Source organism: Eschscholzia californica, unplaced genomic scaffold (genome assembly GCF_041429995.1).
Source record: "Eschscholzia californica isolate CP2 unplaced genomic scaffold, dmEscCali1.0.p SCAF_1, whole genome shotgun sequence".
NCBI lineage: Eukaryota > Viridiplantae > Streptophyta > Magnoliopsida > Ranunculales > Papaveraceae > Eschscholzia > Eschscholzia californica.
In genome coordinates, this window is record NW_028238198.1 from 32044990 (window position 1) to 32116315 (window position 71326).

The following is a 71326-nucleotide window of genomic DNA, read 5'->3' on the forward strand; positions in this document are numbered from 1 at the left end:
AAGGTCATGTAAGAGTTTATGTTGGTAAAGAAGTTCCATGTAAATTTGAAGTAGAAGCCAATTATCTAAATCACCCATTGTTTGAGAATTTGTTACAACTCTCAGTTGAAGAATTTGGGTATTCGTATAAAGGTGCATTGAGAATAGCTTGTGAGATTGATTTGTTTAAGTTCCTTCTTGATCTTCTCAAATCAAGAAATCCTTGTGCTCATTATATGGAATTTCAAGATCTCATTTCTAAATTTTATTCTTGTAATTCTACGGATAGAAAGAAGAGTTATCAATTATAGTTTTAACTTGGATATAATTGATATGTAGTTAGAAAATTTTCCTGTGATGAGTTCCAATTTTATATTTATTTTTTCCTATTTTCCTTCTTTCACAATTGCTTGTAAATTTAATTGTAAAAAAATTCAATTAATAACTAATTCACCTTCATTTTAATTAAAGAAGTAAGAAGCAAAAAGATTGTGACGAGATCATGGAGAGGTAATCACCAGAGGGAACCAGGCACTAACCTAGATTCATATTTTACATCCACGAATATCTTAACTCTAGTTCCCAACTAAAATGGTCTTCGAAAAATTTGTCCGCTGGTTTACTTTTGGTAGCCCTAATCAGATTTTTCAATATAAAATGAGTGAAAAACCCAAAAATCTAGACCCTAATAAGAAAAAAACCCACTCAAAAATAATAATGTCAAAAAAACCCATTTTTTTAACATTTTTCAAAATGTTCACAACATACGTAATTATGTTGTTAACAAGGCAACATATTTTTTTCATAATTCCATTTTTACCCTTATATGTTGACAACATATATCATTGTGTTTTTTTTTTGATGAAGGACACATATATCATTGTGTTGTTATAAAATGTTGACAATATCTATAATAATGTCCCGACTTATTATAAAATGTTGGCGTCATATATAATTATGTTCTTAACAACATATATAATGTATTAGTCAAAATATTATTTGTTCGTTAACGGATTTGTTAAATACAAAGGATAATATGCATAACATTTTAATTTTTGTAAAGGACAAATAAAAAATGCTTTAGTCTTTATATTTATGTCGAAAGCAAAACAGAAAATGCGGAAACCATTTATTTTTTTCACAAGACAAATCGAAAAATGTTGTAGCCAAAATGTTTGTGTTTGTTTGTCTATGTAAAATGCAAAAGAAAAAAATGCGAAATATTTTGGCAAAACAATGTCTAAGCAAAAACGAATTTGTTCAAAAATTTACAAATTGTTGAGACAAACTAAGATTTGTTCAGAAATTTACAAAATTGTCGAGAGCAAACCAAGAATTGTTCAGAAATGTTCAGAACGCTGATTTGGGCGGAAAATTTCATTTTGGAGGGTAAAATTGTATTTTTACCTACTGGGTTTTTTCCTCATTATTATTTAGTATTGGGCCTGATTCTCTTTAACTTCCCCATTTTGGGCCTTATAATTACCGGCCCATTTTTCAATCAGTCTATGTTGATTGATTGCCTATATTATGTTGCTCGTGAATACTACTAAGTTTTATCGGGGAATTTACTATTGATGCCCCCCACCCCCATGCACCCAAATCTTGGAAGGTGTTTATAATTAAAAGGGGCGTCAATACATGTTTGTCCTAGTGATTGAAAGTATCGACATAAACTCCAAAATCATGGAGGTCTCAGGTTCGATTCCCAAAGAGGGTGGAATCCATGATTTATTGAATTTGTGTTATTAAAAGTGTAAATAATGTAATAAATTTATCGGGTTTTAGGCCTCTTTCATGTTATTGAGTTTTAGATCTCTTTCATTAATAGTTGAACTTAGGCAGTTGTCTTGTTTATCACATGTTGCTGATGTATCAATGTCTTGTAACGACTAACGTATATCGTCGTTGATTTCTCAAAAAAAAAAGGCGCCCGAAGCAATAGAGTGACGTGCTTATAGAACCTTCCATTTTCTTTTTGGATCTTTTGAGTCATTCCCCCATGATATCTGATCGATTTTTTTTCTTCTTTGGATAGAAAAATTGTCCGCAGTTTTGGATCCCTAAGAAAGGCCTTAGGACTACAAGACTTCACTCCACAAGACTTGGCTTAAGAGCATCTTCATTTAGTATCTAAATATTGATTTTTTGCTTTTTGCCCCCTGATCTTCATCTCCTCATGTTTTTCTCTCTCATTTTCTTTTCTTCTTTCTTTATCTCGCTTTGTCTCCCTCACCGTCCATCTCTCTCGCTCCCTCTTTCTCTCTCACTAGACATGTTCCCTCTCTTTCTCTCACTTGCTGTCTATCTCTCTTGTTTCCTCCCTCTTGTTCCCTCTCTCTCAGACACACAGTTCCGGTGAAGGGAAATTAATGTTCCCTTCGCCGAAACCAGACCTCAGATCTCGAGAAGGGTTTCTGGTAAAACCCTGTTTCTGTGGTCACCAACCACGAAGTCGAACAAAATTACAACGGAAGAGAGAGAGAGAGAGAATAGAGACAGAGAAAAAAAAGCAGTAAAGGAGCGAGAAATAATGAGCGAGAAAGAGGGAGGTTGGCGGTTGAGGGAAATGGTAGTGATGCTCGGAAGTTGTGATGGTGAAAAAAAAGGTGTAGAAGATTAAGAGGTTAAAAACAATCATGTGTAATTTTGGGTTCGAAAATACCAAACTAACCAACATGGCAACACTCAATACTAAATCATGAGATTGTTCCTTGAGGTTAATAAACAAGAATTGAAGTTACAAGACACAAATCCATTGTAGTCCAGCCCGGTTAGGATACCTGGCTTTCACCCAGGCGACCCGGGTTCAAATCCCGGCAATGGAAATCTTTTTCTTGTTAAATTTTTTTCCCTTCTTTGGCAAAACAAACAAACAAAATTGAAGTGATTCTGACATGGCAGATACAGAGGAACTTTCCTTATCTAGCTGGCTCTGACTTTGGCAACACTACAAGTTTCCTAACTTCAAACTGTTCACACTTCAATATTTGACCACTCCCCTTTTCTTTATTTATTTATTTATTTTAAACTTTATTATTTATTTATTTATTTGTTAATTAGTTTTAAACTTGAAAAACAGTTGTCTCGACTCGACTTTTAAGATAATCTCCACTCGGCTTATTGGATTTAAATGATTGATTGGTGGTTAAGTATTACCAAATTAATTATTTACTATATATTTATGTACTTTTAGTCAATAACAAATTGAAAAATAACTTATTTATTTATTTGTTTGTTTCTTATAGTTTGAATGATTTATATTGATATTTTTATGAGAAGTCACATGATTGATATAAGAGGAATAGCACATGGCACCAGTCATTTCTAGGGTCCTACCTATCTTGTTAGCTTAAGGTATGGTATGGAGCCCCATTTTCATGATTCTAATTAATAATTTAGTTAGTTTGGTAATGAAAACATTAACATTAATTAGGTAATCAAGGATCCAAGATATACCTAACATGCAACCATTTTTAGTTTATGAAATCGACCTATCAGCAGATGACGATTAGACAATAATGAATAATGTAATTGGAATAAAGAAGTATTAGGCGCTGAACTCTCAAGTAACATTTGACGAACACATCACACAAATATAGTAGCTATATAACTAATAATTTAGATAAACCTACAGTTTAAATTGGCCCTATAATATCGTAATTTGATCTTGTTTAAAGTTAATTTTTTTTCTAAAAAAAGATCGGCTCAAATCACTAAGACCTAATCTTTATGTATGTCTACTACTCTGTCTTTGATCTCTGATAAGTTTAAACAAAATTAGTCTCCAAATAACCACCGCAATAATTTTTCTTTTTCATAAACCAAGAAAGATGCCATCACACCTCATTGGATACCCCCTACTATGCTAGTTAAGGAAGGTTGATGTCTTATTTATGTCATTGACAGATGAGATCGAAATAGGTTTAAGAGTTAATTCCTATATGGCCCCCTACTTTGTGACCAGCTTCCTTTATGGCCCCCTTTTTTTCGTAAATTCAAATACGGCCCCCTATTTTTATGGAAATGTCCTAACTACCCTTCCTTTAAATCTTTTTTCAAAATAAAATAAAAAAAACAAACATAATTCCACCTCACTTCCCTCTTCACCACTTATCTCTCTCCACCTCACCTCTCTTTCCAAATCATCTTTCTCTCTCTCCACCTCACCTTTTTCTCTCTCCACCTCACCTCTCTCTCTCCACCTCACACTATCTTCTCCGATGAAGGTCGCCGGCCGGAAAATTTTCCGGCCGGCGACCTTCAACCTAAAAAAAAAAAAAAAAAAAATTTTTTTTTTTTAACTCTCATCTCCCTCTCTCTCTAAAAACTCCGGCGAAGGGGGTTCCCTTCGCCGGAGTACGGGTCTGTTGAAGAACAGACCCGATCTGGTCTGTTGAAGAACAGACCAGTTCCGGTCTGTTGAAGAACAGACCCGTACTCCGGCGAAGGGAACCCCCTTCGCCGGAGTTTTTAGAGAGAGAGGGAGATGAGAGTTTTTTTTTTTTTTTTTTAGGTTGAAGGTCGCCGGCCGGAAAATTTTCCGGCCGGCGACCTTCATCGGAGAAGAAAGATAGAGTGAGTTGGAGAGAGAGAGAGGTGAGTTGGAGAGAGAGAAAGATGATTTGGGAAGAGAAGTGAGGTGAAGAGAGATAAGTGGTGGAGAGGGAAGTGAGGTGGAATTATGTTTGTTTTTTTTATTTTATTTTGAAAAAAGATTTAAAGGAAGGGTAGTTAGGACATTTCCATGAAAATAGGGGGCCATATTTGAATTTACGAAAAAAATGGGGCCATAAAGGAAGCTGGTCACAAAGTAGGGGGCCATATAGGAATTAACTCTAGGTTTAACTTTTCACTATTACAACCTCCAGATTTATCACAGCTAAAATCATTAAAACTTAACATTCTGCACCAACAAATAAATTGAAGCTAAAGTAAATCTCAAAGGGATGGAATGGGCAAAATCTTAAGCACATCAACTTCTTCGTAATTAAAGGCGAAAACCAAAATTTATTTGTCATTTTCAAAGTCCTAAAAGTGAGATTCAACTATCAACAAAATCAAGAGGTTCCAATCAACCCATTTTCAATTTGTTAGCAGGAATTGCAAAAATTATGCAGATATTCAGAGTGGTCCAAGAAAAAACTCTATTGAGCTTGAAAAAACACAATTTATTTAGTCTAAGGTTCAAAACTATTGGATATATCTATTTTGTATATAACTACTACTAGTATAAGATAATGAAAAAAGAATTGTATGGTACGGATTAGGAAAGTACATACCAAACAGATCGAATCCAATTATTGAAAGAAAGAAAAAACCGCGGAATCATCATTTGCCCTTACATCGATTCCACCACCTCCATCTCCATCTCTTCCTTCCACTTCATTTCTTTATACATTTATTATTTCCTAACAACTTCTCCTTATATTCAGTACCCTAGCCAGCCAATCACCATACTCATCTTTTATTACTCTCTCTCTCTTCTTGTATACTATTCTCTTTTCACAATACATGATATATATATCAACCCTTCCTCATAACCATATATCAACATCTCAAAACCCCACCCACAGTCAACCCATTTCTCTCTTTCTCTAATCTTTTCTCTTTTTTCTAGCTACTTTCTAATTAACTTGTACCCATAAAAAAATATGAGTGGTCTAATGAAGAAGATATTGTGTTGTGGATTAATGAAGAGAAGTTCATCTGTACGCTCAGATCGTCTCCCTCAAGGTTATGTAAGAGTTTATGTTGGTAAAGAAGTTCCATGCAAACTTGAAGTCGAAGCCAATTATCTAAACCACCCATTGTTTGAGAGTTTATTACAACTCTCTGTTGAAGAATTTGGGTATTCATATAAAGGTGCATTGAGAATAGCTTGTGAGATTGATTTGTTTATGTACCTTTTAGACCTTTTAAAATCAAGAAATCCGTGTGCTCATTATATGGAATTTCAAGATCTTATTTCTAAGTTCTATGCTGATACTGCAACAAAGGGTGCTCGGTCATCATCACTAGTTTAATATTTATTTTTATTTTTCCTACGTTCATATATATACATTTTTGTAATGAGAACATTTCAATTCATTGAGTTCGATCCTCTCAAAATGTGAGTGATTGATGAGATAAATAAATTTCATTTTTCTTATGTTTTTTTTATATTATTTCGATTGTTTCAATTTTTTTCCGAATCACTTATTGCATGGTGCGTACCTATTATCTCTTTCGCTGAGATGATTTTGAGCTTTAGCGAGACATTCGTACCCGTGCCCATGTTTGGTGCATGGAAACAGAACATGATTACTAGAAATTAATCACATTCTGAACTGTGGCGGACCCATGAAATTCTCTTTGTGGGGATACTTTTAGTTAGAACGAAAATCATCCAAATTTTTTAACGTGATGTGAAAGCGAATAATTTCTGTACATGATCGTTAGATTCGAATCTAATTCAACCAATATCGTTTTGTGAGTTACTTTGATCGAAATTAATATAAGTAGTCTTATACGCATTCAAATTATATATACAGTATATAAAGAAGTTAAAGAGGATGAACAAAATCATTTTAGAAAAATAGTCAGAAAATAACAGTTATATATGTATAAGAAAATGAAATAAAAAGAAGAGATAAGAATGATATAGAGAAAAATATCTATAACAATGTTAATGGGAGTCATTGAATTTACAATGAAAAAAGACTAAAAAGTGAACTGATCTGTAAATAGGGGGTCAAAATGAAGAAATATAAAGTATAGCTAATTACAAACTAGGGGCATATCTGAATTTACTTATTGGAAAATAAAAAAGAAAAAGTGAGGTCCAATGGATTCGAGCCTAAATCAACAAGACAGACAACTTGAGGTAATACCACCACACTAACTGTTCTTTACTGACAGAAGTATGGCGTTTGTATTATATAATACATTTCACCTCTATTAGGAATCAACCCAAACAATGGGGCCTTGGGGGCACGTGCCCCCACAAGTCCCTACATGAGTCCGCCCTTGATTCCGAAATGATGTTTGCCACACAAATATAAAATTGATGTAGATGTAGCTAAGAAGAAAATTAATAACGGAGAAAACGACAAAATAACAAAGAACGTAACACAAAGAAATGAGGAAATTGATTAATTTTGACTTGTTTGATTCCTCTCTATGTGTAGAATATGACAAGTAAAAGAAGAGGCAAACTAAAAATCCCAATACTAACAAAGTAGAAACATCAAAATAAGGATACTTGCAAACACCAAACTCTTCCTAAATTAAGCAGAAAACAACTCCCAAATTGAGTGGTCAATTGAATGTTTTCTAATTCATTAGAAACATTATTCAACAATGTGTTGGTGGCACACTGCAGTAGGGATGAGATTTTGGTCCGGTAACACGGAACTCGCCCACGACCGTCTGAGTCCGAATGATCCGTGACTGTCCGATGCCTGAATTGGTTTGTATCCGCCCGACCGAAAGAACTTCAGCAGACGGACTCAGACATAGATACTTTACCTGGTGATCCGACCGAGTCCGCCCACTTATATAGTCCGCCCGACCGAACCCGTCAATACCTGTCCGTTTATCCTACCCGTTATACCTGCCCGCCTATATGATTGATTTCCAGCCTTTAGATTTTTAGGGTTAGCTACAACTGTTAGATTTCAACAGTGAAAATGTATAACCCAAATCACTTTTCTTAATCTTGTCTTCGTCTCTCCACTTCGCTTGTATTTCTCTTCTCCAAAATCTCAATATCTCATCACTAACTCAAGAATCCACAACAGGCCGATCGTAATCCATGAGAAGAAGAATAGAACCGACCGTAATCCATGAGAAATCTCAATGATTATCTTTTAATTTGTATTCATTTAGTTATTGGAATTATAAAGTGGGAGTTTAGAAAGTTGTATTTAGCTACTAAATTGTTTTAATTTCGAATAAAAATTTCTTTAGTTGTTCATTAGTGACTGGTGTCCGACCGACCGTTACCCGGTTTGTCCGACTATCAAAACAGTCACAGACATACACTTTATTGGAAATTTTTTTGAAATGTCTGCCCGTTTTGTCCGAATGTCTAAGCGGACGCTCAAGACTTGTGCCCGTTCCGCCCGGATCGGTTGAGTTAGTGTCTGTTTCTCGCCAGTCAGGACCAATTTGCACCCCTATACTGCAGTTTATATTTATCTAAAAGTAAAAAAAAAAAAAAAAAAAATTTGTATTTATCTGAAAATAAATATGCAAAAGCCGTTGAAATTCAAAAGAAAATTTATATAAAAAGCGAAAAGACAGATAAAAACAAAAAAGACAACTAAGTATACGGTGGAAAAATGTTAACATAAATTCGTGAAAATAAGTTCAATAGTAGGCTAACGATAAAAAGATTAAAATTTTGTTACTTTAGCCCTTGTGGACAAAACATTCATTTTGAAATTGCAATGGTTTTATTTTTTTGTTATTTTCCAAATGTTTTTAAACAAACCCATCAGATACTCCAAATTTACCACTAATACAGAAATGGAAAAAAAATATTTATGGTCGTGAAGATATTTACTTGTCCAGTTAAGCAACTAATAAGTTTGTTTTTAAGTGCATCTCTAATAATAAAAATTAAATTAAATTTGTCTCATAAGCTATATTTTAGTTAGGAAAAATTTACCTAAACCAACTAAATTAGAAAACCTATCAAAAACAAAATAAAAAGACAGTAAGGGCGGTAGACTTCTTTAAATATTAGGAATATCTTTACTATCTATTTTTCTTTTATTATAAAAATGTTTTAAATTATTTTTAATTATTAAAAAACAACTATAGATTTTTAGTTAACTGTTAGGGATATTTTCAAAGTTGTTAAAAAGACTTTTGATGTTGAAAAAATATAATTTATTATTCATATAGCTTATTATATACCATTATACTCTTTACTTAGTTATCTTATTGTAAAAATCCTAATCCAATTGGTTTAATGTCTTTAATACATTTTTAGAGACTAGGGTATATCCCGTGCCCTAGGGCACGGACACTTGTATCAATCAAATGTTACGAAATTTTTTGTTATATTTTATTGAGAGAGAGAGAGATTTTTATGAGTTATTATTTTTTGTATTATTTTTTTGTTTCTTTTATCTTAAATTAGTTAATATTTTATTGAGAGAGAGATTTTAATTTCTTATTTTAACCCTTGAAATTTATTTTGTTTCTTTTTTTCTTAAATTAGTTATTTTATTTCTAAGAAGGAAACGATTATTGTTTTTTAAATAGGTAACTTTATTTCTACGAAGGACTATATTTTAAATTTTGGGAGGGACTCCTAAACAATATACCAAATGTTACGAAATTTATTGTTATATTTTATTGAGAGAGAGAGATTTTATGAGCTATTATTTTTTGTATTATTTTTTTGTTTCTTTTATCTTAAATTAGTTAATATTTTATTGAGAGAGATATTTTAATTTCTTTTTTTAACCCTTGAAATTTATTTTGTTTCTTGTTTTCTTAAATTAGTTATTTTATTTCTAAGAAGGAAACGATTATTGTTTTTTAAATAGGTAACTTTATTTCTACGAAGGACTATATTTTAAATTTTGGGAGGGACTCCTAAACAATATACATAATTAAATAAGGATGTTTGTCCCAGTCATCGTTTTCCCTTCTGTTTTATATAGCCCAGCGCTTTGGGGAAAGCTAAATAGTTTTCGGGGTGTGAAATTTTAAAGGGAATATGCAAAATTTTGAAAAGTTTCCGGGGAAACATATTTTATGGGGAATATGGTTCAAAATAAAAAACTCTCCCCCTCACCTCCCTCCACCTCACCTCACCTCCCTCCACCTCATCTTCTCTCTCTCTTCTCCGATAGGTCGCCGGCCGGAAAATTTTCCGGCCGGCGACCTATCGGAGAAGAGAGAGAGAAGATGAGGTGGAGAGAGAAGATGAGGTGGAGGGAGAGAAGTGAGGTGGAGAGAGAGAGCTGAGGTGGAGAAACTATTTTGTTTTCCCCCTAAATAAAATTGTCAAACAAAATTGACTAATTTTTGACCAAGTCTTCACACCCCGGATACTATTTAGCTTTCCCCAAAGCGCTGGCCTTTATATAATAGATTGTTGAGAACATAGAAAAATCTTTTTACGAAAATATCTACTACTTTTAATTTCTAATTTTAATTCAAAATTGCTAAACATTTCTTTTCAAATTATTAAAGTTTTTAATTCAAAGTTTATAGGTAGTTTTTATCTTCTAATAATTTTATTTAACTATTAACAAAACGTAAATGTTACTTTTAATAAACGGTCTGAAAGTTATTTTTCAAATTGACAGATCCTTATTTGATCCTCTTTTATTATAATCACTCTCTTTAATATTTGTTATATTAATGTCCTTTATAAAATTGTTTGTAATACTAGCACGAGTTTATACGTTGTTTATACAAAAAAAGCAAAATTACATTTACATAAATAATCTTATATTAATTTTTAAATTGAAAAAATTATATTTTTCATTCTGTTTCTTCGGCTCAGTTAGCCTCTACAAAGAAACATATATTTAATGATTTATAATGTTGAAATACTATATCTTATTAAACTTTTATCTTTTTATTAAATTAAATAACATTTCAAAGATATTTATCATTATTAAATATCTATAAAGTTTGAGAATTTTATTCAATACATTTAAATTATAAAAAACCTTTTGTTGATATAGATAAAAGTCTTTTTTGTATTAATTTGTTATCTTTGAATTGACCACGAATTTGAGAATTTGAGAACGAATTTAAGACGGTCTTGAACAAAATCAACATAATTGGGGTTCCTCTCCACCTTTCTTATGAGCTGATTTAACGATAAAAAATACAACCTTATATTGTCTCCCAATTTATTTAGCTCACCTAACTTTAATTATTAAAGTTAGTTTTTTTAAATTTAAAAATTATTAAAGATTTTAAATTAAATTTTATAACTAGTTTTTATTTTTAAGAATTTTATTTTAATATTAATTAAAAAATAAATTTACTTTAATAAATTGTCTACAAAATTAGTCTAAATATTTACAAAGGCAACTTATTTGATTTATTGACTTATAAACACTCCCTTTTATATTTGTTAATACTAATATACATCGTAAAGTTTATACATTTTTAAAAGGAGACGAAATTAAATTTATTGTCATGAACGTGAAGTGAGTGTGTTAAGGTAAAAATGGGTGACTGTGACTAACGGTTAGTGTATCATGTAAAAACTGTAAGTGTATATAACATTTTCTTTTTTGTAAGTGTTACAAACTTTACCTCAAGTCCACCCCCACCGCGAACGACCAAACATAGATAAACGAGAAGTTACACAGGCACAGAGAACATTATATTTGATTGGTCTAACTCAATAAACTAGGTCAAATGATGAAATCCACCTAAGAAAGAAAATTTCATCTCCATATTCTCTACCATCCTACGGTAGAGTTATTTGCATCCCCATATTACCAGGGGGTGGAACTATGAGAAGACTAACCCAGACTATAGCTTGGGTTAGGTCTTATAAGTTCCGCACCAAGTTACCAACATCTATAGGAGGCAGTCTGGCTGGGCGAACTTCGGCTTCGCGTACTTGAGGGCAGAGGTTCAAATTCACTCGTATTTTTTAATATTTTTTTTACCTAGGTTTGATAAATTAAAACCCTATTTTGGCCCCTAATTTATAACCAAGTCTTTATTTTATCCTTAACACTTAACCAACTGTTGTTTTGACACTCAATTGTGTCTAGACTTTATTTTCGACCCCCACTATTTTTGTCTTTCCTCTCTTCTCTTTTCCTTTTCTTTCTTTCTTCCATTTCCATTTTTTTTCTATTATCACTTCAACCTCTACCATAGGCCTTTCCTCTACTTCTTAGCGAAGTTATCGTGGTATGTCTTATTGTCTACCATATTTTATTTCAACAACTTGGTAAGACAAAAGAGTTGGCGTCCTTGATTTTTGTGTTTTTCTCACAAATTTAACTTCAAATTTTTTTCGCTTCTCAGAGTTTGGTATGTCTAACGGTAGAAAGTAGAAAATTTTATTGTAAAATAATAAAATAAGAAGCAATTGCATTGCACAAAAAATGTCATTATCTTTTCGAAGTAATAATGCCCTAAAATTTCATTCACAAACTTTACTTGAGCCAGCCCTGCGTAAAACGAAATCTTGGCTCCACCCTGCATATTACCTATGCACTCTTCATCCTTCATTTTTATTTATATTTATTAACAATATGCTTTGAAAATCACTCTTATCTCTCTTCCTCCCCTTCGTAAGAGGATTCTTTTTTTCAAGATAAAATGTCCTCTTATTATTTTTAACATATAATTTGAACTTATTTGTTTTTCTATAATTTAATTGTGTATACTAATTATTTATATTTAGATTCTGGTCAAAGCAACTCACTGTTAGTCGTAGCCTAAAAATTGAGAGTGTAATTATGACATATAGAGATCATTGGTTTGATCGACACATTTTTTTTAGCGATTCACACTTACAATCAATTTTGGTAGAGCTTCGTAATGAAGCTCGACAATTTATCATTGGTGATGGTGTTCGTTTTTACTATTTAATATGATTAAACATAACTCCCCCCCCCCCCCCCCCCCCCCCCAAAGAAAATTTTATGATCCACCGCTAGCCATCGTCAAGGCCTTTGAAACTAGTGGTGGTCGGAAGTTGTGGAGGTAGGCCTGTAAACGGTAGCTTATCGGATCGGATATAGGCATATCCGACATCTGATAATTATCTGACGGATATTAGAAATCAATATTCGAATCCGATAATATTAACGGATATCGGATATTATCCGATCCGAAATGGAAACAAATTTTTATAATTTAAGTTAAAATTTTTAACATTAGATATTGGTTTATCCGATATCCGATAATATCTGAAAATAAATCTCAACCATATATTTTATATATTATTATTTGTAAATTTTTATTTTTTTTTATATTACTTATCGGGCCGGATATTGGTTTATCCGATACCCGATAAGCAGATAACCGATAAGGAATATCCGAAATTTCGAATATTTTATTAAAATTCGAATATGGATGCGGATCGGATGTCAAATATTCAGATATCCATTAACAGGCGTATGTGGAGGTGAGAGTCTGTGTGGGTATACGAGGTGATCGGGGTCGAAACTAGTAGTGGTTGGAAGATGTGGAGGTGAAGATAAAGATTAAGGCCAATTATCAATTAAGTAAATCTTTGGAGAGAAAGATAAGTTTGTCCCCCAAGTCAATATTGGTCCTGAGCTAAGCCTTGGCTAAACCTTGGAAATCTTAATGCCATAATGCTTTTCAAATCCTCTTAGCGATCACCTACTGCAATAATTCTTGCTAAGAAGAACGCACATATTGTGGCTTGAATAAGTCTTTAGGCTCCATAGATTTTTGTTATGTCCTAAAAATCGCGACCTTAAAAATATCTTATTTGGGTAGTGTGCTTATGGTGAAGTTTTAAAAGTGCCCCCACTTTTGCTAAAGGCGCCTTACTAGGGGTGGGAAACATATCAGACGGGTAATCCACGGATACATACTTTCCCGGTCCGGGCGGAACTGACACAATTTTAGGTTTGTCCACTCGGACTGCTGGACAAAACGGGCGGACACTTGACAAAATCAAGTTGTCCATTGCCCGTTCGTGTTCGCCAAAAATACCGAACAATATGGGCATCATGTTATTCGGTTCCGGCCCGCGCATAACCACTTTTTATTTCTTATTTAAGTGCCCATAAGATACTAATAAAATTTTACCTTAGATTGAAACTCACTTTGAAGTCCAAAAAATACAGTTCTATCTCTCAACTCTTATAGTAACTTCAATCACTTTTTCTGTTATAATAGTGATGGGGACAAAAATGTAGAGAATAAATTTTATTTTTGTTATAATATCATAGTTCCACATTATGAATTTTTTGAGACAAAAGAGATCTAATGCTTTATGAAGAAGAGAAATGTAAGTTATAGTTTAATAATGCAGGTAGGTTCAAGTGGGCAACCTAAATGATAACTCCTTCAACAAAAAAAAAAAACTAAATGATAACTGTTCATAAAAAAAAAGGCCGCGGCTTTGGGGAATAAAGAAAATTCTCCGGGAGATAAATTCTCGAGGAATTCTAGATTTTTTGAAAGTTCTCCAGGGAATAAATTTTTATGGGGAATACAAAATACATTTTTTTTGAAAGTTCTCCTCCATCTCATCTGTTCTCTCTGCCACTTCATCTTCTCGCCACCTCATCATCTTCTCCGACGAAAGTCGCCGGCCGGCCAATTTTCCGGCCGACGACCTTCAAACATACAAAAAAAAAAAAACATTTTTTTATTTTCTCTCTCCACTCTCTCAGAGCCATCATTGTTAGAACGATGGTAGCACCTGCAATCAGTGATAATTCTCTATATGTATAACTAGAAAATAAAGATCATAATCTAACATGAGCAGATTCACTAGGTTGAATCATATTGTAATATTAAGAAGAACACGTCTATGGAATACAAAATGTAACTGCACCTAACCATATTATTGGCAACTGACCTTATATTGACTAATACGACGACGCAGTTTCTGAATGTTGGCTTCTTTATCCTTAATGTCAATAGCTTCATCTTGCCCTACCTCAAAGTCGTCAGCAATCTCAGGATGATCCACTTGATCCACGATAATTTCGTCTTCCACACTACTGAAAAATCAATGTTAGCTTCAAGGTTGAAAACATTCATGCAAAATTGCAAATTCGCTATAAACCCACAAGCCACAACTAGAACTAGAAGTGTGGATGAGCTTCAGTGAGAGAAAAATATCAACAAATTAAATATGAAAACCTCCAATCTGAAACCAAAGCACGAACACTAGTAGATCTTTGGAGATTCGTTCTCTTAGTCCCTTAGTTCCCCTTAAGTGATTGAACTTTGAAGAACAATAATTTTAATCAAGAGCAAAAGTGATTAGGGATTCTTAACCCTAATACGGAATGAATGATATTTGTCAATGTAACTAAACCCTCATCAAACCCATCTCCCACTTCATCAAATCTGATTTAGAGAGAGAGAATTTAAAAAAAAAAAAAATTTAGAGAGAGAGAGAAAATAAAAAAAAAAAAAGATTTTTTTTTTTTTATGTTTGAAGGTCGCCGGCCGGAAAATTGGCCGGTCGGCGACCTTCGCCGGAGAAGATGATGAGATGGCGTGAAGATGAGGAGAGGTGATGAGATGGAGGAGCCTTCTAAAAATTGTTTTATTTTGTACTCCCAAAATTAGAAGCCCCTTACCAATAAAAAGAAACATAAAAGTCAATCTTACTTGACTAATTTTAAGAAAAGTCTTTATTCCCCGGAAAATTTTCTTTATTCCCAAAGCCGCGGAAAAAAAAAAACCTAAATGATAACCTTTTAGTTAAATCATTACTATATATGCAATACAATAAAAATTTCTGTTAACAGTTGGCAGCCCAAGTGGTTCCAAGGTGTTGACATAAACTCCAGAAATCCCTGGAGGTCCCAGGATTATTAGGGTGTAAATAATGTTGTTGGGCTTTAGGCCATGTCTTGTTGGGCTATAGGCCCGGTTCTGTTAGTGTTTGAGTGGGCGGTTATCGAGCTTATCACATATATGATGTGTCAAATGTAAAGGCATACGTAGATCGTAGTCGACTTCCAAAAAAAAAAAAATACAATAAAAATTTCAAAGTGAGTCCGGTCGAGCTTTAACAGGTCGGAATCTGACCGAAGGTCGGTTAGAGCTTCATGTCCGTCCCTTAAAGTTGGCGGTCCGAACGGGTAGTGTCCGTCTTGGACACCAGACACCTGTGGACACATTGGACTCGGGCGGTGCTTGAGTAGATCCGGCCCACGGACTTTTTTTCCACCCCTAGACCATAATGATGTTTGGGCTTGGTAAAATTTTTCGTGTGCCGATTAACACTTCAGGACAATTGTTGCATCGCGCAATCAATTTGAGAATATATAAACTCCGTAAACCCTAAATCAGATGGGCTTCTTCCTCTCTATATCTCCTCCGTCTTGCTGAATTCCCTGCCACCAAACCCTAAAAGCTAGAGAAGCTCAGTCTAGAGAGAGAGAGAGAGAGAGAGAAGTCATGGCGGATCCAGATGTTGAGGTTGAGGTTGGAGGAGCAGCACCAAAGAGGAGAACATTTAGGAAGTTCTCCTTCAAAGGAGTTGATCTCGATCAACTTCTCGACATGGGAACTGATGAGTTAGTTAAGCTTTTTCCTGCCAGAGCTCGTCGGAGGTTTCAACGTGGTCTCAAGAGAAAGCCTATGGCTCTCATCAAGAAGCTCCGCAAAGCTGTAAGTTTTCATCATTCTCTTTCTTTCTCTCTCTCTCTAGAAGATAGCATAGATTGAAATTAGTTCTAACTTGTTGATCGTAAATGATGGTGATTTTTTGGTTGAGCAGAAGCGTGATGCACCAGCAGGAGAGAAACCTGAACCAGTAAGAACACATCTTCGTAACATGATCATTGTTCCAGAGATGATTGGTAGCATTGTTGGTGTTTACAATGGAAAGACCTTCAACCAGGTTGAAATCAAGGTGAAAATTTTCATTTCTAATTCCAATAGTATCTCTTATAACTTGAATGACTACCTTTGTGTTTGTGTCAGAAATAATTAGGTCTTTTGTGATCTACAAGAATTAGAGTGATACAGTGACAATAATTAAACTTGAGCTTTGCCAATTTTGTATTGTCGATGTACATGTATAGGTCTGCAACTTTATATAGGAACATTAGAAACCATAATGTGATCAAATTTTACAGGAATATTAAGAGGTGTTTTTGTATTGGAACTTACATTTTCCGGTCGTGTATGGAGTTGTCTGTCTGTTTTAGCTTCGTTTCAGTTGCCCATTTGTTATGTGTATTAGACACATCTATGCACGAAAGAAACTAAGAAAATCTTAAAATGAAGTGTTTGATCGTCTTAGTTGATTAAGAGTTTTATTCCGAGCTACTACTATCATCTCATGTGCATTTTTTGTGTCTACTATTGATCCATTACAATTAGCATCTAATTGACATATGGAGGGTACAAATTTTAACAATTGCCAAATATGGGGTTTTGTTGGAGAAAAAAATCATGTGAATTTGTGATACTACTAATACGTTTTGCTTTGGAGCTAAGAGGATCATTTATTTTTGCGAAAAATCGTGTGAAAATGTTTTCTCTGTCTTATACATGCCCTAAATTAGCAATCTGTGGGTTTTGCAGCCTGAGATGATCGGACACTACTTGGCAGAGTTCTCCATCTCATACAAGCCTGTGAAGCACGGAAGACCTGGTATTGGTGCTACCCACTCATCTAGGTTTATTCCCCTCAAGTGATGGGTTTTATATCTCATCTTCTGGGATAGATATATTTCACCATACCAATATTTTTGGACCTAGCGTTTGTAGTGAAGATAGATCTCTTGTTTTCGATTAGGGTATTATGTCTGCTGCAGTTTTTCTTTTCACTTCTTGAGATGACATCTTTGTTGCAAGTTATTTTATTAAAACATCTAATTTTGCTGTCACATTTTAAGTTTCAATAGAAAGAACTTATTTAGTGAGTTTTATTAGCGACTTCGAAATCTTTTTTGTAAGAATCCCCAACAAGCTTGCTCGTCTCCCCATGACCCATACCCCAGAAGGTTCCCCATTTAGGACAAGCATAATTTCTTCTTTGATGTGAAGTCTCCTTGATTACCATCAACATTTGTATTAGCTTGCTTGGTTCTTCAACCACTTAGGACTCCCAATCATGGAACAATATCGAAGTGGAAAATTTTCTTTCCCTCTGTATTATTGTTAAATTTTCAGGTTTGGTGGATTTGAGAATCACACTGAGCAAACATATAGAAAAGGAATTTAAGATACAAAAACAAAAGGAATTCAAGATACAAATTGATTTTCATTTCAAAAGTTCACTAGTAAAGCTACCGAATTAACTATGTAAATAGATAAAAAAAGAATTCAAGATACAAAAATAGAATTTGAATTCGAATTTCATTTCTGAAGGCAAGTTATTGAATGAGCTTAGCAAGCAGATACAAAAGAAATTCAAGATGCAAAATTTGAGTTTGACATTGAACTTTCACAAATACCGATTTCGCTTTTTGGATCCTCTTTCGTATAATTGACTTGCTGTTTAGACTCTTTTTTTCCAGTGTTGCAATTTGGACTCTCTTTTTCAAAAAACAAGTTAAATATAACAGTTCAAAAACACATGGGAGATGAAAGTACTATTTTACCCTTCTTAGGAAGATACTATTTTACCCTTTGATTAACCTAACTCAACATGAGTTCTGACCCGCCAACTGACCCTGTATGTTCTAAACGAGCTTCTTCTTCCTTACAAAAGTGAGTTTGTTCTCTAATACAGTAGTATTTTTATCTGCAGTATTGTACATAATTTCATTTGCAAATTTTTTTTCCCTAAAATCTTTCTCTATTATCACTACAAAAAACCCTAGATCACCAACAATCGCAATGGCCCACCTTCAATTCTTAAGCTTTTCTCTCTCCCTTTCCTGTTTCTATCTCTAAAAGTTGAGGAGAGGAAAACCGAGAAAGGAGATAAATTTCATCTTCTTCAATTCAAATCCTTGAAGAAATCCCTAATCCCTTAATGTGGGTGGTTAGGTGATTGTGATTGTGATTGATCAGAAGACATTGAAGCTCGAAGTAGGAAATGATACAGGAGCATCTTTGTCTTCTTCTATTCTCATCCTGAAACAACTTAGATCTTGATGTTGAGATGAGTTTCAAGAACTACTGAAAATTGTATCTATTTTTGTTCGATCAATTGATGCTGGTTTTGTTGGAGAGTTTCAATCATTAAATTCAATTTTGTGTTTAGCATTGGCCGCATTTGGGTATCTGTTATTAAGGAGATTTGAGAGAGAGAGATGGTACATCCAGTATGGATCCTTCATTATCAACTCCATAGTCCCTTTGGAACTCTTTCTCCCACCGAATTCTAAGCACATCACAACGTTTCCCACTCTTCCTCCTTCATTATCAACTCCAGAGGCCTAAACAATTTCACCCAATTATGGATCCTTCCCCACCGACCAAAACAATGGTATCCTTGCCCTCATCCATGGCTTCACTGGAGAATGTAGTCTTTTTATCCAGCTAAAGCCATTCATTTCACCAAATTCGGGTTAGCCACTTGTGCAATTGATTATCAAAGCCATGGTTAAACACTATGTCTTCGATGCCATATCCCTGATATTAACCCCGTTCTTGGATTCTTTCACATCTCAATGCCCATCTTCAATTCCTTTAGGCTGGTCTTAACCATGGAAATGGAAATTCAAGTCAACCTTGGAATGGGTAAGTTTTAAATGGGGGAGATTTGCGGTTTGGACCCCCTTTCGTATAATTGACTTGCGGTTTGGACTCCCTTTTTCCAGAGTTGCACTTTGGACTCCCTTTTGACGGAATCACATAGGAATATTCCGTCTCTAGAGTTATATTTTGAAAAATACCCACTTTATCCTTATATAATCAATATTGCAATTTGGACCCCCTTCTATTTAACTCATCTTCTTCTTCCATACTATAATGCACACTGAAACATCAAAAAGCTATACCAGTTTCCAAGTTTTCAAACCTTCCTACGATTCATTCAGCAATTGAAATTAAAGATGGTTGGTCACCCTTTATGTCTTTAGTTTCAAAAGTTTCCTCGAAGTTTTCTGATTCTCCTTGTAATTCTTCGTGTAGTGATGAACCAATTTTAATTTCTTTTGTTTTAGAAGCTTTATCCAAGTCTCAGGAAATGAAGATCGATGAATCGATCGACCTTGGAAGCTAAATAATAACTTGGAAGTTCTTGAGCATTAGAAAGGAAAAAAGGCCATGGAAGCTAAATAATAACTTAAAAGTTCTTGAGCATTGGAGAGAATTGGGTTCTGGAGTTGTTCTTCGGAATGAATTGAGATTAATTGGCACTTCAAGTTGGGTGTGATCCCACCAGGTCAGACCCTAAAGCTCCCAACTTTTATGTTTCCCCAAAATTCGTTTTATACAGTAACAACTTACTTCCCCCACTACCGAGATGGCTGCCGTTAGAGACTCGCACCTTATAATCCTTATTTGCTCCATTTCAGAAGCTTTTTTCAATTCTCTTGATCCTCCTCTTAGTTTTTCTGCCAATGAAAGTGAAAATGGAGAATCAATCTTCATCTCCTCTGTTTCAGAAACTTTTTCCAAATCTGCCGGCCTTTCTTCTACCTTATCCACCATTGGAAGTGATCAAGAAGAAGAATTAAACTTTGTTTCGTCCATTCCCGACACTTTTTCAGTTCTCTTGATCTTCCTTCTACTTCTTCCGCCATTAACAGTGACGAAGAAGAAGAATCGTTCTTCATTCCTTCCATTCCAGAGTCAGCTCGCGGGTCAGTACGCGGGTTTGGTTAACTTGTGGTTTAACTACTTAGGTTGGTTAGGGTAAGTAGAGGGTAAAATAGTATTTTTTTTATCTATAGTTAGGGTATAATAGTATTTTTCATGTCCCATTTATTTTTGAACTGTTATATTTAACTTTTTATTTGAAAAAGGGAGTCCAAAATGCAACTCTGGAAAAAGGGAGTCCAAACAGCAAGTCATTTATACGAAAGGGGGTCAAAACAGCAAATCTCCCGCTAAAGGGTGCAATTTGTGGGATAAGCCCTAAATCCAGACCTCCATGGCCATTAGAACACTTGTTGTTGAGTTAAATAAATTGGGGGATACAAAGTGCAATATTGATTATATTCCAAGGTGATTCCGTCAAAAATGAGTCCAAACAGCAAGTCAATTATACGAAAGGGAGTCCAAACTGCAAATCTCCCCTAAAATTACTACCACAAATGTCATCTTGTACAGTCACATACACCTTGCATAATGCCGATGCACATCGTCTCGAATGTTTTGTATGTATTGTCTCAAATGCTTGCATATGATTGTAAACGTAGCACGTGTGTAGCTACAAATGCTCATGCTTACTATTGGAAAGCTCTCTATGTCTTGGACATTGTCGTGAATCGCAAATGCCTGGCACATTGCCGCATACCTCTCATGTATCGTCACAAATGTCTCGTGTGTTGTGCTTACTTTCACAATCCCTAGTAAATGGCTAGTGTACAATTGCAAATGCCCAATATCCCAAGCAAGACCCTAGTCGCATAACCTATATATTTACCCGTTCAAATCTAAACATTAACGTCATCACAATTAACAAACAAAAAAGAAACTGACAGATTTTCCTCCAATACCATGAGAACATAACTATCTCTGCCACATAAACTAACGAAATCATCAATCTCCACCCTAAAACCTTAAAGAGAAGTGTATCTATTTCCTGATAAAAACAACTCATATTCTTCATTTCTACCAAAAATTTTCCTAGCTTCACAAATGGCTTCGCGGACTCTTATCTTTTTTACTACGAAGCTCGATATTTTCTACAAATCGTGAAATGCTTCAAAGGGATGTCATTTTTCATACTTCTATGAGTTCCGGACATTTTAGTGTTGGTGTGATTCACCTTCAGCAACTCAGCTCATTCAGTTTGTGAAAGGGTTTAGGATGCTGATGTTTTCCTGTGAAGTGCTATGATAAACTGGTTATGCTCAGAAGGAAGCTCTGGGAAAGCTTTAGAACTGTTCTTAATATGCAGAAAGATGTTTCCCGAACAGATTGACAACTTTCACAAGAGGAGAAAACAAGGTTACCTGGAACGCGGATCGCTCCGTTACGGGTACCGGTACGCCGTACGCTACCATGTGAGTATCGGGTACGTTAGGGATATACTTCTTCGGTTCGCTATTTCGGTTCCAATACGTTTTTGACTATTTTTTCTATACAATATGTACCCTTATGATGCATTTGTTATAGATACACCTATTTCAGATATTTTGTCTCCATAAAATTTGAAATCTAAACTATTGAACTAGTAGAAAGTATATATTTTTTACAAAGACTTTGGGTTTATTAAGACTAAATATTTCGATACGCTGTCTTTGGAGTACTGGATTGCGAACCCACCCAAAAAGGGTACGTGAATCAGGTATGCAGTACGCTAGTGGGAAGAGAGTATCTAGTAACGTCGGGAGAAAATGACAAGATCTGGATGTTAAGAAAAGTTCACATGCTTGTTTTTATGGGGATCTCGACAATTAGTTCTTCCTATTTACATCTGTTTTCCTAGTTTGCTCTCTGCAGTTTATATCTCAGCAAGCAACAAATTAGATTTTGCAAGCGACAATCATCTTTTCAAGCAAGTAATAAACTGAACAATAAGCATAAGAAAACTGCTAAATCAACTAATCAAGCAAGTAAGAGTTTACTCAAATTCGCCACTGCTATATACACACATGCATTATAAGAAACATCGTAACAACTCCTTACCATATATAAACACGACAGCAGGATATTAAAAAACGGCAGCCAACAATACATAAGACAAAAACAGATAGTGTCGCGAGAACCAAAACAAAGATCTGGATGATAGAAGACTTACGTCGATAATTAATCATAATTTGCAAACAACTCTCTTGTTATGTGAATCTGTTGTCAGAACCAAGCAAAATCTTATTTTACCTCACTTAAATATCTCCCTCTCCTATAATCAATTTCGGCGTCTGAGTTTGATGAATCTAGCTTGTGGTATCTCTTGCTCAATTTCGAACTACCCATCGTTGAAGATATGTCTTCTTCATCAGTCATAGCATGGTCGTCCTGCTTCTTTATCTCAGTAAGATCCCCTGACAGTTTCTCTGATCTACGATCTGAGACACGTTAAAGAAGATTATAAGAAAATAATAACCAAGCAAAGGAGAAAAAGAAAACGAGCGAAGTGACTGGAAGAGATAGTGATATTGGATGAGGATTGTTTACCTCTAAAACCGTTTCTTAAGTTCTCTTTCACTTTACCATGAACCCCACTCAGAAACTGGTTTGATGTTGATTTTGGGCCTCTGAAATCCAGTAACTTCATCTTCGTCGTCTGCTTCTTCTCTTCACCAGTTAGCATTTCAGGTGATTCTTCGAAGTTCATCATCTGTGTTGACGTCGAGAAGGGAGCCATGGAAAAGTTCTCATCTAATACGTCTTCTGAAATCTCAACATAATGGGAAGTTGTGATAATTTCATCTGCACTGAATCCGAAGGAAGCTCTATAAGCTTCAATTTCTTCCACTTCTGCCTTTTTAATGTTCTTTCCGTTGGCCAGATGGTTATCTGCTTCTCTAGAAGCAATAGGACTCCCCCCATTAGGAGAATATGAATGAAAAGACTGCTGAGCTTGATCTAGATAAAATTGTGCAGATCTAGCAGGATCGAATAAACCACAATCTTGAGACTGCATAAGATTCTTGGATGAGGTTGTATCGACCCCAAATAAACTAGATGGCGGGCTAGGAGATAGAGAGTTTTGGGGAGAAATTGAAGAGTCCCATCGCGCACGAAAATCCCGTTTGCGAAAAGATGAAGATAGTCCATCACCAAAAGTTCCTGACATAGGTGATATGAGACTACTGGCAGGACTTTCAGGATAAAGTGGGTAGGTTGATTGAAGATCAGTACCAGAAACGTAGCTTGATTTCCCAGAAGTTTTAAGATCCATTGAAGATGAAAGAAACTGAGCATAAGGAACATCCGGAGATGAGAAAGTAGTGAGATGGTTTGATTCTTGTGGAGGAGTGAAAGGAGCGGTGGATGGCTCAGTTGTATAAAACCCGGGAGGAGAAACGAGCTGAGTTTCATGAGCATAAGGTCCTGTGATATACATATTAGAAGATGGACCTAATGGAGAATTGGCAGCAGATGATAGGAAACAATTGGGTGATTGAGCAGTTGAAGGAAGTGCAGAATTGATATACGATATTGGTGAAGATGGTGGAGCTAGAAGAGATGGGTTTATAGTTGTAGCTTGATTAGTATGTCGATCAGGTTGAGTGCCGTTTGAGCGATTTTCTGATGAGTTACCTTCTGGAATACGAAAAGCAGGTACAATTCGTTTCCCACCTTTATTTGATTTGAAGCATGACAAACCACCCAAACAACCTCTCCATCTTCTTCTCTGCAAGTTAAAGCATTTAATAAAAATGTTATATATCTACAAGCACCTCAAATTGCAGTGATATCTTTGATCTAGGAAGAAATGCACTTTCTAATTTCTATAGGGCATAAGCTAGTAGTAAGCACATCATTTCCATTTAAGAGAGAAACAATCACCTGCCTAAATTAAACACTAAAATCAACTTTTTAGTCTATATAGACTCATAAATGGATTCCAAAATTGCAGAAAAAGATGACATGGAGAAGCAAATGCTGAACCCACTCCTTAATAGCGGAGGACAACGAAAAACAAATCACCACAAGTGTGAAAACAAATCACTAAAAGAAAATGTATTCAGGGGCAACATAACAGATAAATTGATAGGAACAACAATAGGAGCAAAAGATGGAATTTTAACCCAAGGGGACAAAGATTCTACCTGATCACACAAAACAAATTATTCCATCAAAATTTTAACCATAAAGAATGGTAGAATGGGTCTACATGAAAGCTAAACTTTCTACTATTAAGCTCACTTTAGTTGAGTGGCCACATGTAAATCCTTCCACCAGACAGACCAGGATTCGAATCTTACCATTTCCAAAAAATAAACCTACATGGGAGAAGGGGTAACTAGCAACCAAGAATATAATGTATAGGTCACCTCCACTCATTGCCAATTGGTTTTGAGTTGGATGACCCACAAACTTAACATGGTATGAGCTAGGCCCATACGTGATCGGTTTAAAAGTCAGATATGAAATCTGACTCGAGGTCTGAATTTACTTTAGTCGGATTTAGGATTATGTGTGGCTGGTGAGCTGGTCTGAATGGTTGATTTTGAGTATTCATGGTAAGACAAGTCAAACGAGACAGATTCAAGTGAAAAGAAACACCACTCAGTTAGTATATTTCAGTTCAATCTGAACGTTCTTAATCCATCACATCACACAGGGAATATGAATAGTTATAGAACAAAAGTAACAAGTTTCTCTCACATTGCCCTAAAATGTAATGAATGCATACCAAAAATAACCATAAACAAGTGCAAAAAAATCAAAATCCTAACAAATTTGAAGTTCACAGAATAAAAAAAAAGAGATGAATTTACCCGTTCTTGTTGAGTTGGATCAATGATCGAAGCTCCATGACTTCTACCGGCCATACTGTGTAATAATTATAATTTCTCAATTCTACTAAATGTGTTCAAACATCAGAAATCAAAAGAAGAAGATGATGAACTTAGTTAGAGAGAGAGAGAAAGTAAATAAAGAGATCTAAACTTGTGATAAATTTTTTAGATCAGAAAAGAATGATGAAAAATCTCTCTCTAGAGAGAGAAAGTGATCGGAAACGCGAGTTTCTTCTTAAAGAAGAAAGGAATAAACTAGCACTAGTGAGAGAAGATTCATGGTCTCTATTAATGAAGTAAAAGAAGAAAGTAATCAGTTCTAGAGAGAGAAAATTTGTGATCTTTGATTCCTGTGTTCAGACAAATAACGGATTTCAAATTTCTCTCACTCCATTTAAATTCTCGCCTCTGCTTTATCTCACTTTCTCTCTCTAGAAAAAAATTTTCCTCGCCCGGGAAAAAGTAAACTGGGTAATGAACGAGGTGAACCCATACCCGAATAAAGCGGGTCAGTAAAGATTAGGACGTGCTTTCACGTCATGTTGCCGGGTTTCGTGGATTTGCACGCATGGGTTGAGAATGGATGACCCGGAAATAGAATTCCCGTGGAAGTTTGATTTCTCGCGTTGGCGGGAAATGCCAAATTTAGGAGACAAAAAAGCATCAAGGGGGGCCTTTACCCTTTTTTGGGGTCCCCCGGATGGATGGGATGGAGGCACGCCCGTAGCTAGATGAATGTAGGATACGCTGCCTAGGGTCTACAAAAGAACACTAATGTTTAGTTTTGATTTTTCAATAAAGAGATCACTTCTTTCAACATAAAAAAAGAAGAAAATAAAGAGATCGCTTTAATTTTGAAAGAATAAAGAGATCGCTTTTCTTTTCTTTTTTCACATGAGACTTCCAATTTTGACTACAATTTTGCAAACCAAATAAAAAATGTGGTGGTTTGGAGGACGGAATTGTGATCTCAAGGATTTTAAGTGGCATGATTTCACGATTCATGAATTGAAATGATTATTTCTGGTTTGTTTAGTAACTACTAAGAATTTAAGATTTATAATTATTTAAGTTATTTTAAACACTTCTCTTAAAAAAATTTTGAACACTGTTTTAAAAAAAAACGAAAAGGGTTTATTGTAAAATCGTTATTTTGAAAACTGTTTTGTACGAGACCATTTCTTTTAATTGTTTTTCTAAAAACCATATTTTTACTAAAAATAACAGTTTTTGCAATAATAATTTTCTCCAAAATCCTCTTTTGTTTAAAGCTTTTTTTGAAAATTATATTTTAATAACACAATTTTCTTGAAATTGTTTTTTCTTTCAGAAATCACTTTTTGTTCAAAAATCGTTTGTGAAGATTTTCTAATTACCAATTAATGGTGAGAGAGTGATGCTAAGTTTCATTTTTCTTATCTTTTAAGTGTTTTGGAACAGCAAGACGAGGTGGAGACCTTGTTAAATTCACCCCAATATTTATAGTTCGTGGATTTTTACTTCTACTGATAATAAAATCTGGAATTTTCAAATTACAAAGTAAGTGACCAACCACTACATCAAGTAGTATCGAAAAAAAATTTATCAGTTTCATTTGCGGTTTCTTTTCAATCCTTAATTGCAATTTTTTCCAAAAGCAAGAAGAAATTTGTCTCTTCTTTTCTCATCTTCTTTTACTTTTGCCCCTTTTTTCTCTTTTGGAGTGCCAGTGATTATTATCCTGTACTTTCAACTGGGAAAGAAATACAAAATTTAGTTAGTTTATGCGAAAAAACAACCACCAAAACGTCTTAGTTTCTTATTTCAGTGTTAGAATTGAAAAACTGCTCGTTGCACTTATTCGTAAATCTCAATTAATTTTTTTTTAGCATCTCCCACTCAAACAAGACTGGAAAACAACAAAGTTTTCAGATTTGGTCCTTTTCCAATTAATATTAATTTTTGTTAATGCATGCATGAATGAGTAAAACCATTTAACTAAACCAAATTTTGTATTATATAATCTGATTTTTTTTAAATAATAGTTAAAAATGATAAAAATAAGAATTTGTGAGATTAACACTGATTTGGTAGGATTTTTAAAATTTTCCTTTGGAACCAGTTGCTTCATAACACAATTTTTGTTTTTCTAAAGATTCATTTTCAGTGATTTTTTTTTAGAGCGAACCATTAGGATGCTCTTACCCCATTATATAGTTGTTAACAAACCCTAGTTATTCAGGTATGGACTATTTCTGGGATGCCTCTTCCTAAATGCACATGTTCCTGCCTCCCCTAAATGCAATGTTCCTAACTAGTCCTTACATTATGGATTCTAGGTTTCACTAAGTTCTTATAAAGTCCCAATACTACAAATGTGAAACATAATGATGAATAATCAAACATTATAAAATAAAATAAAAGATAAAGCTAAAGATACAAATTTTTGGAACAAAGATTGAGAGAAAATTATTATAGATATAAAATCCTCTAGTTAAATATTCTTTCTTTGGACAAGATCATTAGCCTTACACTCAGTCTTCACGTGGACCACCTACTAATTAAAAGGCATGCATTAACCAACCAACTCTCTTACAAAATTACCCAACAAAAGATTTTTTTTGCATAGGTTATACTCAAGGTTGTGATTTTGCACTATCAATAAATTATGTTGTGATTATGAAATCCACATCAATAGGTTGATATGTGTGCATCTCCACAGTTGAGACTTTAACTTCAACCTTACTCTAACGAAAAATAATATATCTGGAATTATCAATTACTCTTAAAGGTTGTTGTTTTAATAGGATAAAAAACCTATTAAAGGTTAGTGTGAAATAAATGTAAAAGATGTTAGAACTCAAGCCGGTTTGAGATCATTTCAACTCGTCAAGCTCAGAACGAGACATGACTTCAGGTACGTTTCGTGGAACTCTTGAATTTAGAGCTAAGAATCACTCAAATCTGATTCTAGATAAATAAAATAATCAAGTTTGGAGTTTCGATGTAAATCGGTTAAATTTAACAATATTTTGCTAAGTTAAGGACTAAAAAGCAAATGAACCAATTTGTTTGAGAGCAAAGTCAAACAAGGAAGTTTGACGATTCTCAATGAATTCGCAAAACAAAGCGGACGACTCCCCGTTCATCTTGTTGGCGTGCTTCAGACAACCTTTAAGAAGGCCCCAAGTGCCCGATCAGCGGTCATGTTGAGCCAAATGGAGAAAGTATGTTAACTGATGTTTTCATCATTCATTAGTAAGCCTGTCAATGGGTATCCGAATATTCGACATCTGATCCGCATCCGTATTCAAATTTTACAAAAATATCCGAAATTTCGGATACAGATTCGGATATTCCTTATCGGATATGTGCTCATCGGTTACGGATGCACTAATATTCGATCCGATAAATATCTGTATCGATAAGTAACATAAAAAAATAAAAAATAAAAAAAATTTATTCATATTAATATATAAAATGTAAGGTTGAGATTTATCATTTAGATCTAATGGTTAAAAATTTAAGGAAAAATTGAAATTTTGTTAAAGTTTCGGATATCAGATATTATCCGATATCCATTAATATTATCGGATTCGGATATTGATTTATAATATCCGTCGGATAATTATCGGCAGAGGCGGAGCCAGGAATTAACTAAGGGACGGGCTGAAAAGTAGAAGTAATAAAAAAATCTCAAAAACTGAGTGTGGCCGGGCTCGAACTCGTGACCACTAGGTTTCAAGCTAAAGATTTGAAAGCTTTTACCACTCAGCCAAAGATCTTTACGTGAATAAAGGTACCAACTAACCTTTATTATATTAATATCACCCGGGCTGCAGCCCGGCGGAGCCCACTAGTGGCTCCGCCCCTGATTATCGGATACAGATATTCGGATAGCTTATCGGATCCGATAAGCTGCCGTTTACAGGCCTAGTAACAAAGGGTTTGGAATTCGTTGGAAACAAAACGAATCACCCTAACGGTTGGAACATTAGAGAACGTGCTTAAATTAGGGCCACGTGGAAAGTGACTAGAGGTGGGATCTGTAAACGATCGTTCGGGTTATCGAGCAGACTGGACATCGACATTTAGAAATAAATAAAACACATCCACAAGTGTTGGATGACGCAAGCAAAATGGATGCATACGGAGGTAGTAAGTCGAAGCAGTTATGGCCCGCAGTTGCTTCAAGACAACTTTGTCTTACAAGACGAGCGCAGGATTGCGGGAGAACACCGTGTACTGCTTAGCCCAAAGTACGCTTGCTCAGATTAAATTACCGTATGATTGATATTCAGAGATTTTTTTCGATGACTTGCTCTGGAAAGTTGAAAGGTTTTGATAGAGTTATATTGCTACCTATGATTTCTTCATTCCGTTAAAGAGTGACGGGACTCGTGTTGTGTTATGGTGTTTCCTAGTGTTTTAAGCGGAATCTCATACATCTAACGTCTAACACTAGTATCCTCAGGATCTCATGCATAAGCTAAATATGAACTAAGTTAGTTTAGACGCTAATTCCCACACTAATATGATTGCTTTCTCGAAGACCAAGAGCTCCAGTTGTAGCTCCTCTACTTGAGACACCCGAGGAATCAACTTGATCTCCCCTTTCAAGTTAACTAGAACTCTACGATGGTTAGGCGCTTCTTTAGACTAGATAGATAGTTGGGAATTATTCTCTCTTTCTATCTCTACTTGATGTTGTAAAGTCAGAGAGCTCTTTCACAATTTTTGACACATAATTCCGTTCTAATGAGGCCCTTATATAAAATCCCTTAAGTCAGAGTCCAATCATAATTAGAAATCCTAAAAGCCAAAATAGAAACAGACTTAGGATTTCATAAAATATAAACTCCTTGTATTTTTCTTATGGTCGGCCACCCTATGCCCTAAAGGGCTAGGTCTAGTCGGCCCCATTAGTTTGGTCGACCATGCCTTGCCCGACCCACTAATGGGCCTTAAGAGCCCGACCCAAAACTCTTTTTGGGCGGGTCTTCGTACTATCTTTGCCTTAGCTTTTGTCGGGCCTTTTGGACATATTTTCGGATCTAATCCGTGCTTTTATGTCCCATCCCTCTAGTCATATCTTCCGACCAAATTGACACTCTTTGGTGTATAGGATCCGGACGAAGTTAGCCGCGAATTACCCCGTGATTCGACGATCCTAGTCAGTTTGTAGATAAACATTACGATCCCTAAATCGTCCAAACTTCATGATCTTCTTCATAAATTCTCCTTCGACTCGCAGTCAACCAAATATTGGTCAGTTTTGACCAGACAATAAATCAACATATTGATTTGAACGACATGTGTTGAGCTCACACCCACTCAAGCAAGCTCCCGTTAAAGCTATCACGGGGATGGACCCTGAAGAGCTTTGACACTTGAGTTTAACTCTAAACAGAGAGATTGTTGGGTTATCACAAGTCTCATATGGACGTGGGAACTATACTCTGACATAGTCGTAAGTAAAGAGGTAGTTCTTAGTTAATTAATTAGCTTTGCCCCTAAACCTTGCTCTAATCATAAATGCGGAGTAGGGAGGCTTGCAGGCTGAAATAATGTCTTGCCACTTAGAGACATTATCAGCAGAAGATACAATTATGTGACGTGATCGTGTAGGGTTTTGTGTGTATCCTATACACTATCTAGTGTTCTAAGCAGAATCTCAAACATCATATGTTAACACTGGATTTCTCAGGATCATATGCATAAACTAATCAATGAACTAGAAGAGGGATAAATACCTTAACGCGTTTTTCCCTCGAACCATTCCAATCGCATGTGAAGATCGAGAGCTCCAAGTGTAGCTCCTCTACTTGAGACACCGAGTGAATAGACTTGATCTCCCTTCCTTTCAGACTGCTAGGACTTACTAGAAGGTTGAGAAGAACTCTTCTTCTTGACTAGATTGATAGAACGGGAGTTTTTTTCTCTATATTCCTCTCTCTCCACTAGCTGTATATTGAAAGAGAGAGAGCTGTATATTTTTCTTCTAGAGAAAAATCCACACCTTTTCTGTTCTCAACTGACCCTATATATAGAGAAACCCTAATTAGAATCTCATTCAGATTAGGTCTTTCTATTTTCGGGTCACAGAAAAGATAATTACCAAAATACCTTTTTGGGGTATTTTGACAATCCCTTAAGTGTGACCGGCCAGAACAACCCACCATGGGCTTTCTATGGCCGGCCCACTTACTCTGGTCGGCCATCACATGGCCGGCCTAATGAGCCTTCCTCCGGGCACCCCTTTTACGGCCCGGTTCTTTCTATCTTGTTCGAATCTCCATTCGAACCCTTTCGGCCTTTCCAGTTGGATCCCATCCATCTTTAGCCTGTTCCCGTTTAGTCAAGTCTCTCCGATCAAGTTACCACTCTTATGTGTAATCCGTTGTAGGATCCGGTCTATGTTAGCCGCGAATCAACTCCTTGATCCGACGATCATAGTTGGCTTCTAGCAAAGCATTACGACCCCTAATTGGACCGGACTGGATGATCTTCACGTATGGTCATCGTTATCCTAACTGACAAATTGATCGCATTGCCACCTTGGTCGAAGGACACACCTTCGGAAGGACATCTTCTTCAGACCGAACGGATATATCCTTCCGATCGCTCTACCAACGACCATGGCATGTGTCTAAATAAATTCAAATCACCGAAATCTTTTGTTAGTGATCTCTATATGAGCATAACAGTTTTGCCCTTATAAAGAATCGATTCAAACCAGATATTTTTAGAGATTCTTTTATCCAGAACATTGAACGGATTTGACCATTGGTTTGTTTGTAAGGACCCTACCTCCTCTCGTGAAGTCGTCGTTAAAGCTAACCGAAGAAGAATCAAAATAGGTATTTGGAGTCTTTCGTTCTTGATATTTGAGAAGCCACTTTCCAACATTATCAGTTTCAAATGCTCCTTGCTTCGAGACACTCTCAGGCATATGGTTGGATCTAATGGATACTTATCACTATTTTCTTTTTAGTCAATTCAAAAGAACCACAAGTTTCTTCATGAAAATTTACCTTTTGGCATCCAAAACATTCCTAATGTGGACAAAAGTGTACCTAAAATATGTCTATTTGAAATTTATAAACATGATCCAACTCTAACTCTAGATTTCATCTTTTTTTTAATAAACTAAACATTAAGAGTTCAACACCCCAGTGTGTATAATATCATCTCTATGGAGAAAGTCAGGAGCATTCTAGTGTGTCTAGAATAATACCTTTATGGGGAACACCAAGAGAATTCTAGTTCGTCTAGAGTATCAACTTAAAAACAATCTAGTTTACCTAAAATCCGATAGTATGAAGTCAAAAGTATTTTATTGTCTCTTGAAAACGAGTTAGAAGTCAAGAGAGTTTTAGTTCATCTAAAACCCAGGTTAGCTTTTCGGACCAGTTAAAGAGTTCATATTGCTTACGAATGGTCGTCCACTTTTAGAGATGAATTACCATCACAAACCTGAAATGAAGTAATTGGATGATGGGAGATATACACTCAATTGTTGGTACTGCTACAAGGGTGTAAGATATCTTATGGAATAAATTTTATTATCATCTTCACTAAACTATCAATCCGACTGTTTATCTCGATTGGTTCCAAATGGAGGGTTTATGCTAGTCAATATTAACCTACCGTATATGTCTTTGTTAGGTCAGAGAAGGGTATTCTATTTTGAAAACAAAACGAGACTTTGTTTTTAGGGAGGGGAGTAAACACCTTCATCGTCAAACAACAAAACAAAGTTTGTCTCGACCCTGACTAGGGAGTTAGCAATCATTAATTTGTTAGGTTGTAGCCAAATGTCCATCCTTTTATCTACTAAAGTATATGTAATCCATACCTACAACACACACCTAAATAGGAACACAAGATAAGAAAAATTCATCGTCGCCGGTTAACAATCCCTGTCTTGATGAGGTGTGTTTCTAATTTGTACGAGTTTTGCATTTCGTAAAAGGAGACTTTGTAGGTGAATACGCAAGAATTGTTAGAATAAGACAACGAGACGTAGGTTAGAGGAATAAACAAAGGAGTGATAATGCGGATTTTAGTGAAATAAAGAGAGAGTAGTTGTGTCTTTCATTTTTTAAAGGAAAGAATGAGTTCCCGTCCAACGTTGAACACAACCCATTTATAGGATTCCCCACCAACAATCCTAACCTTTCCATCTCCCACTTGTTGTTCGTGGATGACTGCATCATTTTCGGTAGAAACTCTCTCGATAACATTCATAACCTCAAAAACATATTAAACCTATTTTGCTCCTCCTCAGGGCAAACGTTAAATTACGCTAAATCATACATCTTCAATTCCTAAAACTCCCACCCAAAGTTCAAACGCATGATTATGCGAACCCTAAAAGTCAAATCTGCCTCCACTTCTGAAAAGTACTTAGGAGTCCAACTCTTCATTCGAGCTCAGAAAACCAAGGTATTTAATAACATTATCGAGCAAATTAAATATAAACTTTCTAAGTAGAACCACTCGCTCCCTTCTCAAGCGGGCCGAACGGTTGTTATTTCAGTTGTTGCTTCGGTCATTCCCCGATACCAGATCCAATGCTTCGCAATCCCAAAAAGCGTAAGCAAAAGCATGGAGACTCTTTAAAAGTCCTTCTGGTGGGGAAAGTCTAAAGGTATATGTACCAAAGCATGGTCATATATCTGTCTCCCAAAGAAATAGGAGGATTAGGTATCCATCACCCAGATTTGGATAACACATCCCTTCTGAGTAAATTGGCGTGGCGCCTCAAGTCTGAACCCGAAGCTCTTTGGGTCCAAGTCCTAAAAGCCAAATACTTTCCTACCTCGACCACCCCTGAGCCAGCTAAATCACACCACTCTTGGAACTGGAAAGTCCCCAGGAAACATTACAATCAGATAGATAACCTTATCACCTGGGAATTTCACTCGAGAGATAATATTAATATTTGGGCTGACAGCTAGGTCCCAGGCATCAACAACACCATTCAGAAGTCCAACAACTCAGCCCTAACTAAAGTCTCTAAACTTATTACTAATAACAACTGGAACGAAGACATTCTCATGGCCATATTTTGATGACCTAACTCAAAACCTTATCAAAACCATCCCTCTCCATAACGAAGGTCCCGATCAAATGAAATGGTCTCTTACAGAATCAGGAAACTTCACTGTTAAATCTATGTATCAACACCTCAGTCTCCATAACCAACCTCAAGCTCCCCCCTCTAAGAACTGGAACTTTATCTGGTCCTCCCAACGATTCCTCGTATAAAACTCTTCATATGGAAGATTTGTACTCATGCACTTCCTGTTTGATTCCGTATAGGAAAGTACATCGGTAATATTTACTCGTGCCTCAACTGTCCACAGATTGAAATCATAGAACATGCACTTTTACATTGTCCATTTGCGGAAAACATCTGGTTTTACTTTAATATTATACCGTCTTACATAGAAAACTTAGCGGATTGGATCTTTTCTTGGAAAGATCAAAACCAACTGAGTTGCACTGCAAATAATATTCACTTTGTAACTATTCTCTGACATATTTGGAAAACTCGATGCGACCACTGCTTTCAACATTCTAAAAACAATACCGGTTCGGTGATAAACCTTATTAAGGCTTTCCCAAAAATCGATAGCATAACCATTAAACTGACTTCTGATGATAAGGTAGAAAAATGGCAACCCCCAATGCATCCATACTTAAAAATAAATGTTGATGCATCATTTACTAATATTAATATGAATATAGTGATGCAGGGGCACCCGGCGTGGAGACTTTTTCCATGACTAAACCGGGCCATGGGCCATCCGGCCATGGAGAGTAGCTTTAGGAAGTCCCAATTTTAGTATGATTATTAGAGAATTTAGGTTTAGGAAATTATGTTATTTTAGTATTTCCAATAAGTGGAAAGGTCCAGATTTGAGTCTAGTTATTTAGGAAGTTGCAGTATTTTATTTATTTAGGAAAGTCTAATTCAAGTCTATCTAGGAAAGTCCAGAATCCTATAAAAGGATATCTAGTTTGTCCATTATTCCCATGTTGAAGAGAAAACCCAATCAAGTTTAATCGAGTTTACAGTTATTTAGAGTTATTTAATCGTTATTTAATCGTTCTTCGTATTAGTTTATTTTATTCTTAAATTCCGCTGCGTTCTACATCATATAGGTACTAGCTTCATAGTGCACAATGATCACTCTAAATTTGTTGAAGCACATGTAACATCTACCAGAGCTCGAACCAGGGAAGAAAGTGAAGCCATAACTATCCTTAATGGGCTGACATGGGCAGAGGAAAATAATAAAAAATCAATCATCCTGGAAAGTGACAACATTAACTTTATAAAGCATCTGAAAAACTCGAGACATAAAATACAATGACAATCAAAGATACACATCCAAAGAATCAGAGGTATCGCTAGGCGACTGGAGAGCGCCAAATTCAACTACACAAAAAGAAATCTAAACGAACAAGCTGACAAGCTGGCAAAATGGACTCGCAAGAAGAATAAATCGAAGATCTGGAAAAATTTACCTTACTTTTTAGTCTATATGTACTGTAATAATACTCTTGTTGCTTAATGACATTTCATATTTCAACAAAAAAAAAAAAAAAAGAGTAATTGTGAGGACATAATCTATGTGCTTACACAAGAGAGAGTAATTAACATCTGACTAATGAGTCGGCCGGAAGACCAGTCCTTCAATCTGTTCACTCCATTTTGAAAATTTTCGTCTTCCCGCGTTTTCTTCTGCAATAAACCCCACAGAAGAAAAGAAAGAGAGAGAGAAAGTGAGGGCAACTGAGAGAGAGAGACTGAAGATACTTCACCAACAATAGTTTTCATCTTAACCTAATTTTGCTTGTTTCTTTCGTTTTTCTCTCTTTCTACGGTTGTTCATTTAGTACCTAATATGGGGATTCCGACCGAGTCAGTCTCCGATCCAGACTCAAACGTAACAGGAGGCTCGTCATCAAGAAAACCTAGGTTATTCATAAAGGAAATGATTATGAAAAATTTCAAATCATATGCTGGAGAACAAAGGGTTGGCCCTTTTCATAAGGTTTGTTTCAATCTAGGGTTTGTTCCAATTTCTCTTTTACTTCTTTAAATCATTCTTGTTAATTATTCCTTTGCTGAATCTTTAACTCAAATCAGAGCTTTTCGGCTGTTGTTGGCCCTAATGGTAGCGGAAAGAGCAATGTTATTGATGCAATGCTCTTCGTGTTTGGAAAGCGAGCAAAACAGGTACTTTCTATCACTACCCAGATTTGGTAGCCCTAATTCTGCTTATCAAAGATGCCCCTTTTTACCATTTTTTCTATTTTCCCCTAAATTTCATTCCCCCTTTTGTGATATTTCGTAGATGCGTCTGAACAAAGTTTCGGAGCTAATTCACAATTCAACTAATCACCAGAATTTGGATAGTGCTGGTGTTTCTGTTCACTTTCAAGAGATAGTTGATTTGGTAATGTACTTATCTTGACCTTTTTTGCTTCCTCAAAGTGTTCTTGACTATTTTGGGGCAGCAGAATTCATGATTCTTGTTTTGTTGGTTATAGGACAATGAAGAGTATGAAGCTGTTCCGGGTAGTGATTTTGTCATTACTAGAGTTGCACACCGGGACAACTCTTCGAAGTACTATATAAATGATCGTATGAGCAATTTTACGGAAGTCACAAAGAAATTGAAAGGCAAGGGAGTGGACCTCGATAACAACCGATTTTTGATCCTTCAGGTACTTGGGTTGTTATATGATGTGTAGAGTACTGATTTCTGAACTCATTTTTTTTTATAATCTGTTTGTTTTATTGCTATTAGGGTGAAGTCGAGCAAATATCATTAATGAAGCCAAAGGCTCAAGGGCCTCATGATGAAGGGTTTCTTGAATACCTTGAGGATATCATTGGAACTGATAAATATGTCGAAAAAATTGAGGAATCCTTCAAGCAGTGAGTCTTTTTCTTTTTTTTCTCATGAAGTGTTTCTATCCTATGGAAACACTCATCACGCTGAGGTTTGGAAACAAATTTATTTTCTTACTGAAATATTCCGAAGTCTAAAGCAAGAAAAGATTTATGTTTGCTTTTGCGCTAACAACATAGGCGATAATACAGTTGTCAGATACTGTTCCGCATTGAACCTTCTAAGTTTTAATTCATACACTCCGAAGTTTGATTTTTTTCTACTCACATTGTTAATAAGGGTCTCTGCTTTTCTATATTTCTAATTTTAGGAAGAGATAAGAAATACTAACACGGCATTGGGTTGATATTTGTTATATTTTCAGTTTGGAATCCCTTAACGAGAAAAGATCTGGTGTTGTGCAAATGGTAAAATTGGCCGAGAAAGAAAGAGATACTTTGGAGGTAGATATGTGTTTTGCCGCATACGCTTTGATATTACCAAGTTATAACGAAAAAGGATGTAGGTAAATATGTTTCTGTGGTTCAGGATGTTAAGAATGAAGCAGAAACTTACATGCTGAAGGAGTTGTCACTCTTAAAATGGCGAGAAAAAGCTACCAAATTGGCATCTGAGGATGCTAATTCTCATGTGGTTGAAATGCAGTCAAGTGTTTCCAGCTTGGAAGAAGATATCAAGGATAGAAGGTATCTGTTTGGTAACTCTAATTTGATTCTGCAAACGTTTAAGTATACTAATTTCTAAGTGTTAGCACAATAACAAAAAATTGCAAATTGCTGCTTTCGAACTTCAGGGAGAAGATTCAGGAGAACTCTAAAACATTGAAGAATCTTGAAGCAGAACACAATAAGCACAAGAAAACACACGAGGTTCATACTGTGTCTTGCTGCGCTTTCATAAATTGGATGTAGGATTGATTGTTTATTCTCTCTATATGAATGTGGTTATCAACTGTGTCTATCAGAAGTATATGGTTCTTGCAATAACAATCTAATTACTAGTACAGTAATACCTTAGAATTTCTATGAATCTGACTGAGATAGTACCCTTTCTCAAACATCTTGTGCTTGATGCAATATAGGAACTCGAGAACAATCTCAAAGCCTGCAATGATCAATTTAAAGATTTTGAAAGGCAGGACTTGAAACACCGGGAAGATTTAAAGCACGCAAAGCAAAAGCTTAAGAAGTTAGAAGAAAAGCTTGAAAAAGTAAGTAGTTGTACTCATATAACTTATAAAGTTCCATTTGAACAAATATTTTTATATTTTTCGGTTGCAGGATTCATCTAAGATTGAACAAACTCAGAAAGAGTGTGAAGACTCCACGGATCTCATACCTAAACTTGAGGAAGAAATACCTAAAGTACAGAAGCTTCTAATGGACGAAGAGGCAGTCCTAGAGGAAATCAAGGAGAACTCTAAAGGTTGTGCTTCTGTTAATTTTCTTAACTTGCTTTATGACTGCACTTAGTAAAATTTCCTTCGCGACATTGATATGGTTTGTGTGTTCATGGCCAACATGGTACATGGGGTTGTCACTTATCATCACTATCCCCTAAAAGTTGTTCAATTACTTATTGAGTCACTTGTTATCTGGTGCTGTATGCCTATTGTGAATTCCTAACAGTTTCAATAGCTTTAGTTGAAGCTTCCAAAGCGTTTTTTATGTAAATCCTTGTCAATTATTTTCTGAATTCTCTAAGTATAGCATCTTTGGAGATGAATTATCTAAACTACGGTGATACTCCGGTTTTATTTAATATATATCCAAACGAATTTAGTTAATGAATCTATTATTGATCTTTTGACTGTGATATACTGTTTCCATGAGATGATATACAGTTGAAACAGAGAAGTATCGTGCTGAGTTAATGGAAGTTCGTGCTCAGTTGGAACCCTGGGAAAATCAACTGATTGAGCATAAAGGAAAACTTGATGTTGCGAGTAACGAAAGCAAGTTGTTAAAAGAGAAGGTGTGTGTATAACTTGGTAGGATCTATATTGTTATATGAAAAAGTTGTTTGTGATAGTAGTATTGCTCTTATTCGAAAGCTATGTAGTTTAAAGATATGAAATATAAGTTTCATTTTTTTGAGATCTAAGGACTCAAAATTCCATTTTAATAAGTTCAGCATGTGGCAGTGATATTATAAGTGAGTTGGCTGAATGAATTCTTTTATGTTTTAGCATGAGGCTGGTCGGATTGCTTTTGAGGAGGCTCAACGTCAGATGAGTGACATAGTGAACGAAGTTGAAGAAAAAAGTGAAGGTATGAAGAAGATTCAAAATGATCTGGAGAAAATAAAGCATGAAGCACAAGAAGCTCGAAAAGTAGAACAAGTATGTGTCTCTCAGTCTCTACTCTTCGGCATGTTAGAATTATAATCAGTATTAGATGGGTTAAGAACAATTTTTCCGTACAGGAATGTAGCAGGGAACAGGAGTTACTCGTTCCTCGTGAACAAGCAGCAAGACAAAAGGTTACGGAGCTCTTATCTATTATGGAATCAGAAAAGAGTCAGGGAGCTGTTTTAAAAGTAATACTGCAAGCTAAAGAATCAAATCAAATAGAGGGTATCTATGGACGGTTGGGTGACCTAGGTGCAATTGATGGTACAGTTTTGTGTTTATTTTATTAATCTTTCATCTGAATAATGTTAGCGTAAAAGCTGACATAACAGGGGGTCAGGGTGGAAAATTTTCTAAAAAACAGAACTTTGACCTTTGATGTCTTCGGATTCTGTTATTTATTCTCTAACAAATTTGTGTGCCTTCTGTAGCAAAATACGATGTTGCTATATCAACAGCATGTTCAGCCCTGGACTATATTGTGGTTGAAACAACTGCTGCAGCACAAGCATGTATTGAGCTGCTTAAGAGGAACAATGCTGGTTATGCGACTTTCTGGATACTGGTATATGCTTCTATTAATTATTCTTATTTTTCGAGACAATTTGTTGTTCTCAAAATGTATTCCATCTTTTGTATATGATTGAACGGGCATCTGAAGCTCCTCAAGTACTGCGAACAATGACTTGGGAGTGGTCAGTGAACCTTGACGGCTTGACCTTGCATTCAATTATTCTTAGCTGTTAGTTCCACAGAAGCAGATCAATCAACATTACCTTATAACATACTAGGGCTATCTCCTAGTTCCTTGAGAGAATGCTTCCTCTCATGCTTTAGAAACCATGCCCAGTTTTAGTTTCTTTTGCAAATAAATATAACATGTATATTGGTCAAACATTAGATATTTTGACCATGTTTGGAGCCTTTGACTATATGATGATTGTATGTGAATATTGTAAAGTGTTTTTCTGAAAGTTTAAACATTTGATATCTTCAGTAGCTGGATTACTATACATGCTAAGAACTTTATCACTTAAACCCACATCTTGAAATGTATATGAATGGTAATTCTTATGAAGAAAAACCTAATAAATTTTAAGACTTGCGAGAATGAAGAATCATATGTTATTATGGGAATGATTAATTATTAATGAGCTTAATGTCATTATATGTGATGTGCTGTTGCTTGATGATTGCATCTCACTAGCTCAGAGCTTTTAATTCCTTATGCAGGATAAACAACTTCACTACTCAAACAGGTTGAATAAAAAGGTAAGTCCTCCAGAGGGTGTGCCACGCCTTTTTGATTTGGTGAAAGTGAAGGACGAAAGGATGAAGCTAGCTTTCTACTCTGTCTTGCAAAACACAGTTGTGGCAAAAGACCTTGACCAGGTATCCTCTTAATACTCTTTCTCTCTTTACTTCATATTACTGGTCTTCGTAACAGCAATTGCATGATCCTTGTGTTCAACTTGATCTGAAGTAACATCGCTCTATATCTTTACTCTCCCGAGTGTACAATGATTTGTTTTCCGAGAAGGCGACAATTGTGAATTCGTGGCCAAATTTGTGAGGTGTACGCAGTACGCCTCACAACTTAAATGCGCATGCCTTGTTTCAACCTTCTGATTTGTACGCCTTGAGGCAAACAACAACTGAATCGCCTGAGCTGTACACCTTGATCAAGCTTTTAAACATTGGATATATAGATATGTGCATTTATACACCAACAACTACGAATTATATGCGTCATCTTTAAGGAGTTGTGCAGCTATTATGTGGTGGTACTATAATTTTATTGACGCTTGATGAGGAAATGCCCAGACCTGTGGGCTATAGCCAATAAGCGACTAATGCACAACGCTCAGCAGCTCAAGATAGATGGTTGGAAGCAAGAAGGGCTGTTTATACAGATTATAGATCGTATAGTTGCATATTGAGATTTAGATTCTAGAATGAGTGTAACCTCAGTACACTGCAATTTGAAAATATGCTAAAATTTTCATGTGCAATTAACATGATTCCCATATATAATGCTGCTGGTATACTATCAACAATTTGATTTCACCATGAGATTTTTCACGATATTGTCCAATATACAGTAGGATTCACCGTGTTTTGAGATTTATGTTTCACAAATGCTAAATCCAAGTGTCATTGTGTCAATATTACTATGAGTGGTAGCTGATGTTCACTTGTTCTTCAACCTGAAATGGTTATTTTATGTGAACGGGCCATTCACTTGATCATTCTAGAGAATCTGTTTCTGATGTTAATCTCTTGTTTACAGATCTGTTATTCCATGCCAGCCAATAGCACTAGGTGAAATAATAATAGTCTTATTTTTATCATATGTTGTCAGGCTACAAGAATTGCATATGGCAGCTGCACGGAATTTAGGCGTGTGGTTACACTGGATGGTAAACTAATTGAAAGTTCCGGTACAATTGCTGGTGGAGAAATGAAGCCACGTGGTGGTAAGATTGGCACATCTGTCCGAGCCACCAGTGTATCTAGAGAAGCTGTTGCAAATGCTGAAAGAGAGCTAGCTACACTAGTTGACCAGTTAAATGGTTTGCGCGTAAGAGTTTCTGATGCAGTGAAGAAGTATCAGGCCTCGGAAAAAACAGTTAGCCATTTGGAAATGGAACTAGCCAAAAGCCAGAAGCAGGTAATACAGGATTTCGTATTTGGTTTCAAATTTTATAACCAAATTGCAATACGGCTCTACAAGTACTAATGAGGACTTACGAGGGGCTTACAGAGTCCAAAATATGGGAGAGTTTATCATTCAAGTTCCCATCAATAATGTAGCGGGCGTTCTTGACAATGCATTTAACCTTTTTCTCTCTGAACAGGTAAGTAGTTTGAGTGCACAACACAGTTATATTGAGAAACAACTTGATTCTCTGAAGGCAGCGTCTAAGCCAATCAAGGAGGAGTTGGATAGACTTGAAGAGCTAAAGAGTATTATGTCCGTTGAAGAAAAGGAGCTTGAGAGGCTTACCGATGGATCCAGAAAGCTGAAAGAGAAGGTTAGATTGAAATACTCCTCAAGAATCATACACCAAATCTAATGAACAGTTGTGTTTATGCGATCTGCTAATATTCTATTTATGGATTATTCCTGCAGTACTTTTTTGCTTATAAATGCGTTGGTAACCAAATTGTTTACCATTTTTTTTCTCCTGGTTTGCTAATAGGATGTGTTTATCTTTTAAGGCTTCGGAGCTTCAAAATAAAATAGAAAATGCAGGTGGTGAGAGATTGAAAATCCAGAAGGCGAAGGTCAATAAAATTCAGTCTGTAAGTATAAATTTCAACTAAATTAATCGCAATTCAGAAGCCATGTAAACGAACTTAAGCAAATCCACCTTTCCCTCCTATCAGGATATTGATAAAACTAGCACCGAGATTAACCGTCGTAAGGTTCAGATAGTAACTGGTGAGAAACTAATACAGAAATTAATCAAAGGAATTGAAGAGTCAAAGAAAGAGAAGGAGCGCATTCTCGAGGATAAGCAGAATATGCTTGCAGTATTCAAAGAAATAGAACAGAAAGCATTTAAAGTCCAAGAAAACGTTAATAAGACACAAGAGGTATTTACTTGTTACTACTATATTATACTTATTACCTTGCAACTTCCATGTTTATGTGGATGATTAATTTCTGTAACTGTACAAAATACAGTCGATTAATCAACATCGCGAGGTGCTGGATAAAGCAAAAGAAGATTATAACAAACTAAAGAAACTAATGGATGAGATGCGTTCTTCAGAGGTTTGAAGGATAAAGATTCTTTCATGTCTATCCAGTAATGCCTGAGTGAATTCGAATTCCGACTTTTGCTCTTAAAATTTGTTGTTAATTGTACAGGTTGATGCTGATTTTAAGTTGCAAGAAATGATGAAGCGTCTTAAAGAGTGGGAAATGAAGGGAAAGGCGTATCAACAAAAGCTTGAAGATATCCAAGTTGATCTTGTGAAACATCTCGAACAGTATGTCCTCTTGCAAAAGACCGTGCTGACGTACAAGAAGGTTTTTTGTCATAACGTTTTGTAAGGTACCTCTGATCTGAATTACTTTTTTGTCATCACAGAATTCAAAAAGATGCAGTAGATCCTGAAAAGCTCCAAGCAACACTGGCCAATGAAACATTATCCGGGGATTGCAACCTAAAAAGGGCTCTTGAAACAGTAGGATTGCTTGAAGCAGAATTGAAAGAAATGAATCCGAATCTTGATTCCATCGCAGAGTAAGCACTTCTCACTGTCCTTTCTATTAATCACCTCTCATGTTATGACTTCTTACTCTACAATACATTTCAGGCATTAGTTCCTTTAATGAATGTCATACTTCTGTTTTATCAACTTCTTTATCCTTTTGAAGATATCGGAAAAAAGCTTCTTTGTACACTGAACGGGTGGAGGAGCTGAACACAGTAACTCAAGACCGTGATGAACTGAAGAGGCAATACGATGAATTGAGAAAGAAACGGTAGCTTTGCCTGCCACATTATTTTTATTCTTTTGTTTTCTACATGTTTTTCTTCCATTTTCTTTTCTTATTTTATTATAACATACCCCAGGTTCATGTTGCCATGTTATATCACTAATTTTGTATCATTCAACTTGGCATGATAATAGGTTAGACGAGTTTATGGCAGGATTCAACACTATATCTCTGAAGCTGAAAGAAATGTATCAGGTATGTGATTATGTAATTTATTCCCTGCCGTTATAAATCTACAGTCTTCTTACTGAAATTTTAGATGAAAAGTATGTACTTGATCAAACTAAGGACAAAAAAAACCCCATCTCCTTATGTTACGTCATTAACTTGTTCGGACTGTTAAGTTTGATCCGTGAACCTGCTGCAGATGATTACACTTGGAGGCGACGCAGAACTGGAACTGGTTGATTCTTTGGACCCATTTTCTGAAGGTGTTGTTTTTAGTGTTAGACCTCCAAAGAAGAGTTGGAAAAACATTGCAAACTTATCAGGTGGAGAGAAGGTAAATCTATAACAAAACCGTTCATGGCCATTTTCTGTTCTCATCCTGCTTCCATTAATTCGCTGAATTCGAGTACTATATTTTGAATTATAACAGTATTGACATTTAAACATGGTTTTCTTTTTCAGACACTCAGCTCATTAGCTTTGGTCTTTGCACTTCATCACTACAAACCTACTCCACTTTATGTAATGGATGAAATTGATGCTGCTCTTGGTACTTCCTCGCCCACTTCTTGAGAATCGGTTTTTTTTGGGTAATATCTTCTTCTTAGCGTTTTGATTTTGGTTTCTCTAATGTCGTTCAACAGATTTCAAGAACGTATCAATAGTAGGGCATTATGTGAAAGATCGCACAAAGGACGCACAATTCATAATCATAAGGTATAACCAACATCATTCCGGTTAACAATGATAATACTATTTAAAATACTCTCTTTACTTGTCATTATTTGCAGCAATTGATCTAATCTCTCTGCCCATTTGATGAAATATTATGTTAATTTTCAGCTTAAGGAATAACATGTTTGAGTTAGCGGATCGACTTGTTGGAATTTACAAGACCGATAATTGTACCAAAAGCGTTACTATCAATCCTGGAAGTTTTGCGATCTGCAAGAAACCCGTTTCATAGATTTATGATAGCCATTGATAGGTTTGATCCTTTTAAACCTCCCACATTGGTCAGGAAGAAGCTTCCAAGTATAATATATGTATTTAATGAACTTGTTTACATATATAAATTTACGAAATTGACTTGTTGATTCCAAGCTGCTTTATCTGCTCAATATTTTGTGATTATTATACAGTTTTTTGCTGCTCTATTAGTTTGGAAGCAATTTCTAAATGAGAAGATTTCAATTTGGTAGAATAAATGGTTCTGAACAGAAGAATTTGTTATTTTTTTTTTTTTGTTATTGTTATTGGGTGGTTTGATATTTTGTGAGCTTATTATATCATTTGAATGAGTCAATGCCTCTTCATTTTTCTCAACACAACTAGTGTTTGGGGGGTATGATGATTCTAAGTCTCAAACCATCCTCAGGGTCCCTTTTTTCTCAGACTGAGGAGGTTCTCGCAAAGGGATAACTTATAGTGAGATGAGCAGTAAGAGATAGAGAAGAATTAAGGAGCCAAATACAATCAAGTAAATTTTTTGAACTAGAAATAAAGATCCCTTTAAGTCAACATTAATTGACTAAGTCTTTAATCAATGACGATTATTTTTAGATATCCTAAAGCCGATACTTCACTAATTTGACTCAAAGACTAAAAAGAAGTTATAATTATTCATTTGGACGAACCTGATCCAATGAATCAAATAAAACAAACATTTCAAATCTGACTTGAGCCAATACATATTGGAGATATAAGTTGGAAAAAACAAACACTACTTAGAAGAAGAAAGAAAATTCACCTCATATTTCCACATCTATGAACTTGGCAAAGAGAAGAATCAAGATTTCTCCATAAAATACTCAAGAGATGAATTTATGTGCATAATTTTCATCTCAAATTTGACTTCAATTTTGTGTGAAGTGATAATAGCCACCAAAAGAGAAATCACATCAGACAATCATGAAATATTTTTGAGTTTCCTCTAAGAAACAAGATATTTACAAATCACTGCCACGTGTCATCCGAATTCTTAGCTCTCTTGCCTTGGTCCACATCTTAAATATTACATACATTACTCTCTTTCACATACAAGTTGGACCTTTTAGATGGGTCGATGACCCAATTTATACCTTACAAAGAAACAAAATCGCTAAAAGTATATGTTTCTATATAGATGTTACGTTAGCAAGTTTTTGAGTTGGCCCAGCCTATCCAACTTGGACGCGAGCCATAGAAAGCACAATGGGATATGCAGAGGGAAGAGAAGAGACTGACACCGCCACGACCTGCCGGATTCGAACCAGCAACCAGAAGGATCTTACACAGTTAGTTAACCATGTTTCTATCCTTTGCTCTTCCTTTTGAGCTAAGGTCGTCTCAGTTTCATAAATGTAAACCCAACCAACTAGAAGTGTAAATAGGGCATGTCTTCCCCTTCCTATCCTTTTTTTCTTACGCAGGATGCGTGAATCACCTTTAGTCGCGTAAATATGGAAAATTGATCACAACTCCCTCCATATGCAAACAAATATTTCCCGTAAAAGAATTCATTAAATTTTTTGAGCTCCAACACTGCATTAAGTTTGCACAGGTTCAAGCGAGTGCAATTCTCACAGATACCCCATACATATTATGTACATAACTTGCACAATTTAACCAAAACCCTTGTGAAATTAGTTATTTAGCCCAAATTCCTAGTACAAAACCAATCATATAATGAGTTTTGCCACCTTCTTAGGTCAAATGGAAATTCTTAAGTCCTTTTAGGCACAAAATCCATACACATGAAGATACTTATCCTTGACTTTTCTTGGATCTTTGGCAGCAAATTCAAATTAAGTATTTCATTTGAAGCTTGATATACTTTGGCTAGTTTGAGTATTGACAGACTTCATCGGTTCAAAGAGTCGACTTCCCTTTTGTGGACATTTGCGGACAATGGTATAACTTTATTCCTATTTGGTTACAAATTTTTAATCGGAATTATAATTAGATATTAATCTGAAGACCCAATTTCTTGTTAGTGTACCATAAAAGACATGTTATGTTCAAATCCTTGAAAACTTCCCCAAACCTTACTCTATTCAAATACTTCACTCATGGTGTTGATGTTAGGATTATCCCATATTGGTAGTGCAAGGGGCGCAAGGTGAGTTTATAAATGCAGGGGAGAATTTTTCACTTATTGAGCTAGCTTTTGGAGTAAGAGAAGCCCATGCCCTCCAACAATTGAAACCTTAATTTTCTTTTTATTTTTTCATATCTTTTTTGTACCAAAAAATAAATCATGCATTTTGGAAGGATGAGAGTTTCAATCTACCTCCTTTGGTTCATGTTAAACAACACATAGTGTTTGCTATTTGTAGCTTCAAAATGAACTCCATATATTTTTCTCTTGGCTTATATGGATTAACTTCAAAATATGCAAATGTCGAAGAATTACGATGGGTACATTTTGCAAAATAGTCACCGCACACGAAAACTCACCACTGCTTCATTGATGACACTTACCTAGATGGTAAGCTAACCGGACTAGCTCCAATTCAAGAGAACAAATATTTCCAATTTACACTTACTTGGCCCTTGGGATAGCATAAACATGCAATCATCAACCGCCTCATGTATTCATTTATTTATTTATTTTTATTTTTTAATATATACTCTCATAGACACAAAAGACCACCTTTTAAGAGCATTTCAGCCGTTGGATCTAAACACCTTGACCTATATTTTCATATCTAATAGCTAGAAACACCAAAATTTGTGTATTTGTTTGTAGATTTAAGACCAAGTTAGTAAAGTGGTTGGCCCACAAGTTTTTCTCCAACATTTTAGTGAGGTGAGAAATAAATTTGGCAAATTGAAAGATGGAAAGAGCATACCAGAGTTAAGTTTTATACCCCTTTTTGATGATCTTCCATTAGATTGAAATTCTAGGGTAGAAATATCCTGCAAAAAAAGTTATTTAAAGAATAAATTCATCCATTTTGAAACTGCACATGCAATTCTAAAAAAAAAAACAGATCAAATTCATCTACACAACTAAGTCCCAATCAGTCTAGGAGTGTGGATGTTCTTTCTTAGCACTGTTTTAGCTGAAGATGTGTCCAGATCTGCTTGTTGCAATATCAGTAAGCAGGTTATTTCCTGAATTCGAAAAGTTGATCTATCAACTTGTTTATTTCGTTCGTAAAAGTTCAACAGAGTTGCTATTAAGATTGGTTTCGAAATAATTCCTCTTAAATTTTTAACTCATTGATATCAATCACGGAATTATATTTTTATAGTTCTCCTTCATGAAGATCATGATCGGACGAGTACTCAGAAAAGATAACCATGAAGGTGGCATCAAGCAGATCTGGCTGCATCTTCAGAACCCAAATTGCGGCTTTGAAGAGAGATGCTGTTACGAGACAGAATCCTAAAGGAAGAAGCTCCACTGGTCTTCAATGCAATTTTATGAAGAAAAAAATTGAAAGGAAAGAGGGTTAATCTCAACCACCAAAAGATTCGTCCGAAAATAAGAGTGAAGAAAGAATGATCTGAAATAAGACAATATTTTCACAAAGATTTGAACATTTAAATATCTGAAAGGTTATTATATGTGTTCAAAATTGTTGTTGTAACAATTAAATAAATACTATAATATGCCAATTTCTGTACATATATTTGATATTTTCAATTAAAACCTTGTCTATGGATTGCAAAAATAAACCGATTTACAATACCAAGTGAAGAAACTCATCTGCAACTGCGGAGAACGATTTACAAGATTGCAGTATACCAGTGCTCTGACCGTGGGGCAAAATTCCGAACAGAAGAAATAATCTCGGTGTTGTTCGTTAGCTCTTATTCTGGCAAAGCCCTATCGAATTAACCTGAAACACCATAAGATCCATATCAACACACAGATTGGTGGGTACAGATTACTTCAAACAGAGACCAGTTACTTTTTCCGCATTTCAAACTTGTCTCGGAGAATTCATTAGAATGATTCTTGTAGATTCAAATTTAAGCACTTCAGCAAAAGGAAGCATTGTATTGTCACCACATCGAAATTGTAGCTGGGTCCAGAAATGGGCTTCGCGCGACAAGGACGGAATCCCAAGTCAGCCTGGTGACCCTTGGAGTAACCTAGCCAAGATTATTACTTGATTCTTTTTAAAATATACTTATATAAATAAACAGACTAACATAATAGTATTTCTTATACAGACAAAAATTTCTATTTAGCACTTATACCGACAAAATAAATCCAGAGTACTGACTACTTAGCAACCAATCTACCATACCAGATGATCACAACCCTTTCTGACCACCATCAATGTTTTATAAAACTTTTAAGGCAAGGCGAAGCAGCCACCTGATGCCTCGAGGCATACATATTTGAACTTGAGCATAAAACTTGTGCATCTAAAATCACTAGTTATTTTTAAGTTGTTGAGCAACACAAAGCACTTGGGCCTTTATATTATGTAGTAAGTAGAAGAACTATGTTATGTTTTTATGTAATTGATATTATCTTCCTCACAAAAGAAGAGTTTAGTATCCATCGAGACGCTGCCTCGCCTTCTGAGAGAGCAAACCGCCTTGAGGGGTAAAAACGTATTTTAAAACATTGACCACCATACCACTCATAATCTATGTGAAATCGTAGATTTTGTGATACTTGTCAATCAAGACGAAAATTCAACGGAAAGACATTATTAACATGCAACAAAAACTTCATTGAATTCAAAAAATTTGTCTAGTAAAAATCTCTAATATTATCAGGACATCAAAGTTTCTGCACATATATATTAATTGACAGAAGTAATCATGGAACAGCCTTAAAATCATGTGTTAGAAAGCTGACTTGAAATAATTCTGTGAGTTGGCTAGATACGTACGACTGAGTGATAACTCCACCAAGAATTTGACATCATTGTTATTTCTTCAGTCAGAACCACCTAGGAGTGTAAAGAGCTCCTGCAGCAAGCAGTTTTCCTTCTTAGTCCTCCCACTTAACGGCGTTTCAGCTCTGTAACAGAGGCAATGCTACAAAAACGGGATAACCAAAATTGTATTTTTACTGGAAATTTTACCAACATCAACAAATAAAATGCCGATTAACTTCAACCAGAAGAGATATGCATGAGGCAACAATTGCTACTTTCTGAAAAGGTATTTGGTCACTCACATAACTATATGTTCTACTTTTCCAATATGCTATTGTTTTGACGATTTTACTTTATTAAATTGACTAATTTATGTTTCAATAAGTATTGAATATATATAGAGCTATACAGTTTATACAATTGGGGCCTTAACACCTCTACAAATTTCCTACTCTTCAAGTTTCAGCTATCCCTGCGAACCTTAGACAACGGTACAAGAGTTAAATTGGAAACTAAAAAAAAAAATCCCAGCGTGTGATTGTGTGAATGAAAATCAGCATACTAAGTCAAGAATACGTCGGATAGTCCTCATCACAAGGACCATTTATGAGGTTCTATGGACACTTATCATCAAGTACGGACCTGAAGCAGTCCTCATAAAACTCATTATACTCCTCCCGAGGAACCTTCTTCAGGATATGAATATTCAAGAATGACTAAAAATATCTACTTAAACACTGATCCGTTGAATAGAGTTCACTGTATTATGCTATTCTTAAGAATATTAACTGCGAAGCAAGTATCAACTACCATGTACCTTTAATGGCATCTAAAGTTACACCAAGCTTTTGGTTACACTAATGGAGACCACATGAATCCCAACATATAGGTTGCATTGGTGTCTAAATTCTAAAGTCCAATAGGACGAAGTAGCGATTCAAGGTTTTAAAACTTGTACTTGAATATGATACAAAGTGCACAAAAGTTCTAAATATAGAATGACATTAAATAGATACAAGTATTCTCGCTTGATGTATGTAGGCTGGTTCCAGGACATCTAAAAATATCAAGTGTCACACTTGGACTACCAACATTGATATGATGTATTCGGTAAAGGGATGAAGGGCTCGGCAAATAACGTACCTTTCACCTTTTTGCCATGTATGTAATGATTGTACCATATATTAAACGAATGGTTTGCAACAATGTTGTAGAAGAAGAAAGATGTGAAGAAAGCTGTAGAATAGGCACTTGAATGTATGAACCAACCATAGATGAGTCCGACTTTCTAGTTCATAGATCCACGGCACCTGAACCAAAACAAAAATTATTTAACCATTGGCGATAAAAATAGAAATGCAGATTAATGTATGACATCTACTTCGACAAAAAGAGACAAATGCTACACTCATGGAACTCTCTCAGAGCAAGAATTGTGGTCTCTGCTAATGACCTTGCATTTGTGTGAAAAAAGAATGAGGAAGTGTTATTCGTTTTTTGCTGACATATAAAAGTAGCTCACAATGATTTCATCTTTTGTAATGAATTCAAGAAACTGGAAAAGGTCTAGATAAATGAGATCCCAACTTTTATAAAGAATCTCGTGCACTATACAGAGAGAATCTTGTGCTGTTTCAGTTCCCACAGGTCAACTATAAAGCACATTACTATTTTTTCCTCTATTTCCATAAGTGGAGTTGCATAATGCCTGATCAACATTTACCGTCCATACCTTTTGGAACCACAGTTGCAAGGAATCTTTTTTTCCTCAAGAGGAAATTTGTAATTGTAGGTTAGTTCTTCACCAGGAGATATATGCCGCTTTGCGTAAATGAAGATTTTTTTCTGACCATCAACAGTAATAACCTTGGTATAGCAGTTTGGCTGAAAAGAAAGAAAAGAAACAGTGTGAACAAATCAATATATCATGGATTTCCTTCTTCCCAAAGTACATAAGCTCTTGTAGCTACCTCACATGAGTGGTTTATAAATCTCGCAATTCCTCCACGCTTTGTAGCATCAACCTACACTTGGGAGATGTCCTGAATTAGTTTCATGCAATTCAGATTATAATTTATTTATAAGAATTATAATACCGAAGTTTTACAAGTCTCCGACTCTCACACAACAATATTCCGGAACAAATCCACAGTTCCAGTGTTCCATTCAAATATCATGAATATAATTTAAGCATTGCTACATCAACTTATAAATGATGTGAGACAATCATGTAGGTTAATTGCACCACAAAATGTTCCGACTCCTTGTTGGCCTATACTACAAAATTTCCCCTTATCTACTACCTCAATTACTATTACATTATACTAGCAATAATCATCTGCAATGGACTCGTCACAAATTTTTTTGAACAATTTGATTGAATTAAAAGAAAAACAAATACAAAGCCCTCAGTGTCCTTAAAAGGCGGATACTGGGGTATGCATGCAGACTTGTCTGCAAAAAGGACTCATCCCTATAGCTATAATACAATTAACAAAATCAATCTGCATCTTTCAGAGGGCCCCTGTCAAATATGGGCCACTTGCATTAGTAAAATTTATTGAGGGGGTAAAGGAACATGCAGACAGAAGCACCACAAAACTAAACATTAGTTGTTTGTATCTTATATGGATAGTCCAGAGTAAGCAACAAAACAAAATATAAATAGATACCAGAAGCAGAAGTATATAACACAGGGCTTAGCAAATCAAACACAAGATAAAGCAGTAATTTCTTTACCACATAGCCATCATCCAATCTAAAAAGATAGCTACTGCCTATTCCCATCTTTTCGTACTTAAGCTCACGTATATCTGATATCTGAGAAAAGATAGAACGGAAGTATGAAGATCCCCAAAAAAACAGTCAAGTAGTGTCTACGAGAATGAAATAAAAGAAATATAACTAAAGCCTTTGAATACGCAGCTATTATTCATTAAATGAGATCAGTAATATTTACCCGAGAACGAATCAATTCCCCTACATATTCAATAACAAAATCCTCGGCTTCAATTGGCTCTAGTGCAACAAGACCCCAATCATGAATCTTACTACGTTGGAAGCGTAGACGCTTTTTCCGCGCCTGGAAACACAGCAAGAAATGAGCTCCCAACAACCAGATAAATACTCTGTTACCAAGAAAAAGCTTCAATTACCTTCAACTGGGTAACTTTAAGAAGTTCAGCACCCTCTGCAGCAGCTAGAAGATTACGAAACTTAATCCTGTTTGTTCTTGCAGATAAACCTTTTGCGTTAGCAGACTGAGCCGTATAAAACTCAGAACCAAAAGATCGAATTTGAGAAATTTGAGTTCCTCTAACACGAGCTCTCTCTGCAGGACTTGCTTTTTTCGCCCATTTATGCCACTCCCACCCACTGATGGAAGACCGAGCACACCCATCTGATTTAAAACCTGCTCTTCGTTTTCTTAACTTACTTGACTTCACCCTTTCTACTGCCATTTCTTTACTCTTTCCCTTTCTCACAATTCCATTAGCCAACTTCAGAACTTTTGCAGGAGATTCAGTCTCGTCATCAAGTGGGAGCTTCCTTTTCAGATGTGGTGGCTTATCAGCTACATGCGCGAAGAGTAAAACAATGAGCCCACCTACCAGTATACTTCGTGCTTCGAAGCAGATGAAGCGAATAAAAGGGAAATGTGACAAAAAACTGCCTTCAAGAATAAGGGGGGACACCAACTAGAAGTTACATACCACTGCGTAGTTTGTTCGAACGGTCCCCAGTAAGTGCCTCCTGGAGTACATGATTATGGACATTATTTTCCCTGATGTTCTTCTTTTTAGAGTCCTTCGCTGGACTTGACAAAAGTTCGACTTTACCACTTGGGTTATCTTGTATAACCTCATTTCTACCTGCACAGCGAAGTTAACTCTAATGCTTACTCACTCTAGCTACTAAAACCACATAATTTCAATTAATGAAATAAAATAAAGTTCAGGGATCAGGAAACATAATTGAAATAAGGACATACTCTGAGTAACACAATTCAGATTCCTTGATTTACGAGTATTTGGCTTTCTAACTGGTGACTCATCATCAGCCAACTTATCTTCAAGAATGGCCCGCGAAGATATGCCATTCATAGGAGATGCTGCTTTACCTTTTTTTCTTTTACACTTCGAAGATTTTCCTGTGTGATCATCAGCCACGCCACTCACAAGAGATGCTGCTTTGTGTTTTTCAAGTTCACACTTCGAATGTTTCTCCAAGTGATCATCAGACAGTTTCTTTTCAACGACCCCCTGCATAGATATGTCATTGACAGAAGATGATACTTTACGCTTTAAAGGTTTTACAAAGCAATCATCGGCTAATTTATCTTTGACGCCCCTCTTGAAACTCATACCCTTCACAAGAGATGATGATTTAAGCTTATTTCGTTCACGCCTTGAATCTGCATCTCTTGATTTCACCAAAGGTACATGAGCAATTTCCTGATTCACTGAGTTGTCTGGTCTAATTAAACCAGTGTCATTTGAAGCCATACATTGTGACAAAGATCCTAACTTCCTGCGCACCAACTTTTTTTTACGAAAACGCGTATTCTTTGATTCCTTCCTAACTGTTTCTGGTACATCTGGCAAATCAGTGTTTCTTTCTTTACCATTATTTGATGTTCCTTGCTGAAACAAATACATTTGACAACAAAAATTTATCCTAAGGACATGAAATAGATTGAAATAAAGAAATTAAGGAACTATACATTCAGAAGAACTCCCAACATGAATAAGAAAGTCCACAAGAAAAAGTAGGTGCTACGTGAATAACATGTAATATAGGAAAAGACAAAGAAAAAACATAATCATTACCTCACTAGTCACCGTTGGATAACATTTTCCAGAGTGTTTCAATACAGCATGCGATGAACGCAAACACTGTTGAAGTGCCCCATCAAGAACTGAAGAGCTCCACTCCTCAAGTACGTCACTGTGCAACTTCTGTCGGCACATTGACAGTGCAACATACTCTCCCAGTTTGGACACAAAACTATTTGACTTCAATGATTGGTATTTGATACGATCAGTAGGTATAGCACATTCTTCGAGCCCGGGAGGTAGTGGCTCACCAAACTCATAGTCATCAACGATATCAACTACTGGTAATCCCAGTCTCTCAAATGCCCTTTCAGGACGAACTAATGGAGGATTTTCAATTCTAGGAACAGGAACCTGGCAAGATGATCTTGTTAGAGCATCTTTTGGGGCACCATCAGATAAAACAACTTCTGCAGAAATAGCAGGCATTTTCAACCCTATATCAGCAGGCACATCAGGGCGATCCTGAGGACATACTAAGGAAGAGGTATGATCAGATAAAATAACTTCTGCAGAAACAGCAAGCATTTCCAACCCTACAGCAGGCACATCAGACCAATCCTGAGGGCATGCTAAGGAAGAGGTACCCTTGTCTGGATCGAAAGCTTCCTGTAGACAATCATTTAATGTCATTTACCAAAAATTAAATATTAAAACCATTTTTATTTACCATAACTACAACAAAAAACATGAATTTGAAACCAGCTATTTACAGATAAGGGAAGTCAGCCTCAAAGAAGAACTCACCGTAGAAGAGGTCTCTATGATAATATTGTCACTTGGGCCATTTATGTCTGCCGAAGCCATTACCTTCTTACATTCCTCCTCCACGAGATTCTTGAAGTATTCAGATAGAAAAACTTGTGCGGACGAACATAGTGCATCTTCTACTGCCTCTTGGATATGTTTCATGTTCTCACGATATTGGATACTGCAAGATGAGTTATTTGATTTTTCTGGCGCTGCCCTCGAGCAGGAAAAGACTTCTTTTGCCACAGACAGAAGTTGGGAAACATTATTAGGGGTCCTTGGTGCAGGTCCAAAACCTGGGGGACAATCATCAGACTCTGGCTCCTGCATAGCCATGCAAATATGGTTTCATATACAGAAACTGTAAGACTAATTGTTATGAAATTCAGTACAAGAGCTACGTACAACTCCTGAAGGTAGCTTCATTATCACATCTCGAGAATCCTCAAATGGCATATTATGTTCCACGTTAACTATGCTATCTGGCCCAACAGAAGATTCCGACCACCGCTTTCTCTTCCGCCAGTTACACGAATAATCTGATATAGGATCATAAAATACAGCGTTCCACGTGACCTCCACACAAGAATCAAAGAATGCTCTGCGACTTATAGATAGTGCCTCCGTATAATTTTCAAAGTTCCCAATAGATTTCATATTTTTGGGAGATTTTATACAAATGTCATGAGGATCAGGTAATGAAACAACATCAGTGGAAGCAACTTCGACTTTTCTCTCCTGAACATTCTCAGCCTGTTAAAGCAATTAAAAAGTCACAAAACGTGGCACATTCCCCTAAATTTTATAGTATCAGTACTTCCATTTGAATGTAATTTACCTCTCTTCCTGTTACGGAACGAGTCTTGTACTGTTTTCTAGTATCAGATGAAGAAACGACATCTCTAGAAGCAACCGATCCCATTGAAAAAACATCTTTAGAAGCAACAAAGTCCGTTCTCTCCTCAACAACCTCAGCCTGTTAAACCAAAAAATGAACCAAAATGTGTTACCTCAAAGTCGCCAACTAGATTTGTATAGCATCGATACTCTAGTTTTAATGCAAAGTACCATTCTATCTGTTACAGCACGATCCTTGGACAGTTTTCTGACCTCAGAACCGAGATGTCTAAGATCCTTCTCCATGGACGTAAGTTCTGGTATTGGTTCAACACTTTCAATAGATCTCGTGTTTTTAGGAGATCGTGTAGGAATTTCACGAGGAACCGCAGAAGGAATAGTAACCACGTCCGCGGAAGCAGCAAGATTCTCTCTAGCCCCAACAAGCTGAAGCCAAAAAAGAAAAGAAAAGAGAAATAAAAAAATGTTTACTAACAACAATAACATCAATATTAAATCTTGTTCACTCGAAATACCTTTTCATTTGTCAAAGAACTTTTCTGGATAGCATGTTTTCTAGTCTCCAATTCAAGTTGTCTTTGAGCTTTCTTCATGGCCATGAAATCGGGTATTATACTACTAACTATCTCATCTAGCACCACCCTACGTGCTGCTTTCATGATTCCAGAGTGCAACTGGCTGGAGACTTCTTCTGACACTTCTGTTATAAAACTATGTGTAGAGCTGGTTTTATCATTTCCAGACTCCACTCCATCTGCTGTATCTGATCTATTTGTTGTCCATGTCTTTAGAAGTGATAAAAGAGTGAAGGGTTGAAATCTGCTATCCTTGTGATATATCTACAATATAAAGTTAGGTTAGTGGGTGCATATAAAGGTCAGATTTACTTGCACCAGAAGTTACAAAGTAAGTGTCTGGACTCTGAATCTGAACAAATTAAGAATTACAGGTGTAGCTTGTAAATGCACTCATGTAGAAGGGTAGTTCAGACACTGCAAGATTCAGCCGTTCTTGCCTTGTTCTTATCACAAATAAAACAGAGACACGGTGATAAGTGCTCAAGAAAGGCCCTATTGAGTATAGATATACACCAGAAATACACTATACAGCAAAATAATTGGCAAAAATTTCCCCATAAAATGGAATGGCTATCTGAAGAAATAACATGACAATTACGGGTATAATCAAATGCAAGTTGAACCAAATAAAGAACTCCAACATTCCTACGAAGAGATGGAGTATTTGTGGTTCGTATCATTTGGTTGATTTAAATGAGTTCTGGTGAAATAAATCTTCAACTGCATAAATAGAGTAACTCACCATTAATGTATCCGGAAGATATCCATAATGATGCCACGAATATATTTCTGCAAGAGAATGTGGACCGCGTTTCCTTCCCTCGGTATCATCGAACACCCAACATGATTCTTCATTTGACTGCAACCATCAAGTATGTGTGAGATATAAACAATGACAATGTGTTACAATAACAAATTGAAAACCCAATATTCATTCCAATGTTTCCTTTTAAGCACAAGAAAAGAGAATTTCTGTACCATTGGCATATCAGATGAGGTCCAATTGGCCGCTTCGTTATTCGAACTTGTTGGTTCAATACCATTACTAGTATTATTCAATTGCGGCTGGGGAACTACCTGAGCATAATTCGTAGACGCCGCTGGTCCAAAGGAAGTAGTAACTCCACTAGCTGGCTGACATGCTGATGTAACTGGCAAGTTTGCACTCAAATAAGCAAAACCTGTAGCAACATGCTCAGGATACTGCTTAAAATACTTCAATGGCACAGAGTTTATTAGACTCCCATTAAGGACAGGATATACAGGAAGTTCTTCGGGCAAAAATCCAGTAGATAAACCCTCGAATAACTGTTCTTGAATATACGGACCACACATCTGCCCAGATTGATTCACATACATCCACTCACTAACATAAACAGGTTGAGGTTGAGATTGTGATTGAGCATACCCAGTTAAGCTCTGATCCTGGCATTGTGTTCCCTCAATACTACATGGTCGGGGAACACTACCGCCATTACTATTCAAGTAGCTGCTCCCCTCCATTACATGTGAACCCACTGTTATATTCGATGAAGGAGAAGGCAAATCATAGTCTGAGCACCTAAAGATGAAATTTTTATCAGAAAATAGAACTCATAAACATAAATGTCCTTCCCTTTTATTACAATTATAATCAAATTTTATAGAGAGAATGGGAAAGAAATAATCAAAAGTACCAGTAAGATAATTCAACATCAACTACATCTCCAATACATGTAGAAGAAACAGAATTAGTCGGTTCCGAGTGCAATTTCTTCTGCTTCTTCCTTGATATGAAAGAATCATCATCTTTTCGAAAATCATAATAACTCAAATCACTCGTACCAAGGCAAGAATTTAACGCAACCATGTTTCATTCGAAGATATTATTGTAAAGATGAACCTGTATAATAATCAAAGCAAAAAGAAAATAGAGAATGTGTTTAACAAAAACCCTAAAAAAAGATCAATAAACAGATTGAAAGAAGGAACTTTTTGGTAGAGAGATGAACGTACAACATTGAACGAAGAAAAATCTCTGAGATTGCACCGACCTAGTTGATGAGAGAGTGATTCGATCGAAGATCGTGATGAGATCTAGTAGTAAGAAACAGAAACCTAAGACAATTCAGGTCAAAAACGATTATGTTTGTGTAACTAGGTAGTATTTGATTTGGAGCTGAAAAATAGAAGTTCTTTAGGTAGAGGATTTGTTTTAGGGTTTTCTTTTCTCGGGTGGACGAAAAGGGGGACTGGACTCTCCGCTTGTTTGCGGGGATGGGGGCGTTTGGATAGACAGACGCAGTTAGGCCTTAGTTACTGTACTTGTCCAAGACAACATTCCACGAGGGTTCCATGTTTGGCACGCTGAATAAATGGCATTCTAGAATGGTGGTCGGTTCTTGGCTCATCCCTGCACTTTCCATATGTCTCAGCGGTCCAAAACCCACGGATTTGGGCAGTCCGAGGATACTCGGACTAGACTGAATTTGTGTTGTTCAAATCCAACACAGATTAAGTTCAGTCCGAGTTCCCTCGAGCTGCCCCAACCCCTGGAGTGTTGAGAAAAAGAGAGACCCAAGAGTAAAAACAAGGGACGTCTAGACGCACCCACCGAAAATCACAATTCTGTAAAGATTGTCATTCCTTCTAAAGGAGAATCTCAAACATACGGGAGAAGTGTGAGTTAGCGATTTTGTACTATTATAATCACCAATTAAATCATTTATGGATAAAATAAATCTCTAAAATTCATATCCGAGTGACCGAGTCTAAACCAAATAACATACTAGAGTATCATGATTATTGAGAATCGTAGTATGGAATTCTTGGTAATTGAATTCTTTTCTCTTATTCCAAATATAACCTCAGTGGTTAACATATGAGAAAAAGAAAAGTTTGTTGCCAATTTCAGAGGATGAGAGATTAAACATCCTCGTTGTGGACAATACCCCCAACTAGGAAGCTCTATAGGCGCCTCTATTATCGTTAAAGGCGTCCAATTTCCACATGGATCACTATGAAATAACAAGTAACAACTTTAACAAGGGAGGGGACTTCTCGAACTTCATCTCTGACTTTTATTTGAGACACACGTCGTATAATTTATTAATTTGATTGAGTTTGGAGTATCTCTAAAGTAAAAGTCAAAAATCTCAATTAGTCATGTGTTAAGTCTGGGTTGAGATTCCATTCTTAAGTGACAAAATATATAAATATCTTCTCAATTTTGAGCGTTTCTAGTGAAAATCTTTAAAGTTGTGTTTCTTTACCTGTTGACTAATTATTTTTTAAGGAAAATGTTGAAAAATTATATTGGTTGAAACTCTAGTGTCGAAGACGGACAAATACAACTATCTCAAATAGACGCTCGAGAGAGAGAAAGGGCGAAGTCACTTTTTTGGAAATTTTCGTTTACGATGTGAACCGTATAAAGAATCAGCGATCCATATTGCCGTTTGGTGTTGGGACTAAAAGAGAAATCTCGGGCCTCTTACGGACTGAACTGAAGAGAAACACAACTTTTGACAGGGCAATGGACATGCGTCACAATTTGATTTGGTGGCTCTAGGATAGGAATACAAGTTTCACCCGTTATAGAATTTTTGTACAAATTATCAGGATGACGGTGTTTCTTGTACAAACCCAAATTCTTTTAACCATTTTTCTCCAAAAATTTATTTTGGTTAATCAATGATGAAGATGAAATTTTATATAGATGGAAAGAAAGAGACCTGGAGGGAAAAAATTGAAGAAAATATAGAAATCATGTGGGAGAGAATGGAGTTATAGAAACTTCTTAATTTTTAATTTTTGAGGTGGCCTTTAGCAAAGTCTTGAGCTAAGTATGAGTATTAACCTGGTAAAAACCATAGATTGGCAGTCATTTTAAATGTCCCAAACCAGTGTTTGCGACATTGCATCAACCCACTCCCCCCTTAATCTTATAGTGTAATAACAAGAGATAATTACGGTTTGAAGTTTCACTTTCAAATACAGTTTCTAGCGTAAAATTGTGTGTTGCTTCTGCTTGGGAGCGGCACTGGAAGCAGAACCCACATTTGTTAATAGTTCTACAAGCAGAGGTGATGCCGATCCATAGATGACAAATGAAAGAAGTGTTGGAATCGGAGTCGATTTTGGCTCGACCCGACTCGTCAAACTCAGAAACAGAATGCGTCGTTGCGTTCGTCTCGTCGAGCTCTTCAATTTAGAGTCAAGAATCACTCAAATTCGATTTTGGATGAATGAGAAATTCAAGTTTAAAGTTTGGACGATGATCGGTTGAAATAGGGACTAAAGCGTCAAGTTGGACAAAGTCACTTTGGGGGCCGTTTGAGCAAAGCACGCACGTCCAAATCTGGACGGCTGACGTTCAGTCAGCGGGAATTCGCGAGATCTGACGGTCGTGCTTTATGACAATCACGACAGCGTTGGGCGCCGTCTAAAGCGTTGGATCAGACAGATCCAACGTACTGCGTCATCCCCGCGTCGGGTAGAAAGCGGCCTACACCCAATCTGTCCATTTAACTGTCATTTCTCTCCTCCGTTGGGCGCCATTCAGTATGGATCTAAGGGATGACGTTTCTTCCGTGTTTTTGAGAGAAATCCAATGGTCCAGATTATAACCTATTCCAATTTCAGTTATTGTTTCGGTTTAGTCCAACCTTTCGAAGGGATACATCCATTAACCCCAAAAGACACTATGCACCCATTCAACTCCTATATAAACAACCCAAAACCATTCCAATTCTCATTCCATTCATTCTCTTCTTTTCTTCTCTTCTCTTCTCTTCTACCAATTAGTATTCTGTGTGTCTGGAATACTGATTGGGAAGTAATTCTGGTATATCTAGAAAAAGGAAGAAAGAAGTTTTGAGTGAATTTACAATCTAAAGCGCCTAGAAGATTCAAGTCCGTTCTTTTCTTCTCTTTTCTTCTAACAATTAGTATTCTGTGTGTCTGGAATACTAGTATCACTAGAAAAAGGAAGAAAGAAGTTTTGAGTGAACTTATAATCTTAAAACGTCTAGAAGATCCAATCGCATAAGTCCAAGAGCTTATATAATTTACGAAGGTTCGCTCGCTTTCAGAATATAGAAGTATCATCTTAAATAAGCATGTAAATGGATATCCGAATATCCGACATCCGATCCGTGTTCGCATCTGATTTTAAAGAAAAAATCCGAAATTTCGGATATCAGATTCGGATATTTCTTATCGGATAGTTACCTATCGGATACGAATTCGGATACATCAATATCCTATCCGTTAATTATCCGTATCCGAAAATAATATATAAAAATAATAAAATATAAATATTATTATTAAAAATATATATAAATGGACGGATGAGATTAGGTATTTAGATCTAATGGTTGAAAATCCTTATGAGTTGTGACCCAACCCACCCCTAACTTCATTCCCCAAAATCTAAATCTAACATAGAAAAGAAAACACAATCTCTAAACACAATCTCTTTCTCTCTCCAACGCTCTAAGAAGAAAAGGAAGAAGATGAAGACGTTGCAAACCCTAAGAGGTAAATCCTCTATCTCTAACGCTCTCTCTCTCTCTCTATAACTCTCTTTGAATCTCTTTAACTATCTCTCTAACTATCTCTTTCTAAATGCTAGGGTTTCTTTCTTGAGATGCTCGACTGAATCACTGTGAGTCTGTGACGAAGTGAAGAGGGAAACTGGAAAGACAATCATCATACAATTTATACCAAAAAAGAATAGCCGAAAGGGAATATATAGGTTTAATGATTCTCTCCTATTTATATATACATATACTATATATTATGGATTTCATCCTAGATCCTGCATCATTAAGAGAATGGTGTAATTAAATTCAGTGTTTGCATTATTAGTATTTAAAGAGAAACGACATAGCATATAGATTAGAGACCTTATAGAACCTTAGAGACCCAAAAAGTTGGTGTTTCCTTTCGATGCAAGTGGGTCAAAATATCATTCTAATTCGTAATTTGTTCTAGCAAAATCACTTTGTCACTCTTGATAATATAATTATTTAGGAAAACACTGAATTTGATTACAACTCTAGGTTTAGGCTATTTACAAAACCAGAAACAGAGACCATCAATTGTGGGTGGAAAGGTATTTACATAAGTTGGCATAGGTTTAGGCTATTTACAAAAAAAAAAAAGTGCAAAGAGATTGTAAGTTTATGTATTGCTTGGTGTTGGTGGTTAAATATGGTAATTTTATGTCTTCTTCTAATCGTAGTTGTTGTGGTTTTCTTCATCTGGATCGGACCTTTCCTCTTGGTTAAGGTTGTTATATCTCATTTACCCTCAATTTTAATTTTGAATTGAGTTTTTGGGTTTGTGAATTCACCCTCACTTTGGTCTTTATTAATTTGCTTTTCTAGGGTTTGTAATTCATGAATTATTTTGTTCAACACTGGGTTAGTTGAATTTATATCAATGATAACAGGTGTATCTAATTTTGTAGGGGTTTTCTTACTATATAGACATCACTAAATTAAAGTGAGAATCTAAATATCTTTCTCCTTTTATGGTTTTCCTTTTTAAGCATTAAGATAATGATAAGGATAAAAACTAGCAAGGATATTTGTTTTGAATACATTTTAACATTCATATAGTGCAACTATTAGTGACAACTTCTTAGGCATGTATAAAATTTATTTTTCATAATTGTGTACTATGTCATTATGTTTTAGGAATTCATCTACTTTATATTTGTACATAATTGTACTATGTCATTATGTCATTATGTTTTAGGAATTCATCTACTTTATATTTTTACATAATTGTACTATGTCATTATTTCATTATGTTTTAGGAATTTATCTACTTTATATTTGTACATATTTGTAAGTGTGTACTATGTATGTTTTAGAATCATTGTTATGCTATATATGGATTGCTTTTACATTCACAATATGAAGATAGTTTCTATGTAGTTAAAAGAATACGATATGGCTAATTTTCATAATTTACAGGTTGAGAAATTTAGCTCTATATAATGTCACAACCTACAACAAGTTTTTCGACTTCGACTACTTGTGCTTCAGTGTCGTCTCAGCCAACAATCGATCTCAATGTGACAAATATAGATAACACTACAATGCAAGAAGAACATGAAACTACAGAACAAGCCCCTGAATGCAAAAAAAGAAAACAGAGGTCACTGGTATGGCTAGAATTTGAGAAAAAAAACAGTAGATGGAAAGATCAAAGCTACATGTAGTCATTGTAAGAGAACATTTGATGCTGATAGTAAACAAGGAACAAATCATATGAAAAATCATTTGAGTACTTGTAAGAGGCGGCCTATGAACCGTGCTAACCAATCAGTTTTGGCTTCTCTCAAGAGTAACGATAAATCCTCAAAGGTCGTAAATTGGAAGTTTGATGAGTCAGAAAGTCAAAAAATTACCAGTGAAATGATTGCTAAGCATGACTGTGCTTTTAATATGGTTGAATATGATTATTTTAGAAAGTTAATTAGATCTTACCATCCAACAAACAAGTTTTATTCGAGAAACACCATTCGGGGAGATCTTCTGAAAATATACTCTGAGATGAAAGTTGAGTTACAACGTGAGCTAGATTCAACATCTTCGCGAGTTAGTCTCACGACGGATTTATGGACAGCGGAACATCGGAACAAGGGTTATTGTTGTCTAACTTGCCACTACATTGACGACGAGTGGAAATTGCATAAGAAAGTCATTGCTTATGTAATGGTGTCGTCTCCACATACAGGTGAAGTTCTAACTGCGGTTATCAAGTCTTTGGCATTGTCATGGAATATTGATAACAAATTATTTTCAATCTCAGTAGATAATGCAACAAGTAATGATGTTATGATAAGAAATCTTAAACTATGGCTAAATGGAAAGAAATCGTTGCTTCTTGATGGAGAGATGTTTCATATGCGGTGTAGGGCACATATATTAAATCTTATTGTACAAGATGGATTGAAAGTCATAGATGATTTTCTTAGAATGATTCGGGAAAGTGTTAACTATATAAATGCTTCTCAAAGTAGACTCGAAAAGTTTGAAAGTGTATTGGCTCAAACAAGATGGATTGAAAGTCATAGATGATTTTCTTAGAATGATTCGGGAAAGTGTTAACTATATAAATGCTTCTCAAAGTAGACTCGAAAAGTTTGAAAGTGCATTGGCTCAAACAAGATTGGTTGGAAAGGGAGTTGAAAGAGATGTTCCTACTAGGTGGAATTCAACTTATTTGATGCGTAAGAGTGCCATTGCAGTGCGAGAGGCATTTAAGCGTTTAACGAAGTTGGATCCAGGATATAAGTATTTCCCTAAATTGGATGAATGGAAAAAAAGCAAAAGTTGTTTGTGAAGGGTTGAAAGTATTTTACGATGAAACACTAAAGTTTTCAGGTGTTAAGTATCCAACTGCAAATTTGTATTTTACAAGTGTTTTTGAAGTAAACAAAGAGATTCTTCGTTGGGAATTCAATGAGCATTCATATCTTCGTGACATGGCAATGAAAATGAGACAAAAATTTGATAAATATTGGAGCGAGTGTAGCTTAATGATGATCATCAGTATGGTGTTTGATTCACGATACAAGGCAAAATAAGTAGAATTTGTTTTTAAGAAGCTTTATCCTACCAATGCTAACATTAAGTTCAACATGTTTCTTCAATCTTTGAGACATGTTTATTCTACATATGAAACTCCGCAATCTTCTTCTGACAGTTTTTCATGAATTCATCAGAAAGTATTTCAAGGCCCTCTTTTGATGTGGTATCTGACCAAACGAGTAGAGGGAATGATGGAGAATTCGATGAATTTTTAAAGGAGGAAGATACTAGTTTAGAAACTACAAAATCAGAGTTGGATAGATACTTGGAAGAAAAGTTGTTTCCAAAAGGAAAGGATGATTGGAGTTTCGATGTATTACGTTGGTGGAGAAATTGCGGTGTTCAATATCCTACACTTAATAAGATGGTTCGAGATTTCTTGGTTGTTCCACTGTCCACGGTAGCATCAGAATCCGCTTTCAGTTGTTGTCGTAGGATACTCACGGAATATAGATCTTCATTAGCTCCTGAAATAGCGGAAGCCTTGAGTTGTTTAAAAGATTAGCTACCATCTTTACCAGGTAATACGTTATTAATCTTCTATTAGTTAACGTCATTGAATGTTTTGTTTGTTTCTTTAATTATTTCTTTTTCTTTTTCAGATTTTGGGTTTGAGCAGGACAATAGGAATGAATAATCAAGTGCTAATTGATTTTGTAATGCAGTTGAATTACATGTTGGGTATGTGTTATACTTTTTTTTTTTCAGATTTTGAGTTTCTATTCTTTTTCTTTTTCAGATTGTCGAGTACATGTATACTTGTCTGAAATGTTCATGGTGTTAAATCTAACTTTTACTTGTTTCTTTAATTATTTCTTTTTCTTTTTCAGATTTTATAGTTTGAGAAGGACAATAGGAATGACCGAATGAGCAATCAAGTGCTAATTGATTTTGTAATGCAAATGGTTATGTGATTAACGGTACTACTCTCTTTGCCTTTGCTTTAGTTTAGATAGTTGTCAAACCAAAAGTGAAACAGGGTATAACTTATTATTTAATTTTGTACTGAAAACTATGCCAGATTAAGGTTTGATGTGACATCTCAGTTTACATAAATTAGCTTAGGGTCATATTGTTAGTTCATTGACATAGTTTCAGAAATTAGGTTTCATTCTCTTTGTTAGAGATAAATGGGGATTAGGGTTTCTTCTGTAGGTAGCAAAACATAGAAAAGGGGATGTCTTTTTTAGTAGGTCTCATTTGCAGACATGTACAATGGTTATGAATTTAGTTCTCTGCATATTACTTGTTTAAATATTTCGTTTGTAAGTCAATTTGAGTATGTATGTCATCGATTAGTATTTTGTTTCGAACAATGGTTTGTACTTACTGTCTCTACGTTCGGTCTTGATGAATGATGGAATTACTAGTTTAATGGTAATAAGACTTCAGGTATGTATGCCTTGGTGACATAACCTTGTTTTTTAAGTTCAATTGCTAATATGCTAGAATACATTATGTTTGCTCAACCCATCAGAGTGGGAGCAAAATATATGAGTTAGGGTTTGTCTACACCAACATTTCATCTCCAGGTATAGTCTAGTGCATTTGGAGGTATGATGCGTGTGAATAGTTTTTTTTACTTTTATGAGAAGTGGTCTGAATTTTGAAAGGTATGATGCCTTCTTATACGATTTGTTTCTACTCAAGTAGTATTATATATATATATATATAACATTGAAGTTATAATTGTTTTGAATTTGTTATTACATCGTTATGCAGAATTAATGACTACAATTTATCTATATTTTCAGGGAACTATGATAAAGAACGAATTCAAGAAGGGATTAGGGATGAAGGAGCAGCAGAGGGCCAAAGGGAAGACTTTTTGAAGAACCATTTGATTTTATTTCGTCTCGCAACTTATATATTGTTTTGAGCCAATAACTTCGTAATTTAAATTAACAAGTTACAACCCTTATGAATTGTGTTGATGATTTTGAAGAGTTGTGAAACTAGACTGATTTAAAATGTTATGTCGAATTGAACCTTCTCTTATTTAAGAGTACTGTTGCACTCGATTTACACGCTGTTTTTTTGTTCTCGGATATCGGATAGTTTTCGAATATCAGGTAATACTAACGGATACGAATTCGGATGTTGACATGTACTATCCGTCGGATATTTATCGGATTCGGATATCCGATAGCTTATCAGATATCGGATACGGATATACCAGTATCCGCTCCGATAGGCTACTATTTACAGGCCTAGTCTTAAAATTCTGAAAGGATAGTCGTTGTATCCCGAAGGCATACACCCTAACATTTGATACTGTTACGAGGGTGTAAAATGTCTTAAGGAAAGAGAATTTATTCTCGCCTCGACTTCATTATCTTTTGTTTATCTCGGTTAATCCGAAAGAAGGAATTACTGATAAAGTCGGTATTCGTTTATCGTTTATCTCTCTATAACTTAGAGAGAGGAAGTTCCCTACTTCAACCCAAACTCTGGCTTAATCAAGACCAGCCAGAGTTAAAGTGAACTCAAACCATAACCAGAGGAACAACAAAAAGTTAAGCAGATGGTTGAATCGTAGCATTTCGATCCATATAGGATCCCGAATACGAATAAAAAGCAGGTGATCCCTCATAATTTCCTTTGATTGAATGACCAATAAAGCAGGCCTGGTAGAGTATCTTTATTCGTAGTTCCATCTTGGCTTGTACAAGATTCCAATGCTTCAAGGACAAGGAAAAGGCTTGAGAGAAAATATCGTAAAGGTGAAGGAGTTTACGATATTGAGTCTCAAGTTTGAGTAAGAGCAGCATGTTTTTATAAAATAATAAATAAAATAGTCTAACTAAGTTTATGTGGAAAACTTTTCAATGCTGTCTCAGGTGTCTGGCCCTTTGCTCCAAGTCACAAATCAACATGTTTAAGAAGTTAAGTTTAGAGTGGCCAAGAAATCACTCTTTGCCACTAGTAAAAGTTATTTCATTTTTATACAAAAATCACAACTGTACATATATACTATATTTTTGGTTTTTACATTGCATTACTTTAGATACACTGTGCATCTAAATTTATGTACTATACGAGGTACACAATCCAGCCTCTCACTTACACAAATGCGATAAACCTTTTTCACTTTGTACTTATTAAATGTTGGCGCTTGTATGGATTTGTGTACAAATAAAAAATTTCACTGTATAACACAAAAATATCGTTGTGTACTTCATATTTCAAAATGTGTCGAGTAACTTGACATTTTACATCTGACGTAGACTACGTGAGTATATTAATAAATTGTTGTAGATCTTGTATATTGGTTTATCGTCCTATTTTAAACAACGATAATTTCCTTCTGAAACCAATTCAGAGATAGACAGCTATAAATTTTTTATATAAAACAGATTGTTTTTATTCCTTTTTTAAATTCCAAATAAGAATCGTATTTTAAATAATAAAATAAGAAAAGAGGTAGAGAACATAAAATAGTTTAATTAGAACCGAGGCGAGGGATCTCTTCCCTTAAGCCAATAATTCGTCATGTTTAATGTACCAACAGTATAGACGATTTGTCTCTCAGGATACAACGGATTACTTTTCGGATCAAATTTACTTGGATCTGAAAATCTTTCGAACGTTAGTAAGTATTGAAAACTATTAAAGGCCTTAAACTCTCTTAATTCGAAGTGAGTCTTGAAGTCTGATTTCATGGCCTATTTAAAGGCGAGAGTTCACTGTTAACAAACAATCACATTTGGAGGAAACAGTCACAACCCTCTTGAAGAGAGGAGGTCCTGATTCACGGGTTTAATCTAGTCCGTTGAATTTAGATATAATCTTGTCCGTCGGATCTTATTTGGTATAAAAATAAAAACAAATGGTTCTTTTATGCTCCTAGGGAGTATGCGCAAAGTGTGTGTGGGCGCCTCTGAAGCGCCCTAAATGGCCAATTTGCGTGACGCAAAGCGTTGGACCTTTAATTCATACATACTATAGTATGAGAGAGCAACTTAGTATAAACCCTTTATCTTCCTTTAACTTACCCGATATGGGACTTTCTTTAAATATTTCGCATCTTTCCATATTTAAACCCAAATTGTAAAAATTAATATCTTACGTAAACGGAATCGGTTTTGAGCAAACCAAAGTTTGGAATTCGAGCCCTTGACGAGACGAAGCAACAATACATTATTTGAGTTGTTTCGACAATGAAAACCTTGTCAAAAAGGCAAAAATCGCTCCTGCTGGAGTGTCGATTCCAACATATATCAATATCATGACATGTTTATTTTCGACCTATGAAATGTGAACATTTTCAAACATGAACTTGACTTTTTTTTCTTGGTTTTGCTGAAAACGGGAACTTGACTTTCTTTTTACCGTAACTTAATTTTTGTTTTGTTGATTTCTCAATTATGTCTTGCACATCTTTTAACCTTACAGTTGTATCTCTTGAGTTGATTCTCCATTTTGCCAGTTTTAAACCCTAAACACCTCAAAGAAGATGAAACATCATCCTAAGAGATGATTTAGAACAATTGTTATTCGGTAAGAAAAAAAAATGTATTATGTGTCACTGCAGACAAAGCCGAACATAACACTATTAACATAAACCAAAGCTTAATCAACTTAAACAAAAGAAAAGTAGTCCATAACTAAATTAATGCCAAACATAAAAAATAGGAGAAAGAAGAATCAAAATATTATTTTTCTTATATGACGATCCCCCAACATTTCTTCAGTGGTGATAATTATAGGGCTTATTAAATTCGTGATATAACTTCATTAGTTTACATTTTTTTTTTGTTAAAATCTTCATTAGTTTACATAATCATGAGATATCCATTCCATGAATGTAAAGACTCTTCAAATCTCATGTCGAAGAAAAACATTTTGTTTTTCTTTCCATCTCAAATTAAATGAAAAACAAAATAAAAGAACATATTCTATTCAAATATTTACTATACATAGCGTCATTGCCCATGCAAAGCCCAAATAAAAATGGTTGTATGCAATTATTGTTTAACCTTTGGAAAAGTGAGCGGAGACAAACGATACGTACTATGCATGACTAGTTTATTTTAGATACAATATTATCCTCGACTATAAATATGTTCCTCATTAGGATTATCAACCAATAGACAAATGATTTATACTATTTAGGACCAGTTTATTTTAGATAAACAATGGTACCCTCCACTAAAAATAAAGGCCCCGACTTTGGGGAATAAAGAAAATTCTCCGGGGAATAAAGACTTTTCTTAAAACTAGTCAAATAAGATTGATTTTTTATGTTTATTTTTATTGCTAAGGGGCTTCTAATTTTAGAAGATGCTATAAAAAAGGCTCTTCCATCTCATCACCTCTCTCTGCCACTTCATCTTCTCGACACCTCATCATCTTCTCCGGCGAAAGTCGCCGGCCGGCCAATTTTCCGGCCGGCGACCTTCGAACATAAAAAAAAAATATATATATTAAGAATTTTTTTTTCTCTCTCTCTCTAGAACAGATCTAGAGAGAGAGAAGGTATGTTCTCACGAACAGACCTTCAATGGAGAAACAAGATAAATGAAGAAGTGCAGGTTATGCATAACTTCATGGGAAGCAATCAAACAAGTTCTGGTTTGTATTTAGTCTTTGATGGACACATGAATGTGATAAGGGTTTGTACTAAAACTAAATATAAATCTTGCAATAAGGGTTTGTGTCAAACTGTTCTTTCTGGAAACGAACCCAAAAACCCTAATTTGATCAATGAAGGAAAACACAAAATACCCAATAATCTCAATCTTCATAGTTAATTAGTCAATCCAGCAATATGG

General features: G+C 35.6%; 5 protein-coding genes and 1 non-coding gene across 23 annotated transcripts; 4 read left to right on the forward strand and 2 right to left on the reverse strand.

The window, feature by feature from the left end:
* Positions 1-2733: 2733 nt before the first annotated feature.
* On the forward strand, positions 2734-2807 carry TRNAE-UUC (transfer RNA glutamic acid (anticodon UUC)). The gene has a single exon. It is a non-coding gene; the product is annotated as a tRNA-Glu (tRNA).
* A 13089-nt stretch (positions 2808-15896) lies between these two features.
* On the forward strand, positions 15897-17561 carry LOC147566112 (small ribosomal subunit protein uS19-like). Its single transcript, XM_086652583.1, has 3 exons — positions 15897-16299; positions 16409-16543; positions 17221-17561. The coding sequence occupies exons 1-3, from the start codon at positions 16087-16089 to the stop codon at positions 17332-17334; spliced, it is 462 nt and encodes a 153-aa protein (XP_086508709.1). The 5' UTR covers positions 15897-16086; the 3' UTR covers positions 17335-17561.
* Positions 17562-22284: 4723 nt separating this feature from the next.
* On the reverse strand, positions 22285-25738 carry LOC147566113 (uncharacterized protein At1g76660-like). The gene is made up of 3 exons (XM_086652595.1): positions 25152-25738; positions 22879-24061; positions 22285-22769 (listed from the first exon to the last, which is right to left on the reverse strand). The coding sequence occupies exons 1-3, from the start codon at positions 25203-25205 to the stop codon at positions 22573-22575; spliced, it is 1434 nt and encodes a 477-aa protein (XP_086508721.1). The 5' UTR covers positions 25206-25738; the 3' UTR covers positions 22285-22572.
* A 9584-nt stretch (positions 25739-35322) lies between these two features.
* Positions 35323-45323, forward strand: SMC3 (structural maintenance of chromosome 3). Its single transcript, XM_086652596.1, has 28 exons — positions 35323-36220; positions 36316-36405; positions 36524-36625; positions 36720-36896; positions 36980-37110; positions 37449-37527; positions 37613-37770; positions 37878-37953; positions 38166-38294; positions 38365-38509; positions 38928-39058; positions 39273-39425; positions 39509-39698; positions 39866-39999; positions 40668-40826; positions 41797-42105; positions 42293-42469; positions 42657-42740; positions 42825-43034; positions 43126-43215; positions 43312-43433; positions 43535-43690; positions 43825-43932; positions 44082-44142; positions 44315-44449; positions 44578-44665; positions 44760-44832; positions 44959-45323. Exons 1-28 carry the CDS (start codon positions 36071-36073, stop codon positions 45080-45082), a joined length of 3741 nt encoding a protein of 1246 aa, XP_086508722.1. The 5' UTR covers positions 35323-36070; the 3' UTR covers positions 45083-45323.
* A 3301-nt stretch (positions 45324-48624) lies between these two features.
* On the reverse strand, positions 48625-59343 carry SDG25 (SET domain protein 25). 18 transcript variants are annotated; one of them, XM_086652599.1, is made up of 20 exons: positions 58998-59343; positions 58641-58846; positions 57943-58525; positions 57707-57823; positions 56902-57225; positions 56597-56812; positions 56367-56504; positions 55934-56281; positions 55526-55852; positions 54773-55387; positions 53935-54586; positions 53657-53815; positions 53099-53517; positions 52903-53025; positions 52683-52763; positions 51914-51967; positions 51676-51827; positions 51087-51253; positions 49956-50103; positions 48625-48944 (listed from the first exon to the last, which is right to left on the reverse strand). In XM_086652599.1, the coding sequence occupies exons 2-18, from the start codon at positions 58811-58813 to the stop codon at positions 51232-51234; spliced, it is 4503 nt and encodes a 1500-aa protein (XP_086508725.1). In that variant the 5' UTR covers positions 58814-58846; positions 58998-59343; the 3' UTR covers positions 48625-48944; positions 49956-50103; positions 51087-51231. The 18 variants fall into 18 exon arrangements, with proteins under 18 accessions (XP_086508725.1, XP_086508740.1, XP_086508731.1 ...); XM_086652614.1 differs by having other exon boundaries at positions 51919-51967; positions 56639-56812; positions 58960-59343; XM_086652605.1 differs by having other exon boundaries at positions 56639-56812; positions 58960-59343.
* A 5706-nt stretch (positions 59344-65049) lies between these two features.
* On the forward strand, positions 65050-66396 carry LOC147566116 (zinc finger BED domain-containing protein RICESLEEPER 2-like). The gene is made up of 5 exons (XM_086653556.1): positions 65050-65296; positions 65394-65539; positions 65668-65952; positions 66155-66233; positions 66383-66396. The coding sequence occupies exons 1-5, from the start codon at positions 65050-65052 to the stop codon at positions 66394-66396; spliced, it is 771 nt and encodes a 256-aa protein (XP_086509682.1).
* The last annotated feature ends 4930 nt before the right edge of the window (positions 66397-71326 follow it).

Coding starts and splice junctions, on each gene's coding strand:
- LOC147566112 (XM_086652583.1), top strand. CDS start 16,087: ATGGCGGATCCAGATGTTGAGGTTGAGGTTGGAGGAGCAGCACCAAAG. Junction 16,300..16,408: donor TCAAGAAGCTCCGCAAAGCT/GTAAGTTTTCAT, acceptor TTGGTTGAGCAG/AAGCGTGATGCACCAGCAGG. Junction 16,544..17,220: donor TCAACCAGGTTGAAATCAAG/GTGAAAATTTTC, acceptor TGGGTTTTGCAG/CCTGAGATGATCGGACACTA.
- LOC147566113 (XM_086652595.1), bottom strand. CDS start 25,205: ATGGCCGGTAGAAGTCATGGAGCTTCGATCATTGATCCAACTCAACAA. Junction 24,062..25,151: donor ATCCAACTCAACAAGAACGG/GTAAATTCATCT, acceptor TTTAACTTGCAG/AGAAGAAGATGGAGAGGTTG. Junction 22,770..22,878: donor CTTAAGAAACGGTTTTAGAG/GTAAACAATCCT, acceptor AACGTGTCTCAG/ATCGTAGATCAGAGAAACTG.
- SMC3 (XM_086652596.1), top strand. CDS start 36,071: ATGGGGATTCCGACCGAGTCAGTCTCCGATCCAGACTCAAACGTAACA. Junction 37,528..37,612: donor AAGAAAGAGATACTTTGGAG/GTAGATATGTGT, acceptor TCTGTGGTTCAG/GATGTTAAGAATGAAGCAGA. Junction 43,216..43,311: donor ATGAGATGCGTTCTTCAGAG/GTTTGAAGGATA, acceptor TTAATTGTACAG/GTTGATGCTGATTTTAAGTT.
- SDG25 (XM_086652599.1), bottom strand. CDS start 58,813: ATGGTTGCGTTAAATTCTTGCCTTGGTACGAGTGATTTGAGTTATTAT. Junction 56,505..56,596: donor GTGCTGTAACAGATAGAATG/GTACTTTGCATT, acceptor TTGGTTTAACAG/GCTGAGGTTGTTGAGGAGAG. Junction 54,587..54,772: donor ATCCAACGGTGACTAGTGAG/GTAATGATTATG, acceptor TATTTGTTTCAG/CAAGGAACATCAAATAATGG.
- LOC147566116 (XM_086653556.1), top strand. CDS start 65,050: ATGATTCGGGAAAGTGTTAACTATATAAATGCTTCTCAAAGTAGACTC. Junction 65,540..65,667: donor TGTTTGATTCACGATACAAG/GCAAAATAAGTA, acceptor TTCTTCTGACAG/TTTTTCATGAATTCATCAGA. Junction 65,953..66,154: donor TGGTTGTTCCACTGTCCACG/GTAGCATCAGAA, acceptor TTTCTTTTTCAG/ATTTTGGGTTTGAGCAGGAC.